This window comes from Gymnogyps californianus, unplaced genomic scaffold, assembly GCF_018139145.2.
Source record: "Gymnogyps californianus isolate 813 unplaced genomic scaffold, ASM1813914v2 HiC_scaffold_43, whole genome shotgun sequence".
Lineage (NCBI taxonomy): Eukaryota > Metazoa > Chordata > Aves > Accipitriformes > Cathartidae > Gymnogyps > Gymnogyps californianus.
The window spans coordinates 9878-81274 of record NW_026114323.1 but is presented as its reverse complement, the minus strand read 5'-3'; the positions used below and the strand labels follow the sequence as shown (position 1 = coordinate 81274).

The 71397-nt window shown below is 44.7% G+C and overlaps 2 protein-coding genes and 1 pseudogene across 2 annotated transcripts; 1 reads left to right on the top strand and 2 right to left on the bottom strand.

Annotated features, from left to right (window-relative positions):
• Positions 1 to 20011: 20011 nt before the first annotated feature.
• Positions 20012 to 27464, bottom strand: LOC127028793 (butyrophilin subfamily 1 member A1-like). The gene is made up of 2 exons (XM_050914487.1): positions 27290 to 27464; positions 20012 to 20541 (listed from the first exon to the last, which is right to left on the bottom strand). Exons 1-2 carry the CDS (start codon positions 27462 to 27464, stop codon positions 20012 to 20014), a joined length of 705 nt encoding a protein of 234 aa, XP_050770444.1.
• Positions 27465 to 31477: 4013 nt separating this feature from the next.
• Positions 31478 to 42709, bottom strand: LOC127028792 (butyrophilin subfamily 3 member A2-like). Its single transcript, XM_050914486.1, has 12 exons — positions 42637 to 42709; positions 39697 to 40047; positions 38188 to 38472; positions 36747 to 36845; positions 36320 to 36346; positions 35168 to 35194; positions 34136 to 34162; positions 33639 to 33665; positions 32989 to 33015; positions 32726 to 32746; positions 32515 to 32541; positions 31478 to 32021 (listed from the first exon to the last, which is right to left on the bottom strand). Exons 1-12 carry the CDS (start codon positions 42707 to 42709, stop codon positions 31492 to 31494), a joined length of 1521 nt encoding a protein of 506 aa, XP_050770443.1. The 3' UTR covers positions 31478 to 31491.
• Positions 42710 to 50648: 7939 nt separating this feature from the next.
• Positions 50649 to 56147, top strand: LOC127028807 (uncharacterized; annotated as a pseudogene).
• Positions 56148 to 71397: the final 15250 nt, after the last annotated feature.

Sequence of the window (71397 nt, the reverse complement as noted above, 5' to 3'; positions counted from 1 at the left end):
TTTGGAGGTCTGCTTATAAGAGATGTTAGGTGAATAACATAAGGTGAAATCAATAACTATAAGGGTGAAATCCACAGATCACATACTGGACGTGAAAAAACTCAGGAACAATTGCTTATATGTAAGCAGTTGGTTAAATTAGTTTGACTTAAGCAATGGGAGTCAAGAGTTAGATTCAACCGCCCAGATGTGGAAGCCTAATGCAATTTGAGCTCCCACAGGGCTATCAGAGCATGGGATTTATGGGATTCGCACACCCTTCTGAAGCAGGAGCTGAAGACAAGGGAAGATGTGACATGGCATCTCACGTGGCAACAGATGTCTGTCTTTAGGCAAGTGAATGACATCCTATTGTCTATTGACTGTAACTGGTGCATAAAACTCATGCTCACACGTAAGCAGTGTCACTCCCCCTCCTCAACTGGACAGGGGGAGAAAATATGACAAAAGGCTCGTGGTTCGACATAAGGACAGGGAGATCACTCAGCAATTACCGTCACAGGCAAAACAGACTCGGCTTGGGGAAATTAGTTTAATTTATTATCAGTCAAATCAGAGTAGGATAATGAGAAATAACACCAAATCTTACAAACAGCTTCCCCCCACCCCTCCCTTCTTCCCAGGCTCAACTTCACTCCCAGCTTCTCCACCTCCTCCCCCCAAGCAGCACAGGGGGATGGGGAATAGGGGTTGTGGTGTCTCTGCTGCTCCTTCCTCCTCACACTCTTCCCCTGCTCCAGCGTGGGGTCCCTCCCACAGGAGACAGTCCTCCACGAACTTCTCCATCATGGGTCCTCCTCCTTCCCATGGGCTGCAGTTCTTCACAAGCTGCTCCGGAATGGGTCCTTTCCACAGGGTGCAGTCCTTCAGGAACAGACTACTCCAGCGTGGGTCCCCCATGGGGCCACAAGCCCTGCCAGAAGACCTGCTACAGCATGGGCTTCTCTCCACAGGGCCACAGGTCCTGCCAGCAGCCTGCTCCAGCGCGGGCTTCCCACGGGGTCACAGCCTCCTTCAGGAGCATCCACTTGCTCCGGCGTGGGGTCCTCCACGGGCTGCAGGTGGATATCTGCTCCACTATGGACCTCCATGGGCTGCAAGGGGACAGCCTGCCTCACCATGGTCTTCACCACAGACGGCAGGGGAATCTCTGCTCCGGCGCCTGGAGCATCTCCTCCCCTCCTTCTTCACTGACCTTGGTGTCTGCAGAGCTGTTGCTCTCACATCTTCTCACTCCTTTCTTACAGCTGCTGTTGCGCAGCACTTTCTCTAACCTTTCTTAAATATGTTATCACAGAGGTGCTGCGATGGGCTCAGCCTTGGCCAGCAGCAGGTCTGTCTTGGAGCCGGCTGGCATTGACTTCATCGGACATAGGGGAAGCTTCTAACAGCTTCTCACAGAAGCCACCCCTGTAGCCTCCCACTACCAAAACCTTGCCACCCTAGAATTAAGTGACTTCATTCACAAGCTGAATATCACCTCTAATCCAGGGTGAGCTGAAGCCGCCATTAGAAATGAAATTAGCTGAATCCCACTGCTTTAGCTGAGTTTAAAACTCTCATGAAGAAAAATTTCTTGAATAACTAAAAAAACCAATCAGGGCACTGATTCAATGCCATGAGATGTTTCAGTTACTCAGAGTGACCAATGCCTTCAAAAATGACCAACCGTGAAATGGGACAGATACATTAAAGCAAAGGGAGGGGAGCAACCTGTGAATGTGTCATCTTCTAACCTGCCTTTGAGGAGAGTAGTGCTTTGCGGTACTAAGCGTATATTGCCTCCCTCTTGTACTCTATGCATTTAGAGTAAATACTGGATCCTTTCAAGCCATGGCATAATCCATAATGGCTCATTTACAGTTGTAATACTCTCCCTGTTAATCCAGATGACCCAAGCTGCTCTGCATTTCATAGATAACTGCCACTGGGCAAGAAAAATGTTATTAAGAGAGGTGTGTGTTCATTAAGAGAGGATGAGAGGACAGGATTATTGGAGATAAGGTAGATTGCAGGTCCAAAGTAATGGTACAAAGACATAGTTTTGGAAACAGGGCCATAAAAGTGCAGTGGTACATGCCAGGACACAAAGGTCTGGATTTAGCCCAGCCATGAGAAGTACTATAGCAGAAGGAAGACAATGGCTGGGGACAGTAAGTCATGACTGGGACCATGTGCATGGAGGAGCTGCAGCGCTGCAGATCTGTGGCATGCATTGCTTGTCTGAAGTCTCCTGAGTCAGGACCCTGGGAATGTTTCCAGGGATATCTCCAGAGTGGCAGACTGGGCAATCATCCCTCTCCATCAGTTTTCCAGGAAGCAGATTAAAAGGATGATTTAACATCTGCTTGCTAGCCCTGTGATCCTCCTCATCCCTTTGGGGGCCACAGTTGCCTGAGATCAGTTCTCTGCTGTGGCAGCAGCTGAAAAATCATCTCTTTGCTGTGGATTGGCACGTTTCCATACTTGTTACAGCCCAAAGGATGGTGGTTGGGTACGAGAGAAGACTTACAAATGTATTGGCTACAGACAGCTAGTTTAAACTTAGATGAGTACTTTTTAGAGAGAAAGGAAGCTTGGTCTTTACCTTGAGTCACAGACACCTGAAAACCTGGTCTGTGAGTAAAAGGTGGTCATTAACTTTTGCTATGAACTTCTAACTCATTTGTGTATCCAGACTCTCAGTCACAATCTGGTTTAACTTCTCTGCAACTTTCTCTGCCAGCAAAGGTGATGTCAGAGAAAAATCTAAGAATTTTGATGACGATTAAAAGTCTTAAAAAAAAAAAAGAACAACGTTTATTTTTCTGGGTTTGTTTTCTCAATTCATGAAGCCCATTATCCCAATTTTTTTTAATAAAAGTGAATTTCAGTGGACAAACCAGGGGTGGACTGCAATAGTCAATTAACTACACCCATAGCAAATTTTCTCTAAAAATCTTCCAGTTAAAAACTGATTCACAAACCTGTTTCTCTGGCCAGAAAGCACTGTTAATTGAATGCTCTTACTCTTTATATAAAGGAGATGGATCTGAGAGGTGGAGATGGAAAAATCTCAAAAGAATTTATTGAGATGATTACTTCTTAGCAACCTAGCTCAAAGGGGAGAGACAGCAGCTCTCCCTGGAAGGCTGTTTAGAGGGAAATTCGGCTTTGGATTATGACCCTTCAGCAATTGTCTGTGAGGACATCTCTATTTGAGTGAGGTGTTTACCCTGTCACTGGAGTCTGTATGGATATTACAAGAATCCACCACAAAAAAAAATGAGACTGCAGATGTCTGATGAACAGGACCTAACTGGAGAAGTGCTACCCTGTGAGCTGCTCTGAAGTTGTGACCATAAAACAATTAGATTTAACGTTGTAGCTGAAAAGCAAGTCAGGTAAGTTCAGCACACAAATATTCCATTTGAAGGAAGGCAACTATGTAAAAGTGAGTCACGTGTCTTGCAAAAAACAAGCAAATAAACCATTAAAGGTACAAGGCAGAAAGGAAGGAGCCCACAAGCTGCCCAGAGACTTGAAGATACATCGCTTTAGAAGCTCTCGTACAGGGTGCGCCTCAACTCAAACAGAAACAAATCTTGTCTGAAAAAAGTCCCTGATTCAGCAGGAAAATTAAAAGCATGTCACACAGAAAAGATCAGCATAAAAGAAATGGAAAATCAGAGTAAGAGGAAAGCCCGTAAGGTTAAATGTATATTAAAATATCGAGATTTTTTAAATAAAGCAGTAATATCAAGATAATCTTGCAAAGGATGTTCAAGACTATAGTGAAAATTCCATCAGCTGGGAATGGACTGGGGCAAATAAGATATCAGTAAGTCACTAGAATTACATGGTTGTCGTGGTTTAACCCCAGCCGGCAGCTAAGCACCACGCAGCCGCTTGCTCACTGCCCCCCCCCCCCGGGATGAGGGAGAGAATCAAGAAAAAAAAACTCGTGAGTTGAGATAAAGACAGTTTAATAGGACAGAAAGGAATGAAAAACAATGATAATGAGAATAATAATAATATGACAATAGCAATACTAAAAGAATTAAACTATACAAAGCAAGTGGCGCACAATGCAATTGCTCACCACTCGTTGACCGATGCCCAGTTAGTTCCCGAGCTGCGATCCCCCCTCCCAGTTAACTCCCCCCAGTTTATATACTGGGCATGATGTCATATGGTATGGAATAGCTCTTTGGGCAGTTTGGGTCAGCTGTCCTGGCGGTGTCCCCTCCCGGCTTCTTGTGCCCCTCCAGCCTTCTTGCTGGCTGGGCATGAGAAGCTGAAAAATCCTTGACTTAGTATAAACACTACTTAGCAACAACTAAAAACATCAGTGTGTTATCAACATTCTTTTCCTACTAAATCCAAAACACAGCCCTATACCAGCTACTAGGAAGAAAATTAACTCTGTCCTAGCCGAAACCAGGACAATGGTGTCACACACAAGTCCTGAAGGAAACTGCAGAACTGCCAGCCAAGTGATTACTTAATGCTGGAGGACTGGTGGGCTGTCTATATAATTTCTGCTTACAAATAAGGCTCTGGATAGGATATTGGAAACTACGGAGCCATCTGACTCTCACCTCAATGAGGTTATAGAGGCTGTTTTAAAAACAAGAACTCTTGGCACAGGGACAAACACAATCTGTTGGAGAAGAGTTACTCAGCTCCTGTAAAGGGAAATCCTGCCTCTCTGTGCTGCCTGGAGTCTCCTGAAACTGTCAATGAGCATGTGGATAAAAGTAGTCCAGTGGCTAGAATGCACCTGGATTTAAAAAAAAAAAACAACACAGCCTTTGACAAGGTTCACACCACAGTCTGGCATGGACTGCCTCAGAGCTGAGGAAAAGGTCCTTTTAGGGCCTGAAAATTTCCCACCCCTTTTGGCAGTGGTCCTACGCTTTTCTGAGCCTTCCTTTTGCTGCCAAGGTACCTTGTTCTTCACCAGTTTTAACTTCAGGTGAGTTCTGACCTTCCTAATTCCATCTGTGCAAGCCCAGACAATGCTTCTTCATTCCTCCTGGTTTGCTGGACCATTCTCCAGCTGCCGTACACTGCTTCCTTGTGTTCAAACTGAGTCAGGAGTTCCCTGTTCAGCCTGCTGGGATGAATCATGCTCTGGAGATGCCCGTCTTTCTGCATTAGCTCCAGAGGGAAACAAGACAACTAGCTCTTCCTCACAACACTTCCCAGTAAGTAAGTAATAAAGGCAGGGGCCTGGGGAAAGTAGGCTCTTAGCTTCAGCACGGAAAGAAGGGGATATAAAATCTGTCCTCCTTTATCTGTGTCCTTTGCCCTTTGTTTCAAAGAACCGAGAAAAGTTCCTTCTCCTATTTGAAAATCATCAAAAAGTTAGGGGTGAGTGGATGATGACACACTTTTAGGTAGACAGTAGCTCAACAGTCAAGACATACACCTTGGACAGTGGAGATGAAGTTCGGTTCTCCCTCCAGCCAACAAATTCAAAGTCGTATTTTTGTGCTTGCCTTTCATAACATGCCTTTCACACAAAGCGTGGTAGTGTTTGCTCACATTGAAGCCACATGTTCACGCAGCAAATAACCCGTGTCTTGAGGTACCTGGGAAGACCGTCGTATGAAAGGATGCAATTGTCATACCTTGTAGCTTGAGATTTCAACTGGGATGAACAGAGCCCTGTGTCATGGTTGTGACAACAAAGGTATTGCTTTTATTGGAGTAATATCTGTTTACCCAAGTCCCTGGTTAATAAACGACTCTATGACTGTACAAGGTATGAAAGCAAAATGGGCAAATAGTAATAATGTCAATCTGTTTCTCAGTACGAAAGTCCAGTTCTCCCGAACCCAAGGAAAGCTTGTGATGGCTGTTTTCCTTCCTGCTGTCCAGGTAAGAAACCACCTTCAAGCTAAGAAATTCAAATGATCGTATTTTCAGCAAGATATGAACAGATCTCTGGTCTGCAAGTACGATAATTTTACATGATTCTGCCTTATCTGAAACAGAACAAAGGAGAATTTCCTTCCTTTGTTCTGCTGAATTTCCTTCCTTTGTTCTGCTGTACCAATGTTTCTTGAAACTGTTTTGAGTTTATAGCACATAGAAAGAGATGCTGTTTTCTCTCAAAAGGCCGCGTCTTTGGTAGAAAAGTGAAAAAATGAGGTTTTCCTCTAGCTGAGAGTGTTTTTTCTATTAATGGTTGTCTTTAAACATCCAAAAGTCATAGCTACGCACATGTGCTCCTTGGGAACACGAGTGGCATTATGCCTATTTAAGATACTGGCCTAAGCTGAATTGTTACTGTTTCATCAATAATATTGACCATTTAAAAAAAAAATGCTCACAGAATGAATTCTTTCTTTTTGGAAAAGGGAAAATGTTCACTATAAAGCAAGAGTAAGATGTGAAAATGCTTCTATACTATGTTAAAGTATCGGTATCAATCTCCAGAAATAGTCAGATCCATCTTATGTGTGCTACAAGCTCTCAATGTAACTTTCCTGTCTGAAGATTCTTAAATTTAAGTGAGGCTTGAGAATCAGCATGGCTGGCAACTGCAGACCATGGAGAGAAATATGAACCCAGTTGTGAGCTGCAGAGATGTTTTGTCTCCTCGAAAGCTGTTATAGCAGCAGAGCTGGCGTAGAGAACGATCTCTGGCAAGGCTTTGCAATGCCCACACAGAGTTTTTGGGTTTGGAGAAGTTGTCTGCTCATCATTATCAGGGAATCAGAGCTGGGTTTGGACCTCCTAGAACTCTGGAGAGAAGCTAAACCACAAGTTGTTTCCTGACACCGGTGCCCACCAGGGACCAGGGATGAAGGATTCATCGTCCCTATTCTTAGACACGCACAATGATGGGGAGGAATTTTGCTTTTCTTTACAGTGAATGGCAAGGAAAAGTACTTAAATGATACCATTCATCACATTCGTCTAAAACAGGCCCAGTGAAATCCACCCTACATCTTCGCAGAACCTGTTTCCTGAAGGGCCGGTAACATGCAAAAGTAGTTTCATTGCTTCTGATCCCAGTCAGTGCCTGAAAACCTTATTGCTGTTCCTGGGCTACTAAAGCTCTCCAGCCTGTGCTGGCTTGTAGCCATGAGATCAACTTGTTTTCTCTGCATGTTTGATGTGGTAAATACAAACCAGCGAGATGTAACAGCTTTGAGTGGGGAACATACAATTTTCTGGTTCAAAAGACTCAGGGCATCTGAAATAATTGTTTGGGTTTGGGTTTTTTTAATTCTCTTTTTTACATCCGTCAATAATTTGGGGAATGTAAGTATTATGAATATGTATTCCATTTTATTCCTACTGTTTCACTGCTATCTTGTAGTTTGAATGCCGTAAATAACCATTTGAATACTTGTAAGATAAAAGCTCTCAGTGACAGTCATTCCTCTGTTTCTTTTTTCACCATGATGTGAGTATTTATGCATATTGGAAATATTAATGACCTTATAACCTCCTTTTCTTTAGCTCATGTATGCTTGGTCTGCTACTCTTAAATGAACTCTCTAAAATGGAAAAACAGACTCCTGCAGAAGCTCAGTAAACCCTGGGAATGGGTGTGATATAAACATGCCTGAAAGAGCCGAGCTTTTTGTTAAACATCCTGTTCCATAAAAGTGTGTCCTGAGTTATTGCCATTGTACTTTGAACAAATCACTTCCCTTCCCCCATCCTTGTTTCCCTGGAAAATTTTTTATAAGTCTCTCTGGTGGACATTAGATAAAAGCAAATGTCTGTAAAGATTTTCAAAAGGACAAGACTTTAGGGGAAAAGATACACAACATCAAGATTCATTTGCAAGTCATTTAACTCACTGAACGGGTTCATATCCCTAGGCATTTAGGTGGTTTAAGTAGCATTTAATGCTCATTGCCTGGAAGTTAGCTCTGCTACACATAGTGACTAGTCCTGTAAGGACATAGCTTGTTTCTGGTCTCTGGTGGTGTAACAATTCAGAGAACCCTTTTCAGATGTTACCTTTGTGTTCTTTCTAATAAGCTAAGCTAATATCTAAACTTTCTGCTTTCACCTTCTGCTTTTCATTTAGGAAAGTCCCCTGAGGTCTTTGCCTGGCTGTTGTGCACTTGTCTGGAGAGTCTGAACTTCTGCCGCTCCTGAGCAATGGCTTTCTTCATCATGTGGCAGGCAGTGACACATATCCTGATTGTTCTGCAAATACTTGAGAAGGCTAGTGGTAAGCAGAATTTATGCCCTAGGGTTATAAAAAACAAGTGATCTGCAAATATATATTTTTTTAAAATATGAAAATAGATGCATATACATATATACGGATAGCAAAAATTGTAGACTTCCAAATTCTGGAAAATACAGCTTACTGTATAGGAAGTTACCTGCCTCATTAAGCTCAGAAGTAAGTTTATTGATGAAGTCAATATGGAAGACACGTACTATATTCTACTACATTCCATATTCTATATTTCTTACCATAGGGTGAGATGTGTCACTTGAGGTACTTGCATTGATTAGATGGACTTGATAAAGGTATGTCGTGGTTTAACCCCAGCCGGCAACTCAGCACCACGCAGCCACTTCCCCCTCCCCCCTCCCAGTGGGATGAGGAGGAGGATCGGGAAAAAAAAAGGTAAAATTCATGGGTTGAGATAAGAATGGTTTAACAATGAAAGTAAAATAAAATATAATACTAATACTAATACTAATAATAATATTATAATAATAATAATTGTAATGAAAAGGAATATAACAAAAAGAGAGAGAAATAAAACCCCAGAAAAGACAAGTGATGCACAATGCAGTTGCTCACCACCCGCTGACCGATGCCCGAGCAGCGATCTGCCCCTCCCGGCCAACTCCCCCCTCTTTATATACTGGACATGACGTTCCATGGTATGGAATACCCCTTTGGCTAGTTTGGGTCAGCTGTCCTGGCTCTGCTCCCTCCCACCTTCTTGTACACCCGCTTGCTGGCAGAGCATGGGAAACTGAAAAGTCCTTGGCTTAAGATAAGCGCTACTTAGCAACAACTAAAACATCAGCGTGTTATCAACATCATTCTCACACTAAATCCAAAACACAGCACTGTGCCAGCTACTAGGAAGAGAGTTAACGCTATCCCAGCCGAAACCAAGACAAGGTACCTACCTAGACACTTCTATTTCTGTTTGAGAAAGCCTAGAAAATTTCATGCGTCGTCAGAAGACAAGCATATACCACCCAGGCCCTGAGGAAGACCTTTGGGAGTCCTCTGAAAGGAAGCATGCCCTAGACTAGCTCAAATTGTACTGGATACAACTAAATTTAGTCAAGTAAGCATCTAAGGTATCTAAGCTCCCTAACTCCCCTCGGTATGCTCCCTTACAGTAAAAAGAGAAGGGATTTAGTTCCTAATGTTGTTATCTAGAGCCACCTCAAATATCTCAGGAGATCATAACTGTCCTCCAGCTGCCTTTTTGTAAGGGCAAGGGTATTCCATATGTCCTGTTGCTCGCCCCCTATGGATATCTCACATTCCCTCGGGCATCTTGAATGGCAGGAGGCTTCTGTGGTACAGCTACTGAATTGTACTCCAGATCTCCAGTGTTTATAGTTTTAACTTAACCAAACCGATTAGTTCAGATGGAGACATTTGCATATAAGCACCTACACGTAGGGATCTTAATCTCTGAGTTAAATCTCTGCCTAAGTAGGATTCATTTGCCTGAGGACACGTCTGGCACCATTTGACTGAGAAGCTCTGGGCTATGTAAGGCATCCATATGGAAATATTCATATAGATTTATACACATACCTCTATGTATTTGTTAAAAATTGTTACTAATTTGTCATGAAATTACCAAGAGAGAGATATCTCTTTTTCCAGACAAAACCAAATCAAACCAAAAAGCCCTGAATCTGACTTTTACAATATCCAGGAGTTGAGCACACATGGCCAAATGGGAGGTGTCCACAGCTCGTAAGCACAGACCGTGCTGGATTTCCCAGGCATCTGCGGTAAGAATGAGAAGAGTGTATGCAGGAAGCTTGACACAATTTCACTCTGCTGCAGGTTAAAATACCTAATTGTAGATGCCTATACATGCCTAGGTATAGAATAGAATAGAATAGAATAGAATAGAATAGAATAGAATAGAATAGAATAGAATAGATGTGGTGGGTTGACCTTGGCTAGACACCAGGTGCTCACCAAGCCACTCTATCACTCCTCTTCCTCAGCAGGACAGGGTGGGGAGAAAAATAGAACAAAAGGCTCACGGGTCAAGAAAAGGACAGGGAGATCACTCAGCAATTACCGTCACAGGCAAAACAGACTCAGCTTGGGGAAATTAGTTTAATTTATTATCAGTCAAATCAGAGTAGGATAATGAGAAATAACGCCAAATCTTAAAAACAACTTCCCCCCACCCCTCCCTTTTTCCCAGGCTCAACTTCACTCCCGGCTTCTCCACCTCCTCCCCCCGAGCAGCACAGGGGGACGGGGAATGGGGGTTGTGTTGTCTTTGCCGCTCCTTCCTCCTCACACTCTTCCCCTGCGCCAGCATGGGGTCCCTCCCACGGGAGACAGTCCTCCACAAACTTCTCCATCATGGGTCCTCCTCCTTCCCATGGGCTGCAGTTCTTCACAAGCTGCTCCGGAATGGGTCCTTTCCATGGAGTGCAGTCCTTCAGGAACAGGCTGATCCAGCGTGGGTCCCCCATGGGGCCACAGGTCCTGCCAGCAAACCTGCTACAGCGTGGGCTTCTCTCCACAGCGCCACAGGTCCTGCCAGCAGCCTGCTCCAGTGTGGGCTTCCCATGGGGTCACAGCCTCCTTCAGGAGCATCTACCTGCTCGGGCGTGGGGTCCTCCACGGGCTGCAGGTGGATATCTGCTCCACCATGGATCTCCATGGGCTGCAGGGGGACAGCTGCCTCACCATGGTCTTCACCACGGGCTGCAGGGGAATCTCCACTCTGCTGCCTGAAGCACCTCCTCCCCCTCCTTCTTCACTGACCTTGGTGTCTGCAGAGTTGTTCCTCTCACATCTTCTCACTCCTCTCTTACAGCTGCTGTTGCACGGTAGTTTTTTCCCTTTCTTAAATCTGTTATCTCAGAGGCGCTACCACCATTGCTGATGGGCTCAGCCTTGACCAGCGGCGGGTCCACCTTGGAGCCAGCTGGCATTGACTTCATCGGACATAGGGGAAGCCTCTAGCAGCTTCTCACAGAAGCCACCCCTGTAGCCCCCCCACTACCAAAACCTTGCCATGCCAGAATAGAATAGAATAGACTAGACTAGACTAGGGTAGGGTAGGGTAGGGTAGGGTAGGGTAGAATAGAATAGAATAGAACAGAACAGAACAGAACAGAATAGAATAGAATAGAATAGAATAGATGTAGAGTAGAGTAGAGTAGAGTAGAGTAGAGTAGTTCCATTTGGAAGGGACCTACAACAATCATCTTGCCCAACCAGCCATTTCTGTGCTGACCAAAAGTTAAAGCATACTATTAAGGGCATTGTCCAAATGCCTCTTCAACACTGACAGGTTCAGGGCATCGACCACCTCTCTAAGAAGCCTGTTCTAGTGTTTGCCACCTCTCGGAAAAGAAATGCTTCCTAATGTCAAGTCTGAACCTCCTCTGACACAGCTTTGAACCATTGTCTTGCATCCTGTCACTGGATACGAGGGAGAAGAGCTCAGCACCTCCCTCTCCACTTCCCCTCCTCAGGAAGCTGTAGAGAGCGATGAGGTCACCCCTCAGCCTCCTTTTCTCCAACCTAGACAAACTCAGTGTCCTCAGCCGCTGCTCATAGGAGCAGTATGTCATTGGAGCTCTCATCAAGAAAGATCCATTTACCTCACGCTAGTGTAGTCGTTTAGGGTCTTATTCAGTTATCCAAAGATAGATATCTGGTGCCTTTTTTAAGATAGCATAAGGTATCCAGACTGGTCTCTATGTAGTTCTTCGAAAGGTCTCCCACTTGTGCTGTATCATCTCCTTCAGCTCCACATGGATCTTGTGGTTCCACTGGGATGCCTTCAGTGATACCAAATGCCTAAGCTCAGGAAATCTGTTCTCATTCCCAGTGCACATGCAGCCCCCTACATACAGAGATCAAGCTCAGGTGTCTGAATTTGGAGTTAAGTCTCACTTAACTGCATGCATCTATCTGGTGAACAGTTCATGTGCCGCTATCCTGGATGTATCACAAAGTACATGCTCTGGCCTCTTGTCTAAGGTGTTCCCTGCAGAAATAGTGGAAGCTCTGTGGAAAAAATGTTTCTCTTTCAAAACCAATTCCCACGCTGAGTCAGCACTAACTCGTAATATCTGCATATCTGTTTTTCTCAGGTCAGTTTACAGTCCATTCCCCTAACAACGTTGTCATCCAAGCTGTTGGAGGAGATGCCATCCTGCCTTGCTACATCTCTGCCCCTAGCATCCCTGTCAGCCTCACTGTCCAATGGATGCTTATTAGAGGTCTGAAGAGAATAGAAATTAGTTCCTTCAATGGAAGAAGTGAGGTGGAAAGGCAAGGGAAGAGCTACAAGGGTCGAACTGCATTTTTCATATCCCAGGTGAGGAGGGGAAACCTCTCCTTGAAGCTTAGGAACATCCAAGTCACTGACAAAGGGAAATACATCTGCAAGGTTGCCTATTCCAGTTGGTACAGGGAGACCTACGTGGAACTGGATGTGACAGGTCAGTGCTTGGATATCATTGCTTGTAAGTAAGATGTCAGTAGTCTCTCCATGCCATGATAAGGTGAATTCCAGAAAGATGTTATCTTCCAAGATGCTTCTTTTCATTCCAACAGGGACGGGAAAATGGGTTGACTGGAACATTAGCTCAGGCAGTAGGCTGAGTGCCCATGTGAAATGCAACCAGATTTTGAAAATCGATCAAACAAGTATGATAAAGAAGATATCCTAGGCAGGAAGTTTGGGCAGCTAAGCTATGAACCAGGTTATCCCCAGCTGCTTGTATCTCCTTCTTAGGAATGCACATGGAAAAGAATACACAGAAAGAATAATTTGTTCCTAAAGAAGGGCAAAGCCAGATAGGGTTTATGGACATGAGCACCCGAGTGAGCTGTCCAGTGAAGGATTCATCTGACCTTTAACTACAATTTCACACTTTATGATCAGTGGAGATGTAACCAATAAAATCAGTGGAGACAAAGAAGGATTTCTTTTATCCTAAACAAGGGTGAGATTTGGCTACAGTTACTACATCTAAATTTAAGCAAACAGTGTCCAGACTCCCATGGTAGCTGACAGAAATCTAGTCGATACAGACAATTGAGTTTCAAGTGCTATTCAGAGCGCACCTAAGAGTCATTTCAGTTGCCTATAGATAAAGGTCTACCTCTAAGGCCACTTCAGGTATTTTATGGGATGCGTACTTGTTCAGGGGCTGGAGACTATGACACTGGACTTGATATGCTCCATAAAAGTGCTTATCTCTGTCTTTCCACTGAATCCTGATCTCCTGAACATATAAATACATTTTCTCTGTGTCTTGACAGCTCCATACAGAAGCCTGCCTTTGACATCTCCTGTTATTGGAGTAATTGGAAGAGAGATTCTCTTGCCCTGCCTGTTCTTCACTAATTTCACTGGAAATTTTGTCGTGCAGTGGAAGTTGCTTCACTCTTCAGAATTAATCCACGAGGTTTTCTGTAATGGGAGAGTCAAGTCAGAAAGAAGAGGTGAGAGGTATAAGGGCCGAACAGAACTGTCTTCTGTTGAACTAAATCATGGGAACTTGTCTCTAGTGCTGAAAAACGTCACGTACACTGACAAAGGAGAATACATCTGCAGCCTGGACTCTGAGAGCTGGCATGATGAAACTGTGGTGGAGCTGGATGTGACAGGTCAGTGAAATGTTTTCCGAGTTCACGTGAACTGTGTCTTGCCTGAGTGTGGGACCCTTGAAGGACCAGACACAAGGCAAACACCACCAGAACAGCTGGGAGCAGAACAGTTAGAAAAAAGAATTAATTTTATACTGATCTGGGACATAAATACCTTCAGCTACTCAGTGCCTACAAGGCATCCACGAAGGCTGATTTGCAGAGTAGGTTTACATGTCATCGCTGCATTCACCTGCTACTCACTACTGAGCGGGTTTTGGTCTGATCAGCCTTGTCTCGCTGCATAGCTCAGTGGATCAGGCTGTGTTTCTGCACTTAGCTCCCCTGCGCAGTTTAGACATGCCTTGTGTCCGGTTTTTGAGCCCGCTCATTGTCCCTATCTTGTCAAACTCAGACATCTCTAAGGGCTGCAGCCCAGAAGCCTCCAGCTCTTGGAGATCACTTAGGGAAGAAAGTCCTCTCCCCAGACTAACTGACTCGGATGCCCTCTCCAGCCTTCTTGAACAGCTCCTCTAAATGTTGCTGTCTTCAAACAGGCCAGTTCCACATCCTTCCTCCAAACAACCCAATCATCACCTTCATTGGAGAAGATGTCATTCTGCCTTGCCGGTTGTCACTCACTGTTTTTCCCAGGAGCATCACAGTTCAGTGGGTTGCTCTACAGCCTTTCAGGACACCGAAGGAGATCTCCCATAATGAAGCAGTCAAAGATAGCTGGCTAGAGGAGCGAAGCTGGGGAGGCACAGAGCTCTTCCTCAGCCAGTGGAGCACAGGCAACTTCTCCCTGAAACTGAAGAACACCCAGCTCCCTGACAAAGGGAAATACGTTTGCAGTGTAACAGCAGGACAATGGCATGATCAGGTGGCCATTGAACTGGAAGTGACAGGTCAGTGTCATCTCTTCTTTTGTCAGGAGTGCAAGGGTTGGTAGAGAGGCCCACGGCTGATGGACTGGCAGTGGGAGGGAATTTCGAGGGGGAAAACGTGTCACTCAAAGAAGCTACTTACGGAGTTAGATACTTTAAGGCAAGTGTGTTGCTGTGACGTGGCTGGGGAGAACAATTATCTCTGCTCATTCAGAGCTACATTGCCCTTGGTTACACACCAGTTAAGAATGATAGCTGCAAACAGCACGAGGATATCAACATGGAGGAGTAGGAAGGCCAGGATACTTAACTATCTATACTATACCAGTCTTGTAGTAAGAGCATGCCCATAGGCAGTTTCCATGGACCAGCTGTCAGGAAGTGCAAATTTAGTTAAACAACTTAATTACCTGAAGGTTTATACGCTTTCCAAAGAGGAATGTAACTACATGGCATTGGCCAAGATACAAAACCATATATGGGATTGGTAAGGGAGAGGGACAACTGAGGTCTCTTTGACTAGAATCCGAGTCCTGACAATAACCAAAGCCCTACAAGGTGACATTGTCACTCCTCTTGGGGCAATGTGTTTGTACTGTCAGAACAGTAGACTTTTCTAGGCATGAAATTAATTCATTCCCCATACAGCTTCATGTATTCATCAGGATCACTGTGGCTTGACAAGTCTTGTTTTATACTTTGTGTGCAGTTGCTATTCCAAGCATTCTCACTTCCACATACGTTGTTGGAGCGGTTGGAAATGATGTGCTCTTGGACTGCAGGCTGCCAGCCACCGGCATTCTGGCAAACATTTCTACTGAATGGTTTCTTTCCAGACCCTCAGAACTGATACAGATCATCTCCTACAATGGAAGCACTGGGAAAAAGATTCAAAACAAAAGGTACTGGGGTCAAAAAGAGTTTCTTCAACGGGTACCAAGCAGAGGGGTCTTTTCTTTACTGCTAAAAGACATCCAAGTCTCTGATGCTGGAATTTATATCTGTCGGGTGTCTTCTGGGAAAAGACGACATGAGGAAGCCTTTGAACTGGATGTGATATGAAATTGTCTTGTTTAGTTCTCATCACTGAGTTCTTCTGTCTCAAATAAACTCTCATGTTCCTCATCTGCAGAAAATAATAGAAGATGTAAAGGCTGTTGCTTGCTTCTGCCTGGCCTCTAGCTAGCCACAGAGGTAACAGTTACATTCCTGTTTGTTTCCCATGGATGCTATTATTACCTTCTCTGAAATATGAAGTTATTTGCTATAGCTCAATACCTTCAGAGGCAGCTCAGCTAAGATCAGCACCTTGCTGTTCTAAGTGTTGATTTCAACTTGGTACATCCCGATTCTCGTTTCCAAGCAGATATCACTTTATCCCTGCCCATGGCAGGTGGGGTTGGAACTAGATGGTCTTTAAGGTCCCTTCCAACTCAAACCATTCTATGTTCTGTGTTCTGTGTTCTATGTTCTAAGACCAGATATCTCCAGCTTCCCTAGATTCAAATGCACAAGAGAAGCACCCCCAAGTTAGGGTATATGACAAAATCAGTTTTGAGGGTCATTGCCACCTTCCTGATGGTTACAGGAAGGGACCATTGAACAGTAAAAAAACCTCTGAAAACAGAGAACAGCCAAGACCACAAGTAAATATCCACCAGGAGAAGAAGAGTGTCGAGGAAGAGGAGAGAAGGTTTTCTTTAGGGATGCCTGCAAGGTCAATCAAACTAGAAATTCTCTGCACAAGCTCATTTGTTTATACCCTGAGCTGAATAAAATGTATCCATATCAACACTAAACAATATCTGAGCACAGTCAACATGAGAGTTCACTGAAAGGTCTGTTTAGATTAACTTTGTGGGTGGTGACTGCATTAAGTCATTCATTATTTTGCTTACATATGGTTGGGACAATGGACAGAGCTGAAGTGGTCTGCAGAGTCATGGGAACCCATGTTAACAGGGCTGTGTAGCTCTTGTGCACAGCTATGATTTGTGGCTTCTCCATTCCCAGCATCTCTGTTGACTCAGTGTCCTCGTTTTGACTGGGATAGAGTTAAATTTCTTCATAGTAGCCTGTATGGGGCTATGGTTTGGATTTGTGATGAAAACAGGGTTGATAACACAGGGATGTTTTAGTTATTGCTAAGCAGTGCTTACACAGCATCAAGGTCTTTTCTGCTTCTCATCCTAGCCCGCCAGCGAGGAGGCTGGAGGTGCACAAGAAATTGGGAGGGGACACAGCCGGGCAGCTGACCCCAACTGACCAAAGGGATATTCCAGACAGTAGGATGTCATGCTCAGCAATAAAAGCTGGGGAACAAGAAGGAAGGGGGGGATGTTCAGAGTGATGGTGTTTGTCTTCCCAAGTTACTGTTACACGTGATGGAGCCCTGCTTCCCTGGAGATGGCTGAACACCCGCCTGCCGATGGGAAGTAGTGAATGAATTCCTCCTTTCGCTTTGCTTGTGCATGTGGCTTTTGCTTTACCTATTAAACTGTCTTTATCTCAACCCATGAGTTTTCTCACTTTTACCCTTCCAATTCTCTCCCCCATCCCACTGTGGAGGAGTGAGCGAGCGGCTGTGCAGTGCTGAGCTGCCTACTGGGGTTAAACCACGACATTCAGCTACCTCATTAATATTTTTCATTGCAACATCTGGATGTAACAGGGAGGGACAGAACGTTTTTTAATATGCTTCTGAAGAGAGAGAGGCCTTTCCAAGGGACAATTGATAGTGTCAGGCTAGTCACTTGTTCTGAATGACCCCTTGGACACATCCATGTGTAGACTTCAGGGACATGTAACGTTAAGGAGCTGAGGAAGATTGGTTTTATCAGGCTATGATGAGGCTGCTATCTCCCTCTGTTATCTCAGGCTGCCGTGTCCCTCTTTGGGATAAGGCATCGTATGTGATCTCAAACACAAGAATTTGATGCCTCGGTTTAGGCAGATAAAGCCAGTCAGGAATCACTCCCTACTCTCAGTTGACTGTGTTGAGCATAAGCAGAATTTAGCTGCCTAACCATAGATACCTACAGGCATTTCAGATGTCCTAGAGAGCTGGAAATGCCTATTCAGGCCTGACATGTGATACAGGACCAATGGAGACCTCTCCACTTCTGGTGTGGCGGCTGGAGGCCAGCCAACAGCACCTACAAAATCACTGAATACTTTTTGGGGGCTTACTAGAAGGGCAGTTTAGAGGACTCAGATTTGCTGCTAGTTCAGTACAGCCCCTGAGCAAGCTGGTCTTTCTTTGTGTGGGGGACTGGAGTGGAGTGCTCCAGAGATCTCTTCTAAGCTAATTTACTTTGTGACTCCATGAATTAGGTAGCTTTGTTTTTACCAGAATCTGGCCCACCGTATTTGCTGTTTCTGAGGTGGATTAAGATACATTGTCATGGGAAGAAGAGCAGTGTAACCTGTCACTACAAAGAACTACATTGCTGGAGAAGTGGCAGGCTGCCATTGTAAATTTTATTTGTAAACAGGATTCTAGAAAGGATCTTGGAAACTACAGCGCTGTCTGACTCCCATCCCTAATAATGTTATAGAGTTTATGGCAAAGAACAAGAAATTGGAGGCATTCTCATAACTAGAGAGTTGAATGAAGACTCAGCCTAGCTGGGCTACCAGGTTGCTTTTCCTCTGTCTGTTATGCCATGGGTTTCAAGTGATTTGTCTGTTGGTTCAAGGGCATTTGCATGTTCTGTGTTCCTTAGATAACAGTCTGCTCATTTGTCATCTGGATTTTATGTCCAACGGGTATTTTGTGTGTCAAAGTTCAGTTCTGTTCAGTAGGAACAAAACTACAAACTTACTTCAGCGAAAAAACAGATTTACAGGAAACAATGCCAGAGGGACCCAAAAGGACATGAGTCTTCCATGAGTCCTGTGTCACCTCTGCCAGTCTCGGATGTAGTGACAGGTCTGAACTGGCACTAGACATCTATGTTTAGGCAACTTAATCGCAGCTTAGAACTCCATTAACTATAATTAAACATAGATACCTCATTCATATGTGGACACCTACATTTAGATCTTTGTCTTAGACTGAATCTCACCTTATGAAAAGACTGTAGACTTGTATCATGAGACATTTGTGTAAAGAGATGGTAGAGATGTAATATTAATGCAAGTCAAATCCTGGTTAAAAATTGACTCAAAATTTACCAGTGATGCTCATTAAAAAACAAGATGGGTATTGAATCAGGCTCCACCGAGGTCTACACCCCCTGTATGAATGTAGCTATAACCCTGAGATCACTGATGCAAAAATGAAAGAATAAATTATCTTCCACCTCCATGATGCACAGGACAAAAGCTGGTAAGCTTAAATTCCACGGAAGAAAGGACTGTTCACAGAAAATAACCATGACAGCCTGGAAACAAGGATCCTTCAGCATCTGCTGTCATTTCTGTCTCAGGAGGTCTCCAGCTGCCACTTCAGACAGACACACGTCTCCCACAAGCCTTGTGCTGTATGACCAGCCCCATGTAGACGTGTTGGATGCCCTAAAGAATCTTAAAGAGCAATGGGTGTCTATGTTTAGGCAACTAAATTGCATTTTACCTGGCAAAAGGTTAGGATTCAGAAGATCTAGTGGAGCAGACAGCTCTGTCGGGGCTACTTATGCACTAGAAGAGCATATTACTCTACCACAAGGGTTCAAAGCATGACAGAGAGACGTAGCACTGCATTAAGTTGATTTACGTTGCCTCTCAGACTCTTCTTCAAGCACAGCTGGCATGTTCTCCACCCAAGAAGTGAAGTGTAGACACATTACTGTGTTTTAAATTGTTTTACAACTTTTTTTTTTCTTTTCCTCCAAAATTCTGAGAATTCCCTCCAGAAGCGTGATGGAGAGAGGTCACCTTTACGGGGTGCTGTGCATTTGTTGGGGTGTGTGTATTTGAATTCATGATGTGAAGTTGGGCTTTGTAACTAAGTACAAAGCACACGGTGCCGCTGTCCAGAACGAAACCTCAGAGAATGATGATCACTGAAATGCATTGTAAGGACTGAAATTATTTTCAGAAAAAGACTCTACGGAAATTGTTCTGGAAAGAAACATATCATTTATCAAATCGTGGCATGGGACAGCTCAATTCTGCATGCGTGCTGCAAGCATTGGACAAAATGCATACAGAAAAGGCTAGGGGAAAGGAAAATATTTTAAGCTAAGGTTTTAAACTATGCATAATACAGAATGTGATCAAGAACGTGTAATAGATAAATTGCAATTAAGCATTACATTTGTCTAAGAAAATAATATGATCTTTCATGTCACAACAAAATTACCATATTTTTAAAAAATTATTCCTCTTTAACTGAACAAATTCTCAAGGTTGATTCTTTGCGTGAGTTTTTAAAGAATGGATAAACTTCTTCTGAGAATGCACAGTCTTTGAACGTGAACATCACAGACACGTCAGTAACACTGAAAAAAGTCAAAATTTTCTCTTCACAATTAAGGTGAACTCTGACTTTCCTGGGATTTTTCTGCACCACTAACTGTGTCCATGCATCAGTTCTTGCCCAGTAACCTTTAAAACTTAAGCCCAGAGCCCAGAATCCTTCTTTAGGTGACAGAGACATTATTCCTTTCCTTGGAGCGGATTTTCTGGCTACTCCCAGGTTCCAGTCCTGGAACCTTTTTTCAACATCCACCTCCCAGTAATGCTTCCCAGAGGAGAAATCTTCTGAGCCCAGCACACAGACAGATGAATCAAAACTCCCTTCATTTTGAGTCACTTTCTGGGCCTGTGATTTATGCGTAAAACTCTTCTTGTCCACAGCAATAGACAAGTTTGGACGGGCTGTGTCCCCATCAACCTTGATGTCATCTACAACAAACAGATATTTGGGGCTTTATAAACACTCCTCTAAAGCAAATATGCAAGAAGAGAAGGAAACTGTACTGTATTGCACTTCGTTCTGAAAATCTCCGTACAACTAGTCTAGAAGGACCTCTAAGCCTGGAGTGAAGAAGGACTGCACTCAGACATATAATTTACACTCTAACTTACAAATATTTCACTGCCAAGTGAAATGTCTCCATATCACTGGAATAAAAGGCATTTGTAGACTCACAATCCAGTCCATGCTCAGCACTGCTTCTGTAGTATTCACAGATTTCAAGCCATTGAGTACAGACATAATTTAATACATTATTTTACCTGCATTGCCACGAGCCTTTCAGAATTCTGAAAGCAAATGGGGGGGGGGGGGGGGGGGGGGAGAGAAAAAAAAGAAAAAAAAAGGTAAGAAAAACCAAACTCCAAACATTAACTGAAAAAATTTTCCAACTCCAAGTTGGGAAATCTCAAACTGAGTCTAAGGTTAAACTATGCAGGTCAACTGATACTCAAATTCCCTCTTGCTCTCTCAAGTCCTGTGATTACCTGCAAGGTCTGAAGAAGGATCTGAAGCTGGGATGAGTTTCCTGCTTGGGAACTACCTTCTCTCTCAGGTCCCAATTTGCTGCCTTGCTGGCATTTTACACGGATGCCCCACCAGCCACACTCCACATTTCAAACCATGTGAGATCCCTGGTCAGCACCTCGGCATTTCCAGGGACACAGAAAGAGACAATCCCCTTTATGACACTCAGGGAAATAAATTTCAGCCACATTTCGTGAATTTCTCCGGGGGGGGGGATACAAAGGAACAGTTCAGGTGAATTTTCCCTCATCTTCTGAAGGCAGGAGGGAGCACACTTTCTGGTGAGTTTCTGGGTTTGTGCAACCGTGACAGCTTTGTGCAATAGTGGCTGGGCAGGAAAGGATAGTGGAGAAGATGTGGCAGCCAGAGAGCTTACTATACAAACCAAGCTGCTGAGAAGTCAAATCAGATGAGTAAATATTAAATATTTGCCAGGGAGGAATCAGCTGAGCTTGTGTTTTTATGTGTGAGAGATGAAAAGATGACCCAGCAGGGCAGGATCATGAAGTCCTGAGATGTGAGCTTAAGGGATTAGCTCAAAGGTAGGCATCTGTATGTGAAAAACATAGAGTTTTGGATGAATGTCTGACCATGTGAACAGACAGGTGTGAGATGTGCACCTGGAACTGCGTGCAGGAAAGGCTTTGAAGCCCCAGCAGTTCAAGGTACAAACTCTAAATTCATTGTCCTGTAAAACAAGGACCATCCCTTCCTCTCTTCAGACTTTCACTTTCACTAGGTTTAAGAGACTTAAGAGATAATAATGACTTCACCCATTTCTTTCCTCTCATCCACTGCAAACAAGATAAACGCCCAGAAAGAAAACATTACTGTGGATTAGACATCAGTACTTGGTAGCACTACAGGATGACTCTGGATACAGATAACTCTGTTAATACCAAAGTTCAGCCATATCCTGAAATGCCGTTGTATCGGGTTTGCATGGGAAGGTTTTGGTAGCGGGGGAGCTACAGGGGTGGCTTCTGTGAGAAGCTGCTAGAAGCTTCCCCTATGTCCAATAAAGTCAATGCCAGATGGCTCCAAGATGGACCCGCCGCTGGCCAAGGCTGAGCCCATCAGCAACGGTGGTAGCACCTCTGTGATAGCGTATTTAAGAAAAGGAAAAGAAGTTACAGGGAGTAGCAATTGCAGCCGGAGAGAGGAGTGAGAATATGTGAGAGAAACAACTCTGCAGACACCAAGGTCAGTGAAGAAGGAGGGGGAGGAGGTGCTCCAGGCGGCAGAGCGGAGATTCCCCTGCCGCCTGTGGTGAAGACCATGGTGAGGCAGGCTGTCCCCCTGCAGCCCATGGAGGTTAACAGTGGAGCAGATACCCACCTGCAGCCCGTGGAGGACCCCACGCCGGAGCAGGAGGATGCCCGAAGGACGCTGTGACCCCGTGGGAAGCCTGCGCTGGAGCAGGCTGCTGGCAGGACCTGTGGCCCCATGGAGAGAGGAGCCCAGGCTGGAGCAGGTTTGCTGGCAGGACTTGTGACCCCGCGGGGGACCCACGCTGGAGCAGTCTGTTCCTGAAGGACTGCACCCCGTGGAAGGGACCCACGCTGGAGTAGTTCGTGAAGAACTGCAGCCCGTGGGAAGGACTCACGTTGGAGAAGTTCATGAAGGACTGTCTCCCGTGGGAGGGACCCCACGCTGGAGCAGGGGAAGAGTGTGAGTCCTCCTCCCCCTGAGGAGGAAGGAGCGGCAGAGACAACGTGTGATGAACTCACCGCAACCCCCATTCCCCGTCCCCCTGTGCTGCTCAGGGGGAGGAGGTGAAGAAGCCGGGAGTGAAGTTGAGCCTGGGAAGAAGGGAGGGGTGAAAGGAAGGTGTTTTTAAGACTTGATTTTATTTCTCCTTATCCTACTCTGATTTGATTGATAATAAATTAAATTAATTTTTTCTCCAAGTGGAGTCTGTTTTGCCCGTGACGGTAATTGCTGAGTGATCTCCCTGTCCTTATCTTGACCCATGAGCCTTTCGTAATATTTTCTCTCCCCTGTCCCATTGAGGAGGAGAGTGAGAGAGTGGCTTTCGTGGGCACCTCGTGTCCAGCTAGGGTCAACCCACCACAGCCGTATTTTAACCCCCTCTTTCTGAAGTCACCATAGGTTTCCATGCAGTCAGATCTACACGACATTCACAGTCATTCCTAAATGGGCTCTTGTTCTTCCTATGCATACAGGGAGGACCTTTTCCAACCAGGAAGGCTGAGAGGCACAAGTGATATGAGGTAATCTTTTGCACATCAGAGGGCAACAGACATGAAAGTATTGCCAGGTCATTAAAGCTGGAGGTAACTAAAGGACATGGGAAGAATACAGCATTTATACACAGGACCATGTGAGCTACTGCTAGTTGTTCCCATGGATTAGGTTTGGCTTCATAATGGAAACAGCTTCCTGAAGATTCAGGTGACATATTTCCAAGGAACGTGGAGAGCAAAATATGTACAACTTTCAATGACAACCAGAAGGACTCACCCTTTGCACGCAGTTTCTCTGCCAAGTCACCGTGGGCACCAAGAGAAGAAGACACCAAGTCAGGGCAAGAACCACAACCTACAAACCAGTCCACTCTGGGACATTCTGCCCAAGGAAGCAACAAAAAAACCGACAAGGTGGATGACTCATGCTCCTTGGAGCTACATCTCACATGCTTCTGACTCTGGCAGGGATCTCTTCAATACCCCATCATCACCCACTTTCCCACCAGGTCCCAGGGCTGGTTGGTGGTCCAGGCTCTCCAGCCCCATCAGTCCCATCACGGCCTTCCCTCAACATACCCTTCCCTCACTCTCCTACCAACACCAAAGCCTCCACCAGCTAGAACACCACAAGCAACACCCTGTGAATCACAGAATGGCTTGAGTTGGAAGGGACCTTAAAGATCATCTAGTTCCAACCTCCCCTGCCATGGGCAGGGACACCTTCCACCAGACCAGGTTGCTCCAAGCCCCATCCAGCCTGGCCTTGAACACTTCCAGGGATGGGGCATCCACAACTTCTCTGGGCAGCCTCTTCCAGGGTCTCACCACCCCCATAGTAAAGAATTTCTTCCTAATATCTAATCTAAATTTACCCTCTTTCAGTTTAAAACCATTACTCCTCGTCCTATCACTGCACTCCCTGATAAAAGAGTCCCTCCCCATCTTTCCTGTAGGCCCCCTTTAAGTACTGGAAGGCCGCTATAAGGTCTCCCCAGAGCCTTCTCTTCTCCAGGCTGAACAACCTCAACCCTCTCAGCTGGTCCTCATAGGGGAGGTGCTCCAGCCCCCTGATCATCTTCGTGGCCCTCCTCTGGACCCACTTGAGCAGGTCTGTGTCTTTCTTACACTGGGGGCCCCAGAGCTGAATGCAGTACTCCAGGTGGGGTCTCATGAGAATGGAGTAGAGGGGGAGAATCACATCCCTCGACCTGCTGGCCACGCTTCTTTTGATGCAGCCTGGGATGTGATTTGCTTTCTGTTCCTTAGATGGTCTCAAACCTGATCTTCTCCTACGGTGGGCGGTTCTTCATTCTCCCAGTCCCTGCTTTTGCCTTCTGCAACTTGGGCAGTGTGGCTGGAGCACTTGCCAGTGAAGACTGAGGCAAAAAAGTTGTTGAGTACCTCAGCCTTCTCCATATCCCAGGTAACCAGGTCTCCCATTTCCTTCCGGAGAAGGCCCACATTTTCCCTAGTCTTCCTTTTATCACCAATGTATCTATAGAAGCTTTTCTTGTTGCCTTGACATCCCTGGCCAGATTTAATTCTATCAGGGCTTTGGCTTTCCTAACCTGATCCCTGGCTGCTCAGACAATTTCTCTGTATTCCTCCCAGGCTACCTGTCCTTGCTTCCACCCTCTGTAGGCTTCCTTTTTGTGTTTGAGTTTGTCCGGGAGCTCCTTGTTCATCCGTGTCAGCCACTCTCATGAGAGCTGCCAGCTCCTGGTGGGTCTCCACGCTCTCCTGGCGTTTCCCCGGCTCAGGAAAGCCCCCTTGCATGTCACGATCCCCCACTCCGCTGTGGAACGTGCCTGCACCGGAGCTGATCGCCTCAGCAGGAGAAGACCCCTAAACCTCACACAGCCTCCAGGGAGACAGTGACAGCCACCAATCTCCTTCTTCTGGTTCTCTGCAAGAAGAGAGGGGGAACACCTTGCTTAGCACCCTGACTCAAAGGAACAGAGGAGCACCCCAGTCACAAGAACATCCCACCAGCCCTGCCGAATGCACGCTGGACGAGGAAAACAGCCAGGGACCCCAGGAACAGGACAACCCTGGCAAAGTCAACTCTCCGTTACTGAGCTCACACCACGGGCAGGCAAGGACACTGAACCCCAAACATCCACACTTACTAATCTGCCTCCAAGAGTGTGCTGAACGGCAAAGACACCATAAATAATATCTTCACAGCAGCTATTGGGAGACCCACACACACAAAAAGGAAGCGTGAAAAGCCAGCCCACAACTGGCTGTGGGGTTGATTCTTAACTGCCAAGAAGAACTGGGTAATGGGATCTCTGGCATGGGAAAGTAGCTTACCTGGTAAAATAATGAGAACAAGGAAGCAGATAATCCAGGACAAGTTACTGTTTTCCAAAAAATGGAGAAAAAGCAATTAAAAAAATGACATCAATTTTCTTGCAGTGTAGCACACACACACACAGAGTGGTCATGGGGGTCACATAATCTGCACTATTTGGATATGGTTAGCAGAAGAACACTTTCAGCAAAATCATTCATCTGTAAATGTGATGAGGAACACAAAAAGACTTGAAGGAAGCTGAAATGAGACACTGATAGTTGCATTTTAAATTCACTGCCTTGTGTCCAAGAATTTTCCACATACACACACTGAAAACCAGATTTGAGATAAACTGGGAAGTATGATTTTTTTTTCCCCTTGGGAAGTTTTTTATTATTTTTAGTCTTTGCAGTTGGTCTCTATTTTTATTCAAGAGGCCACTATCTCTGAAGTGAGCAATACTGCTCTAAGTGATACCATAAAAATACTTTAGCTTAAGACAAGTTGACCTTCAAAGCTTTCACGGAGAAGAAAGTTCAGAGGAAAGCTCAGCCTTAGCCTTGCTGCTCAACACCACCTTTCAGGCAGAATAACCCTCCAGCAGCCTAATTCCAAAGTCTTTCTTTGCTGGTACAAATCTCAGCAGCTGACAGTCTGAAGAGCTGCCAGAAAAACTTCTCTGCCAGCATCAAAAAATAGAGGTTCATGCTGGGAAACAGGCTAGCGTGCACTTAGCTCAGGAGCCCGCTGTCTTCCTGGCTTTCCTCCGGGCAGCAGATGCTCTTCCCATTTCAGCCACAGTTCTGATAGTGGGATGCTGTGACTGCAGATTCATCGACTTCCTCAAAGTATTGAGCAACAGTCTGCCCTTAGGCAAAATCTCATTCCCTAATTATGGCACCCGTTAAGTCTTTACGGTATGAAATTGTATCAACTTTCTTTAGATATATTTAGTCTACATGCTTAAGTAAGCATGACTAAAGCAGCCCCGCTCATTGCAAGGAGGAGGACAGCCCCACCTGGAGATAAGGACCTTTGTTTCTCAGAATCTTAAAGCTGTCCACGAAGGATAAAGAATACCCCTGAACTACCGAGATATCGCCAGCATCATAGCCCCTCTAACACCTCTGTGAAACCCTCCCATTATCTGGTGTCATAGATAAGCAACTGTAGCAAGATCAACTCCAAGGACATCTAGATCAATAAAGAAGCAGGTGGATGATGACACTATGGAATTATCATTGCTTTGCAAACACTAGTGTGTGCGCGTTAAGTAGCGATTAGTCAAATCATGTTGTAACTGAACGCTTGAAAGGTGTAAGAACCATGTGTAAAACCACATTCGGGTGTCCCAATTTGGCTGGGACACCTCGTGCACATGAATAAAAGAATTACTCTTGCAATTCTATATTTTGCGTCCTAGCCTCTCTCCTTGGTCGGCACGGGCCAGCTGTGAATTTTCGTGACGCTGCCAAATGGATTCAACTATTGAGTGTTGTGGGAAACCGAGTGAAATAATGCACAGCATTAGGCCCAGCCTTCTCATTAGTGAGGATGATGCAGTACCTGAGTGAAAAGAGAGTAGCTTTGCTTGCTCAGAGAATGCTAAAGTACATGATATAAGTCTTAACTGCTGCATACCTGACTGTTGAGCAATCTGTGGACTGCGTTCCCTATCAGTGATCACAAAAGAAGGTGGCGGTTGTCCACAGCGTATCTCAATGGAGCTTTCTATTGCAAAAATATTGTCCATCTCCTGTAGAATGCTTGTCTGAGCCAGCGAAGATAGATCTTCTCCTTGGGAATTAACCCACATCACTTTGGGCTTTACATAAGAACCTCTTATTCTGCCCTTGTATGTAAAAGTGCCTGACTGTGGCACAGTAATTTTATTCATGGAACCTGTAACAGAGGCAATTTAACACCACCACATCTGGCACAACACAGAAATACCAAGTATGCTGTGAAAGAGATCTCACAGAACACCTGCACTTTTGTTGTTATTTCATCTCCAATCAAAATCAAAATCATCTGGCTTTTGAGCATTTCATTTTTAATAATTCCACACTTGAAAGAGTCCTATGAGCTTTCTGTGTGGAAGAGTGAAACTGCTGAAATAGATGAAAACAGACAGGGTTGTGTACAAGAAGCTCTTCCCAAACCGTAAGTGATACAGCCTGTTGCTTCAGGTGAGAAGGTAAAAAACAGAAGTGATGCTACAGAGATAACAATACTCAGGCTCAGACTGTTAAAAATATGGGAAAGTGTCGTGGTTTAACCCCAGTCAGCAACCAAGCACCACGCAGCCGTTTCCCCCTCCCCCTCCCAGTGGTGTGAGGAGGAGGAAAGGAAAAAAAAAGTAAAACTCGTGGGTTGAGATAAGAACAGTTTAATAACTAAAGTAAAATATAATACTAACAATAGTAATAATGAAATATAATAATAATAGTAATGAAAAGAAATACAACAAAAAAAGGAAGGGGGGGGGGAACAGTGATGCACAATGCAATTGCTCACCACCCACTGACCGATGCCCAGTTAGTTCCCGAACCGCCATCCGTGCCTCCCGGCCAACTCCCCCCTGTTTATATACTGGGCATGACGTTCCATGGTATGGAATACCCCTTTGGCCAGTTCGGGTCAGCTGCCCCGGCTCTGCTCCCTCCCAGCTTCTTGCACACCTGCTTGCTGGCAGAGCACGGGAAACTGGAAAGTCCTTGGCTGAAGATAAGTGCTACTTAGCAACAACTAAAACATCAGCGTGTTATCAACATCATTCTCACACTAAATCCAAAACACAGCACTGTACCAGCTACTAAAAAGAAAGTTAACTCTGTCCCAGCTGAAACCAGGACACCCTGCAGCCCGTGGAGAGGACCACGGTGGAGCAGGTACCCACACTGTAGTCCCTGGAAGTCCCTATACTGCAGCAGGTGGGTATTCCCTGAAGGGAACTGCAGCCTGTGGAGAGCCCATGTGGGAGCAGGTTTATCCTGAAGAACTGCAGCCCACAGAGAGCCCACGCTGGAGCAGGGGAAAAGTGTGCGGAGGAAGGTCTGGCAGAGAGGAAGCGTTACGGACTGACCACGACCCCCCCCCATTCTCTATCCCCCTGCACCACTCAGAGGTGGGGGGAGGTAGAGGAGTCAGGAATGAAGGAGTGGAATTGAGCCTGGGAAAAAGGAGCGTGGCGGGAAGGTGTTTTAGATTTTGTCTCTGTTTCTCACCATCCAGTTTTATTCTAACTAGCAGTAAATTAAATTAATTTTCCCCAAGTTGAGTCTGTTTTTCTCATGGTAGTATCAGACTTGACCATCTGGAGAAAGACTCTGAAGGGATGAAAAAAACCAAGAGGCAGGTTCTTCCATGGATTTTTGAGACTCCTTTGACTAGCAATTGTGTAAAGGCCCATGCATGGCGGGAGGCATCCTGTTACTGTTTTCCATGAGTCTGCTCCATGCCATCCACCCAGATCAAAGAGCTTGTGGGGTATAAGAGTTTTGCTACACACTAGAGGCTGCCCTTTTCTCATAATCAGCTGTCTGGTCTTCCCGATCCTGCAAAAGTTTGCCTACATCCTGCCGTCACACTGGTAATGGCGTGGTATGCCATGGATTAAAACCACTCTGTATTCTCTAAGCTCCTTTCACTGTTTAAATCTGTTCATCACCCTTCTATTCTTGGACGAACCTTTTGCCTGATGTACCCTGTTCAGGAAGGGAACACATCCGTTGGATACCTGAATCCCATTGGGCAGGGTCCTTGCTGCCCCACTGGAAAATCAGGATGCGTCGGGCAAAGGTGATAACTTTAAGGTGACCAGCTCAGCTGGAGATTTCTACTGGACAGACACACTGAATAAAGCCTAAGTTGAGGGCACCTAAACTGAAGCAACTCTGTATCACTCTACATTCTGAACAGTATCCCTTCATGTATATAACAACCCCTTTTGGTCTTCTGAAAAGTTCATAACCGTTCTGCTCTGTCGCTCCTTCCTCCTCACACTTCTCTCCTGCTCCAGCATGGGCCCTCTCCATGGGCTACAGTCCTTCAGGATCAATCTGCTCTAGCATGGGTCCTCCAGGGGCTATAGTTCCTGTCAGGAGAACCTACTCCAGGGTGGCCTTTCCACAAGCTGCAGTCCTTCAGGATAAACCTGCTCCCGTGTGGTCTCTCCATGGGCTGCAGTCCTTCAGGATAAACCTCCTCCACTGTGGGCTCTCCATGGACCGCAGCTCCTTCAGGGAATATCCACCTGCTCCAGGGTTGGGTTCTCCATGGGCTGCAGTGTGAATACCTGCTCCAGCATGATGCTTCCACAGACTGCAGGGAAACACCTGCTCCGTCATGGATTCTTCCAAAATTTCCATGGGCTGCAGGGCAGGCTCTGCTCTGGAGCCCAGAACCCTCTTCTCACAGAGGCCACCCCTGCAGCCTCCCCACCTCCAGCTACCTAAACCTTGCCATGTAAACCCAATACAATTTCTAACTGGAATTTGACCATTTTGACACAAGCAGCTCTGAATATTTTTCACAACAAATAGTTCAGAGACTGAAAAAAGTTTTACTCCCCGCTCAGCCTGCCAAAATTTAACCAAGACAGGTGTGAAAACATGAAATAAAATGAAAAGAAAGTGCAGATGGTATTAAGATCAGTTTGCGTACAATTTATTATAAAGGTTTTGTGTAACATTTTCATGTATGATGAGACCTTCAGGCATTTAGTCACATGCTTTTTCTCCACTCTCCATGGCAGATTTTTTCCACAGACACTGAACTTAGCTCCTTTCGATTCATCAAGTCTCTCAACTAGCTGGAGTTGATGTGGAAAACATATGAAACTCAAAGTAAAGCACTGTAGGTTTCTTTTAGAACCAGCTCTGAGTGTTACTTCTGCCAGGACTTACTGGCAGCAAAAAGGGTCATGTTCAAATTCAAGGTGGATAGCAATCCAACAAAACCCTTTGGTTTAACCTCCACTCGGAAAGTTATATTACACTTTCAGGCGCTTGGAGAACAGAACACGCTCTTGACAAATGGTGTTTAAATGTAAAGAGAAACACAGAAATCTAATAGCTTAGAGGGGGGAGCCATGACTCCTTTTTTAACTATACCAGTAACAATTGATAATCTTTCCCTGAGGTGGCAGCTACTGGACCAGCGCGTTGCTACCTCCATCCAGTTGTCACAAATGCTCAAGGTTGCACTGATGAGGAGTAAAAACCACATTGAAATGGGAAAAAAAAATACATCCTTGTCGCCCAACCATGTTCTAATTAAAGAGACAACAGAGAATGTATCAGGGCCTCTACAAGGGCAGAAGACTAAATTCCCTAATAATCATAATGATTTGAATGGATTAACTAAATAGTCAAATGCTTCTGATGTTCCTTTTTTACTTCAGGCACTGATTTTCTTCATACCTGTTCTTCTTAGATCATTCAGAAAGAACAATTAAGGAAATTTTCTCTTTGTCCTGGACTTACTTGCAACAGTGCATTTTTTTGTGATGGTTATACATGTCTAGGAATTCACACACAGCTTTGAGAATATTCTCCACCAAAAAGCAATCATTAGAGGCTTTCTCTGTTCTCTTAGTTGAGAACAAATAATATTAAAAAGATCTTTTGCTTCAAAGTGCATTTTTTTTCTATTTTGAGGAACTATAATTTTCTCTCATTACTTCTCCCTTTTTTCCAGGTTTTCCTGTTTTGTTCCCCAGTCCTACTCTCTTTATTTTATAATTACTGATGTCCTAAGCCATTCTAGTCTCCCCTCCTCTCAACTCTGACCTCTTGGCAGAGAACTTTGATTCTACAACCCATTTGATTCAAAATTTCCTTTTACAGTGTCTCCAAAGGGACAGGGATTAAGACCGGGAGGACAAGAGGTGTGTGTGTCCCTTCCGTTTTGGATAGAAATGGGTAAAACATTTCTGCAGATTCCTTTCCAAGCCTTAGAGGCATTCTCACCATGACGCCCATCTGCTCTGCTTCATAGAAGTTCACTTGCCCTTCCTCCAAGTCCAGAAGCACACCGATCACTGAATTACTCATCTGCTGCTTCCTAATCCTGCGGTCTCCTTCGCTAGAGAAAATCTCTCCCTGGGACCTGTGCAGAGCCCAGTAGTCCTCCCCAGGACGAGTCCCTTCCTCCTCCTGTCTCCCTTTCTCCCTCACCACCCCCAGCACCCAGTCCTGCTGCTGGCCCACCTCCACCTCCCAGTAGCGTTTCCCAGCTGCAAACCCTTCCTTCCCCACCAGGACAGGGACTGGGGAGGGAGCGTTTGGGCCAGTCGCGTTGCTCTCCGCATGTGGAGCCCCCGGCACCTGGAGCTCCAGGACGCGGCAGTCAGGATTCACAGTGATGGGAACTGGAGGGGAAAACGAGAATCACCCGATGAGCAGGGTGGCTCAGGGACCTCTCTCCGCACGGGGCTATGGCTTGAAGCGTTTGAGGGTCTGAGCGGTCTTGGCATGATTCAACAAAGAATTTAAACATTCCCCAGAACAGGGCTTGCAATCACTGATGAACCTGAGGCACCTTGGAGCTCTCACAGCCATGTCCTCTTTCGGGGCGCCAGTCCACACGCTTTACCATAAATCTCTCTTTCTCATTTCCATCCGGCCATCCCTCCTCTCCAGAATTGTGTCCACAACCCACCCCAGACTTCGACACCTTTCAGCAACTCCGTTTCTCCGTCTTCCCGACAGCCACATCCCAGCCTCGCTTCCTATTAACCAAGCCAGGCATATTCCTGTGACTCCAGCTGAGTCAGTATATCTGTAACATCATGGCATTGTCGTTTCAGGGTAACTGGGACAGATGGCCACTGCATTTTCACACCCTTCCTCCTGCCTGCTTACCTGCGTGGCTTCTGGCTTCCCAGAAATCTACAGAAAGAAAATGGACATTACTGTGTTATGTTTTCATAGAGCAGTTAGATACTTCTCAGACTGAGACTACTAATGTGCAATTCCTGTCATCACTGTGATTCTGCATCAGTTTTGGCCTTTCTCCTCTTTACCCACCAATACGAGCATGCTGCATAATCACTAGTATTTTTAAACTGCTTACCCAGCTCTGCTTTCAGTCGACCTGAAAGGGAAAGATATTCCAGTCACTAACACTTGTTTGCTTTTCCTTTTTTGTTCCAGCTTTTCAAAACCGGACAACCCCCAAGCATGGAATAGGAGATTATTCCTCTCCATAGGTTGATATTTCATTATATTACTTGGCTTCAAATCCAGGGATAACATAGACATACGAACCTGAAGACTTGTCTTACTGTTTCTAAACTTGACAAGAATGTCAGATTTACATAAAGTGTGTTTCCTTACCAAAGCGTTTTTTCAGTTTGGACTTTGCTGAAAAGGAATAGCATAAATGAGTGACGTAAAAACTCAAGGCAAAAATGAAAAAACAGTTGTGAGAAAGACATTAGAATTACACCACCATTGTTCCTTATGGGAACAGTGTGTACACTTCTGTGGGAGATTTCTGTCATTAAATTTGCAGGGTAAAAGCAGTTACAGTTTTTTCTTAGTAACGTGAGAAGAGGGGAAGGAGAGGATGAGAAAGCTGAGCTGAGAGTTTTGGTTCTGTGAAATTTGCAGTTGTGTCCAGCTGAAACGTGGTGCTTAGGGACATGGTTTAGTAGTGGACTTGGCAGTGCTAGGTTAAGGGTTAGGCTCGATGATCTTAAGGGTCTTTTCCAACCTAAATGATTCTATGAAACCACAAGAGAGAGAAGAAACCTAATGCAGAGCCCTGAGAGATGTAAGTGGACCGTCATCAGGGTCTGAGGCACAATGCATCCTGCACATGTAGGTAGAAAAGCAAACATCATTGGTCTCTGCCATGTAATCACCTCTAATAACATTTCTGAGGAGTCATTTTAAATAAAAGTAAGCTAATTAAACAGAGTAGCTTATTTTCACTGAGGCTGGACATGCATTCTCAATGAATATTTTAAGAAAATGAGATTTACCTGCTCGATTTTTGGTTTTCTCTCCTTCTGAAAATTCAGCACATAGAATAAAAGAAATAATATTAACAGAGTACTTATCGGATATAAACTGGAAGTTAAAAGTTATATAGTGGACTTCTGCGCTGCATTCCATAAAGCCTTAAATTTGTGTCACTTTTGTAGGAAACACATCATTCCAACACACTTTCTGTTAGTTTGTTTTACAGCTAAGCACACACACAAAAATTCTACAATACTTAAAGCCTTTCTCTTCGGGGGGGGGGGGGGGGGCGGGAAATAAAAGTAAATATCTCGGACTATGCCTGGAGTTTTTCACATGAAAATGATTCGATTCAGCTGAGCCTTGCATTTCATTTTAAATGCTTAACCACATTAAACAGTGCCATCAAACCCAGTAATCAGACCAGAACAAACAAACCAACCAACCCAGAAAAAAACGTGGACGTTAACTTTAGCACAAAGACAATTAAACACAATGAACAGCAAAAGCATCTTACCTATCATTGACTTCAGTTGGTTTTTTTCTAGAAAAGACAGTACACAGACATCAGTGTAAGCTCTTTGACAGAGTGGCTTAATGCACTCAACAATACCAATATCCGAACCCCATAACCATATAGCAAGTCCATCCTTGGATTACACTGTCAGCTGCTTTGAGTTAAATACATGTAAATCCAATTCAACAATTTAACCCACGAATGTATCACACTATTTCAACTTTATTGTATTTAGATAACTTATGAAGTTATTATTTAAAAACTCGTTAAGCAGGGTGGGAACAAGACTTATACGTATTGCTGGGAGAGGTCTTCTTTCAAAGCCCGTTTAGACCATGCCTTAACTGACCACATTTAAGAGGGATATTCAGATGCATAGGCACCTAGTGCATTTGAGATGCCCTGGGGTACCCCAAGTGCCACGTAGATGTCTCTCTAAAAGATCTCTGGTCTCCTGTAGAAGCTCTGTTCGTTTAAATTGTATCTGCCAGATACAAAGATCAATGAGGTATCTGCTTCCTTCCAGGGTGGCAGCTAGGAGATAAGTGGGATGACCAAGGACATCACAAATGCTCCAAGGCACCTGTATGTACATAAGCGGATTGAGCCGTAGGCATCCAAGCTCCCAGTGGAGATCCACGAATAAAGTTCACAGGGTTTACAGGGCCGCTCAGCTAACTGAAGGTAGGTCTGAATAACCTTGAAAAAGGCAGAAGAGTGGTCACCAGGAAGAGAAGGAGTGCTAGAAGCTTGCTAAGAGCTTTCCTTCCAACAGCAGGGATTTGGTTTGAGTTTTCAAAAAGGTCACTGCCGGCCCATGTTACTTCCTTGTAAACATCTGCAGTCTTCACTAGGGAATAGACCTCATGTGGGATATGGTGTGTGGTTGTCACTGTTTCCTTAATATTGAAAAGGACTGCCACTCCTGTAATTACTATATTGATAATCAACATTCGAATATTGTTTCCCTGAATTTATGTCTTTGAGATCTCTGAACATCTTAGCATCATTTCAAATGCAAAGGACTTTTACCTTCCTCCATTTCCATCTTCGCTTTCACTGAAAAATAAAGAAAATTAATCATAATGTTAATTATTTTTGTAAACTTCCCTTGTCATACAACAGTGTACTTCATGTACAAACAGAAATAAGTGGGGTTAAAACTTTAATTTAATTTAATAAACTTCCCAAGGCTTCTTCTTAGTCCAAAGAATTCTTGTTTTTTATACCAAGACATGTCTCATTTCTAATGGAGTTCACAAAAAATCAGGTAGCATTCTGAAACACCCAGTCCTTCCTAGGTAAGCCTTGTCCCAACCATAGCCTAACTGACGTTCGGAGACCAGGTATAAATCCCTTCTGGCCCCATGGACGTGTGTATCCTCAACTGCCAAACCTGGTCAGGGAACAGAACCAGATGTGCCTCAGGGAATAAAATTATTCACGCAATTCATTTGTCCCTGCTATGGTTATGGCATGGGTCAATTAGTACTCTCCCAAACAATAAGCAGCTATCATCTAGGTGACAACACGAGCTGAGGGCCATTGCCAATAGATGGCTTGAGTGCGAATACTCTGTCCTGGTGAGCAGGAAAGTTCAGCACAATCTACATGCCCCCCCACCCCGTGGCAGTGGTGTTGGACTAGATGGTCTTTAAAGGTCCCTTCCAACCCAAACCATTCTATGATTCTATGCCAAATGGTCCATTTTATTTTCAAGTACAGACATAGGCGGTGAGTACCAAACAGATGTATTCAAAGAGTAAGTTGCTTTCAGAGTCTTGAGATGGCCTTGGGTTGGATCCTTGAATTGCTCTTGACTGTTTGGTTAATTCATTTAGTTCTTCCTCTTCTAAAGGATCTGAGGAATGCTTCTGATCAATGAATTAACTCTTGAACAATTGCAAACAAAGCTTAAATATGTATGACATGGTAGAGTATGTCAGTCAGCACATAGTAATGACTAGAGCTTAATGAAAGAAGGAAACAGACTCTGTTTATAAAGCACAAATGAAAAAAACTCATACAGGAACTTATTACATTGTGCAGTGAAAAAATAAAATTAAAAACTACAAAACATTTGGATGCAACTAGAGCTGCTAATTATTTCTGTAATTTAATATAAATAAACCTTCCAACTTACAAATTGTCATAATTTTCATATTCCTCTTCCTCATTACTTACCTGAGCTAACTGTTTTCTTGTGGTTACCTGGTTAAGAAAAGAGCAAAAAAACCTTTTTTGCATGTTTTTGTAGAGTAATACTGACAGAAATCAGCTCTCTGATTTGTCATTTAGGCTCTAGTGCCATTGACAACACTCTGGAGTTCTCTCCCCAATGATTATAGAAAGAGAACTACACATGTAGTTTAGCTCACAGAGCTCCCCTTGTCAGAACTAAAGCTGTCTGAGGTACAGACATGCAATTTGCATTCCTCCTTGTTCAGACCATGTACTTTCCCACCCCTTTTTTGTTCCATTTCCTGAATTTGGTCATTAAACAATCACTGGTGATTTTGCTTGTGAGCTTTTGTTACAGTCATGGATTTCAATATGAACCGTTGTGATATTTCTGTATGTTGACTGAGATAACACACAAAGGAATACTTACTTCTCAGCTTAGAAAATACAGTGGAAATTAGGACCATGCTAAGACATAAAATTACCAGTAAGGTAATCAGCCATTTTGAAATGGAGGGAAAGAAAATATCTGTAAAAATGACCAAAAAGAGTTATATTCTATTAATGATTAAAACATAAAGACAATTATAACTTAGGATGCAGTCAGTACATCTGAGGAGATGGTGAATTTGTATTTTACTTGAAGTTTGCTAGTAATGTTACTGAAGAAGAGATCTAGCCCTCCCCAGCAGGACTAATCCAGGGAGACTCTTCCTCTGAGTATCAGATTCAGAATTATGAGAGAGATGTCTGAGATAGTTAGACAGGCTTCCATGAGAACCCTGTTCATGAACCTCCAGTTCAAGAGTCACGAGAAAGGCAGCAATACCGGCTCTCATTTTTTTTCACAGATGTGTTGCATTTCATACTAAACTGAGCAGATGATGGAATGAAGGAAGAAACCATCACCACTGGACAAGAGAGGCATGTTCACTCTTGTTTAATGGGATTCAATGAATATCTGATTCATCCTGCCAAATATAGTACGTAAGCCAAGAAGGAGAATAAGATTTAAGACATTCCCCATGTTGGCCGTTTCCTATTTTCTCTTTCCAGGTACCTCCACACTCAGTGTTCTGGGATTTCTTGATGCGATCTCAAAAGAGACTTCCCTCACACACTTCTTCCAGACCTTTACACTGCACTCTAGTTCCCTTTCCAGACCTAGACATTGGCTTTGTGGCGCTGAAGTTCTTTTTGGGGTCCAGCCCTACGAGGCTGGCTTCAGACCTCCCTGATGCTTGTCTATATACCCAGCAAACAGAAATGTGTAAAGTTCTACAGAGTACAGGGAGGCACGACATTATCCGCACCACCATTACACAATAATGCACATATTAAAAAGAGGGAAGATAAAAACATAGGCTAAAAACATCTGTGAGATGTTGAAATTATCACTTTAACTCTTGTGACTGGAACTATTGTTTTCAGCTATGTTCTGTGAAACCCACCAGCGCACATCTTATTAAATGGCCTAGTAACCTGTTTCTGGATAATGAAAGCTTTTAGAGTGCTTGACCATCGCTAAGGAAATATATCATTTTTGTATGTGCCTACAGTTGTATTCTTAATCCATTTTAATTCAGCTCCAACAAATTGGCTGCCTTAAATTTGAAGAAGGGAACACAGAAAGTCTTGATACTACCTGACTCCTTTTTAAGAGGAAAAATTGATTTACTGGGTACTGTCAAAGGCTGTGCAGTCAACTGGAAATAAAGGTGGAAGAAGACTGCAGCTCTCATGAACTTTTTCCCAACACTGATTCTGGGAATACATCTTCAGGCCAGCTCATGACATAAAAATTGGACTTATGCTATTTAGACAGTCTGTCTTTTTAATCTTACAAGCCGGTGACTACAGAGCTCACCCACCTGAGATCAGGACTCGGGACTCGCTCGTTGTATTTAGCAGATTGTTGACTATCCTGCAGGAGACTTCCATGTCAGAGCCCGGATTTAGGTTCATGGAAGTTGCAACACTGTATAGGCCTGCAGGCATCATCGTCATCTTTGTGGTCGATAGTTCCTTCCGGACCTGTCCTTGGCCATCCAGCCAAATCACCTCAGGTTTAGGGAACCATCCAGCTGCATGGCAGGTGAGGCCAATGCCCTGCTTCATGTGACTCTTCAGGAAAATGGAAGGCACACCACCTTTAGCTAAGAAAAAGCATACATATTCTCCATTTCAACCAGTACTGAGAACAGGAAATTGTCTGCTTTACCTTGAATTCAACACTTCCTTTTTGCATATATATTTGTACGGAAGTACATAGAAAGACTTTTCTGAATTTAAACGGTGACAGAGACTGGGACCTGGAAGTTTCTTAATGGTCAGCAATTCAGAGTCTATCAGATTGAGAATAAGGAACAATTTAATGGAGATTACAGCAAACAGAACTAGCTGGGGATGGCTATTCTGGAATGAAGTTGCCCGTGGAACTTCCCAGAATTTTGTAAAACAAGAAAAAAAAATCCATATACTTACGACAATTAATGGATTACAGGAAGCCTATGAACAACTAGTGCAATCTGCCCTTCAAAACAGAATGTATTACTGTCTCAGGATAATCATTTCAAGTAAAACTGTTACTGACATGGTACAGACCTGGCCTACAGTTTGAAAAAAATCTATTGTTTATACTTAGGATCTCAGAAGACTAAATTATAGTGTTACTTAGATGTTAAACCTTTCCTTCATCTGGAGTTTTAAAGCTAAGAAGACATCTTCAGAAGAATCTGGCTGCAATATGAGATGCCACAATAGCGATCTAGTGGAAATTGGTTCCTGTGTAGCAGGGAAAGCACGGAGGAACATATGTCCACTTCCAAGCCAACCACGTGAACCGAAGCTACCCATGAAGATGGTATCTATTAACGCACTGAAATAGAAATAGGAACAAAGAAGGCCTACCCACTGCTTTGTTCTCCTGCTGTGGGCAAGCAGCAAGGTAAGCAGTGAGATATCAGGATGGGACCAATTGATTATGCTAACCATAGAGAAACTCTGGACAACCAGCTCAGTAATGGTTGATTGCCCAGTAGAGATCTAAATTTAACTTTACATTGATCAGCTGAAAAATTGGAGGGTTCCCTGAACTTTCTGACTGGGCTTTCATTGAGTATGAAGGGAGATTGTATTCTCAGGTCACATACAGCTGCACGTGGTCAGGTACCTCAATACGGGTATCTCAAACTAGAACTAAAACTTGCCTCAAATATCATATATAGCCATTAATTTAGAGCAAACTGACTCAAATCAAACACATCCCTCCATGAAGACAGTTTGTGTGTCAAATTATATTAAAATTATAGTATAACTCCCTCAGCGATGGATATACATGTTTCTGTTCAGATCCATCTTTGAATAAAATTGCCACTGACCTGCCACTTGCAGTTCAATCAACACATCATGGTACGTGTCATTGAAAGAGATGACACAAGTGTATGATCCTTTGTCAGAGCTCCTGACGTTCTTCAAGTGCAGAGACATGTTGCCAGCTCTAAATTCACTGTGGAAGAATTCTGTTCTGCCTTGATATCTCTCATCGTGTTTCTCCTTTTTATTCTTTCCATCATATCTGCTCACATTTATTTTTTGAGACTGTTCATGAAATATCCACTGGACAGAGAATACCTCAGGAATGTTATCTGCTACCACGTGGCAGGGCAGAACGACGCTTTCTCCAATGACTCCAATGATGGAACTACTAGGAGAAGAGCTAATAAGTCGACCTGTGTAAAGATAAAATGGCAGTTGTTTCTGTTTGTCCATATCACATTTTTCAGGGCATTACATCAGGCAACCAATAGAACCAATATCACTCTCAATAGGAGAGGAATCCAGAAGAAAACTAAAGAAATAACATGGCAGATTACTTAGATGAGTAATGTTCACATTATGTGAGGTTCATGGAGTTTATCCTTCAGTACTCTGAACACTAACTTAAGCAATTTCATGGCCATGAAGTGATGGCTATGGAGAAATCATGGAAAATGGGTGAACACTAAGAAGTCTGTAAAAGGTCAAATACACGATCTATCTAACAAAAAAGCAAAGGTGGGATTCAATTGCCCAAACATTGGTACCTAGTATCATTTGAAATGTCACAGGGTATGCAAGACATCCCTATGGTGCTTGTAGATGTGGCATACGACCTGCAGCAGATCTGCACTTGTGTGAAGGAGCAGCTGGAGAACAGACCAGAATACAGCAGTACCTAGAAGGACACTACACATTTACATGTTGGCGCCTGAATCACATATACGATGATTTGGTCATCTACATCTGAGCTAGACATCCTAGGTTCCCTTTGCAATAAATGGGGAGAAACAGGCAGCTTCAGAGATCAGCCTTTGTTAAAGGGCCAATGACTCTTCCAGATCTTTTCTTTGAAGGGTGAAGTCTAGGGTCACTATACTGAAGTCAGATGTGCAGCTTTCAGATTTCTAAAGATACATGAGATGAATCCCACCCACAATATATATCTTTGAAAGGGAGTGAAAGGGAAAACCAGGACATTTTATAGCGGTCATTCTCATTTCAGTTCCAAGGAGGATATCAGAATGGAAAAAAGGCTCTTGGAAATAACAAAATAAATAGCAACCAACATGGATTTGCAAAGAAGTCAAAGTCACATTGACTTTATTCTACGGCAAGTTAAAAATCTACCATGAAACATCAAGGAAATATTTAATATTAAATATAATGTCACTTCATATGGTGTACAAGATTGCATCTGACCAAACCCCAAGGGCCCCAGTCTATGCTGATCTTCTGTCACATCTGCCAGCTCATCTAACAGGAAACCTCAGGTACACTAAAGCATTTACCATGGCACTAGGCGTCTGTGGTTAGGCACCTGACTAACTCACAGGGAGTGGGATTCAGGTCCAGAACTAGGAATCCAAAAACAGATGTCCAGGCTTCCTAATCATCAAGAGGACTAAAAGCAAAACTGCCACCTTTGAATAAACTGAGAGAGAGACTTGCCACTGACCTGCCACTTCCAGTTCAATCATTGACTTGACTACATTCCTACTATAATCAATGGAGATCTAGCCAATAGTCTGTTCAGTTCATTCTAGAGTAGGCAGTAAGTCTCTTCATTGGGTAGGATAGAGTTCTGTCCTGGTTTCAGCTAGGACAGAGTTAATTTTCTTCCTAGTAGCTGGTATAGTGCTGTGTTTTGGATTTAGTAGGAAAAGAATGTTGATAACACACTGAGGGTTTTAGTTGTTGCTAAGTAGTGTTTATACTACGTCAAGGATTTTTCAGCTTCTCCTGCCCAGCCAGCAAGAAGGCTGGAGGGGCACAAGCAGCTGGGAGGGGACACTGCCAGGACAGCTGACCCAAACTGCCCAAAGGGATATTCCATACCATATGACATCATGCCCAGTATCTAAACTGGGGGAGTTGGCTGGGAGGGGCGGATCGCGGCTTGGGAACTAACTGGGCATCGGTCAACGAGTGGTGAGCAATTGCATTGTGCGCCACTTGCTTTGTATAGTTTAATTCTTTTAGTATTACTATTGTCATATTATTATTCTCATTATCATTGTTTTTCATTCCTTTCTGTCCTATTAAACTGTCTTTATCTCAGCTCACGAGGTTTTTTTCCCGATTCTCTCCCCCATCCCAGGGGTGGGGGGGAGTGAGTGAGCGGCTGCGTGGTGCTTAGCTGCCGGCTGGGGTTAAACCACGACAAGTTCCTTGAACATCCATCTTTGATGCCCTGAGGTACTCTTAGGCACAGGATTGGCAAATGTGACACAGGCTACATAGAATGGTTTGGGTTGGAAGGGACCTTAAAGATCATCTAGTTAACAGATCTACCTACATGGTAGGTCTGTTCTATTCTGGAACATCAAGAAGCAAGAAGAAGACCCTACAGCATCTAAAATACCAGTAGATGCCAATGCATGAGCAACTGAATCTTATCCTAGATGCTGAGCTTGCATGCAGACACCTGCTTCTAGGACGCTAAACGTAGGCAGCTAAGGGCACAATTCAGTTGGCTACACCTAGGTGTCTAGTGCCGAGTTACCCTGGAGCTTCCCAGCTGGCCTCCATCCACCAGTCTAGAGGGTTATAAGTCTCCTGCAGCCCTATCATATCTTCCAGCCTATGCAGATATCTCAGGTAGCTTAACACATATCAGACTGCACCAGGGTCTTATCTGGTGTTTTAATTTGATGTTTTATGTCATCTAAGTTAAAAAGAAGAAAGATGTGTACCCATTATTTTTGACTTTTACATTTCTGTGAACCTAGGCAGAAATAAGCTGTTTTATTAAAATACATTCAAAATGGAACTATCTTTACCTGTAACCAGGCATGATCTGTGTTGAAAAGTCAGTATGTGAATAGCTGCCAGCCACCAAAAGGGGGAACCCATCAATATCCAGGCTTCCTAATCATCCACAGGACCAAAAGCAAAGCTTCCAGATGAAACTCCGGTGTGACTCCTTCAGTCTCTTCACATGTTCAATGCAAAAGAACAAGCGTAATTGCAGAGATAAAATAATAGGGAAAAATATGAGTGACCTTACAGATAATGGCTTTGGTGCTGTCAAAGACAAAGAGGATTGCAGGACATCTTTTCTTTCCTCATCTCCCTGTCAAATTTAACCACATAAACGGTGCAAAAGAAATACACTCTTTGCCTCATCTATGTTTACCTTTGTCTTCCAGAAACTCTTTATTACTTTCACTGGCATTTTTTTCCTTTCAGTGAGGAGTCTAAAGCATTTCATCTTGTCTTTTGATATTAGCAGACTACTCTTCCCCCCCCACCCTCTTTTCGTATAGTAAAAAAACTGCAAACAACCTCAGGGATAAATTCCCAGGAGCAATGTCACTATACTGATCTCTCTGCTGACTTACACCAGCATTTTAAAGAGAAACTTGTGACTTAACAAATGTTACTCTCTCCAACTTCCTCCCAAGATCTTTGCTTTCAACTCACTGCTGAACTAATCCATGCTCACAGCATACTTACAGTAAAAATAGGTAACTCAAACTGACTAGTGAGCTGAAAGGGCACAACGCAACTTAATTACAGATAGAACAGCTCCTGATTTCCTCTGATTTTCTCTGTTTTTTCTCACATCTCCAATCACTGACAAAATCAAGTGCTGTCAGAGAGAGGTATTCCCATCTGAAAATGGCAATAATGCATCTACAGCAGGCAGGTTCATTCCTGTCAGTGCAACCAATTAAATCCATACCTGTTAATTCAAGTAAAATTCAATGGGTTTTCTTAATGGATTTAGCAAAAGTATAATTTCTTACCTGAATAGTAAGAACCTTAAGACTTCTCTATGGGATATGGTTGTTGTGAACCTTTGTCCTCATATCTTTATTACCACTGAAGCTTGTGATTGCATTTTCCACATCCAATAAGGCTAAAGAGGACTGGGCATTATGACTGGGGAAAAGGTAGCTGCCAAGATTCATATTGCAAGACCAAAATAGCTTCTTGCTTCCCAATTCATCTCTCTACACTGCTGGCTGGAAAAAGGTAGGGATGTTCCTCCTCATTCTCCTGTGCAAAATCATTCTCCGTTCAACCAGCATTTAGCCAGAAAGCACTGCAGTTAAGACTTACAAGTATGTCATGAACTACTTGGCAGGGTACTTCTTTTCTGTCACACGCTCAGGTGTTTCCCTCTGTTTGCAAATATATTTGGATCTCAGCAGTTTGGGGATTTTTTTTCCATATTGATCTTTTTATGTCCTGTTGAAGATCAAAAACCAATTTCAGTCAACTTTCTTCTCATTTTTATCCTTCAGCTTTTCTGACTCCTGACCATCCTGTGAACAAGCATTTAGTGCTCTCAGGAGACTGCTGTCTCTCTTTCCATATCCAGATTGTACCAAAGATTCTTGAAAAAAGGATGTCCCAGAGCTTTTATGTGTGGCAGTATAATAGTATGTTTTGTTCTGGAGTTTTTTTGGGTTTGGGGGTTTGGGTTGGGTTTTTTTGGGGGGGGGATGTATCTTTCATCCTGGTTTTCTTTCTTTTTGTCATGGAAATTCAAAACCTACTGATTAGATGTTTTGCCAGATGTTTTTATTTCTTGAAACAAAGGCATGACTGTGGAAACAAAGACTACAAAGGCAAACTGTACCCATGTCTTTCATACGAGTGGCGTTCCTCAGGGGTCGGTATTGGGACCGGCGCTGTTTAACACCTTTGTTGGCAACATGGACAGTGGGATTGAGTGCACCCTCAGCAAGTTTGCCAACGACACCAAGCTGTGTGGTGCGGTCAACACGCTGGAGAGAAGGGATGCCATCCAGAGGGACCTTGACAGGCTTGAGAGGTGGGCCCTGCGAACCTCATGAAGTTCAACAAGGTCAAGCGCAAGGTCCTGCACATGGGTTGGGGCAATCCCAAGCACAAATACAGGCTGAGCGATGAGTGGATTGAGAGCAGCCCTGCGGAGAAGGACTTGGGCGTGTTGGTTGACAAGAAGCTCGACATGACCCGGCAATGTGCGTTTGCAGCCCAGAAAGCCAATCACATCCTGGGTTGCATCAAAAGAAGCATGACCAGTAGCTTGAGGGAGGTGATTCTCCCCCTCTAGTCCATTCTCATGAGACCCCACCTGGAGTACCGCGTTCAGCTCTGGGGCCCCCAGTGTAAGAAAGACACGGACCTGCTCAAGTGGGTCCAGAGGAGGACCACGAAGATGATCAGGGGGCTGGAGCACCTCCCCTATGAGGACAGGCTGAGAGAGTTGAGGTTGTTCAGCCTGGAGAAGAGAAGGCTCCGGGGAGACCTTATAGCAGCCTTCCAGTACTTAAAGGGGGCCTACAGGAAAGATGGGGAGGGACTCTTTATCAGGGAGCGTAGAGATACAACAAGTGGTAATAGTTTTAAACTGAAAGAGGGTGGATTTAGATTAGCTGTAAGGAAGAAATTCTTCACTGTGAGGGTAGTGAGGCACTGGAACAGGTTGACCAGAGAAGCTGTGGACGTCCCGTCCCTGGAAGTGTCCAAGGCCAGGTTGGATGGGGCTTGGAGCAGCCTGGTCTGGTGGAAGGTGTCCCTGCCCATGGCAGGGGGGTTAGAACTAGATGATCTTTAAGGTCCCTTCCAACCCAAACCATTCTATGATTCTATGATTTTATACTCCTAGCTTTTGAGGCTAATTTGATCAATTTTATAGGAATTTGATTGAGCAGTGGAGTTTCTCAGGGCTATGAAGTTTCTGTAAGGTCTATGAAAACAGTTGCTTATTTGTCTGGGGAAAGTCAAGTGTTTGTGCTATTCCAAGGGAATTAATCTGTGAAGTAGGGCTACAGTCATGATCTATTTCCCTGCAGTAACTGCATAGCTGGAGTTCTTGAGCTAGCTGAAATGCTGTCTGGGAAAATAAAATAAAATAACCTCCTAGGAACCTCCACTGGCACACTTGATACAAAGAGAAAGAGTATCACTCAAGGCTGACTTTTGCTCAACACTCAGTTGGACCTACTCTCAAACACCCTCCAAGATAACTAAAGAAAAACATTTTTTTTTTTCTCTTTACACCACGACATCTGGTACTGGTGCATTTGTGTTAAATCCTACACTCGCATAGCAAAGGAGGCTTTGGAAGGAGTTTTGCAAAATGGTCTTTCCAGAGACAAAACTGAAAAAAGCGCAGAGGAGATTGCTTGAAAATGAACCTGCTGAATAAAGGAGCCTATGATGACATCAAGAATGCAAAATATGATATTTTTTCATCTGAATCTTGACATTTCCTAGATGGAGTCATCACTGACGAGGTGAATTCCGCAGGTCCATCTTGCAGCCTCATCAGTGATGACCCCATCTAGAAAATGGGCACATAGAAAGCATGAATTAACTTCCTTAGGGATGCAGCTGGAGGAAGCGTTGTCTGAGATCACCATAGTATCTCAGCTGGACTCCCCATATCATCCGGGTTTGGATGGTGCCACCAATGCCCAGGAATGCAATATTCTGCCTGGGAGATTTTTAATGACCCAGACCAAAGTCCGTACACCTTTTAGGCACAACTCCCTGGTTCTGCTGAATTTGATTCAGCTTTGAAGAAATTAAGGCAGGAATATTTTAGGTCTGACAAATTCTCCTGATATACATGACTGGCATTATGAGAAACGTGATATATGAAAGGAAACCTGTTGGACAGAAAGGTTTTAGTCACTTTGTTTGTTGATCAGGGAGAAAAAAAAGATATGCTTCATAAAGACACAGGGTGGGACTGTCTGGGCTTCCTGCTAGAATTTGTTTAGCTGAAAACAAGTTGAAACTGCAACAATGTAAACGCTTCAATATGATGTCATTCTAGATTTTTGAGAAAATTAACTGGTTTATTTTGAACTCTAATACTTCTGCTGCACTGTCTGGTGTCATTACAAATCGTTAGAAAACAAGTCTAAAAATTCTCAAACAAAAGGAGACGTCACCAAAGCAAACTCACTTTTGGACTTAGCAGGGAGAAGTATTGACAGCAAGTCTTTTCTGCCTAACACGTAACTTCCTGAGAAGATTTTAATGTTACTCAGCAGCAGCTATCTGACATAGACAACAAAGTGTTATTTTGGTATCATCTAGTATGAGCCTAATCTAGCAGTGCTTCTGAAAATACGAGCTGGCTGGTTTTGTAAGAGAACTGCAACTGCACACTGGAGGCATAATTAGCAAATAACCAATCCCTTCAGTTAACAAGGCAGTAAGACAGTACTTTCTTTTCCACAGCAGAGGAGTTACTCTTTAGGAAAAAAAGTTACGATTTACAGCTTTTTTTACAGTACATCCAGTGAAAGCAATACCTCTTTCTAAGTTCCCAGCTCTCTATTGCATAAAGATGGGGTACATGTAACTTTAAAAACATTTCTGGAGTATTTTTGAGGATGTAGCGTGTGAGGGAACAAATGCAAATAGTCAGAAAACTGCAGGGTTTGGTCAAAAGTTTGATAATGGGAGCCCACCTCAATGTGTCAAGATTTAGCTTTTCATTAACTTCTCAGGATGGTCCTCAATGCCATGTCTGTGGAGAGAGGGGCCTGCATTTTCAGAGGTAAACTTCATGTGAAAGAAACACTTATTTTCCTTAGATTGTGAAAGACAGTGGAGTTTGAGTTATGATTCATCTGACGATATGATAAACCACCATACCTGATTAAAGGAATCACCTGGATTCCCCGGGTGCAATTAAGCTACTGTGACCTTGGCTGAAGATGAGGTTTCGGGTCTCAGCTGGTTATTTATTCTCCCTGTACAGTCAAAGGAGGGACAGGCAGCTCTACAACATGATCGATCCTGCCTGGGGGCCATAAAAAACCCCAGAGTTTTAAACAGAGGTGTGGCTCCATGCCTGCAACACTTTTCTATGCAGAATCCATCCCACGTTTAAGCGAAGGGGAATTGAGCCCCATTTAGATGTTTATTAGTCTTTTTCTCTGTGAAGGGTCTGAGTCTTGTAAATCAAGTTATTTTCCTGCTCACTACAGATCTTAACTCTCTCTCTAACACATAAAGCAAGCTGGTGTAATTGAATCATAAGGTCTTGCACTTTAAAGTTCTAAGTTGCCCAGTTTCTAAATTTCTGTGGTTTCCTACCTGGTCTCTGTCTTGTATATTCATACTTCTAACTTCAAATCATCCTGGTGGGTAATGGGTTCATGCAACACCCCATTTTGGTTTCTCTGCCTCCCATTCATGCTGTTTTCTCAGTTTTATTTAATTGTCAGAAAGCCATACGAGAAAATGAGTTGCACTGCACAGGTACAAAAGGATTGGAAACATAATCCTCTTGCTGTACTTTGGATCTAGGTGTGTAGGCAAATCAAGCCTTTGGATATCTCCTACTATAGGTTGTTGGTATCTGCAAGTATCGGCTGGAATATTGGACCCAAGGGCAAAAAATTGCTCACAGTGGAAGTTCAGTTTTCAATACTTGGAAGCTTTAGTGAGGAAATTAGTGAAGTCTATCCCCTCTATAGATATGGAAAAGGAAAGTACTTATGTTCAGGTAATACAAGCCAAAGGTTCCTCATTTCCATAATCGATGCTGAATTTAAAATGGATACTTTGGATCTTGTTATTCAGGTAAGGAATTAAAGTCTGGCTGAAACAGAATTGCGCATGATTAGGTTTTTGGAGGGACTGGCATGAATATTGAGCTGGTGGTTTGCTATTTACAGCCTCCAGGGAATGATTCCAGTTTGGGATTAAAAAGGCTTCTTTCTTGCCTGGATCAGTGGGAATACATTACTGTCATTTGTGGGTGCCATTTTAATGAACTTCTTATTAAAGATCATTTAAGTTTCTTTTTATTTACTGCCTTACTGTAATGAATAAAACAGTCTGCTTGCTTAAGAGTGGATAATGCCCAAATCTGATCTATGATTTTGATTTTGAATCAGATGCTACCTGCTAGCAACCTTTATTAAAGAAATCAGTCACTGAAATGCTAATTGTTATTTGCTAGGTTGCTCGAAAGATAGTTTGCTGAAACTGTTGTGATGGATGGGGTTGGTTTGAGGACTGCAACGTGTTGATTCTGAAACGTATTTCCACTTATGAAAGCAAATTTATTTGCTCTTTTTGTGTCAGAAATATAGGCTTGTTATGTGTTTGTCTGGTAGGTATATACCAATATGACTTATTATATATACCATGATATAGATAATCTTAATTAATGAAGTACAACTCAAGTATAGATTTATTCTGCAGATAATCAGTATAGAGGATACAGATTTTTGCATTCATGTATGTGCAAGCAATAAATCTTTGCTAAATTTTCCAGCTGGTGAATGGTGCAAATCTGTGGCATTTATTTTGTCTTTCCTTTTTTAAAAATAATTTTTGGCTTGTGTCTGAGAGCTTTTATGTTTACTTGGAGGAGAGTAAAACAGAAATAAATGGACAGCAAGGCAGAGCAGCCTCTGTAGCTTCGCTGCAGTTTTCAATCCTTTTCATTCTTCCTTCATTCACTCTAGATCTTGGAAAAGCTAAGTTTGCATATGCGTGAATAGTTAATCATTCAACAGAAATAGCAATGAATGAGTGCAGATTATGACAACAGGCTTGGCATTCTGCAGTCGCAATCCCTAGCTTCCTTTTCGACTCTTTACTGCTTCATGCTTCTCCTTTGTTAGGAAAGCAAAGATGCACATGGGTCAGCCTTCGCAAGGAAGTGAGCACCGAGCGTGTCCTGCAGACCTGCATATGAACAGAAATGGTGTGGGCTCTAAGGAAACCAGTCCCTTCCCACGTTGAGTTTAGTGATAGGAGTAGTCTAGGTTGGTCTAATTTTTTTCAGAGTTCTCATGAAAAGCTCTGGGTGGAGGAAAGTACTTACATTTTATATGAAAAAAAATTATTGAAACATTGGGTGAGATTCTGTGCATCTAAATTTACACCTCTAGAATCCACATGCCAGTGTATCCTCTCCGACTTTCTTTACAGCAATCAATAGGTTGCTTCATCTTACCTACGTATTTCTCTCCAAGTATCCAAACATACTTACTTAACTCATATACAGCAGTTGAATCTCACCCGTTGCTGCTTTTACTGACTGTATGGGCCCGGAATAATCATTTGACAGCCAATGTGTCAGGAATTTCCCAAGTTGAATCCATGGTTTCAAACGGCACGTGCATCTGCTAGTGTTAGAAACGTGTAAGCATTTTATTCGAAACAGGAACGATGTAGAAATTTATTGTTTGTCTTCCGGCATTTTTGAAGATCCTTTCTAGAAATCCTAGCTTCTTCCTCCAACCAACAACAACAGAAGTTTTGACCAAGCAAGTATGAGTAAGAGAAACAACATATGGAGCTTCAGTGCACAGTAGATGCTTTCTAGCAGGACTTAGAAATTAATGAGCTTTTTAAAGACTTCTGTCCGCCTCAGGGTCTCACCTGCCTGAAGTTAGACACATCCTATTGGGTTTAGATTTAGCCTCATGTCACCTAGAAAAATGCTGCTATCCCGGCTAGAAGTTTCCTGAATACTGAGTGTCTCATGGACCCTTGGGGACCAGGCCTGTGAAGTACCCTTAAGATCCAACATATTTCGCTGGTGGCCAAGTGCGAGTCTTAGAATCACAACTTAATTGATTGACTTTCATTAAAAACAGCTTATTATGTCATTTTCCTAATTTTGCTCAAAGGTACCTAAACACCTCTGAGGATTCGTCCTTGTGTCACTCCATATACGGTGATATATAGAGAAATGTATGGCTCTAGTTTGATTCGCTCTTCCCATTTTCTGTTCTGTGCTTGAAAAGATTATAGGAGTCTGGTAAGATTTGCCCCGGAAGTTTTGCTTATTGTTGTCTTACAAAACTGCAAGGCGATGAGTGCCAGATTGCAGCAGGCAACAACTCTTCCCATCATTATTTTCCTACAGATAATTCGTTCGGGCACAGGTAAATCTAGGTTCTGTTCTAATCCCATTTTGATTCAAAAAGATATCTAATTTCCAGAGCTAGTGGATAGATCTAGAAGTTAAAAAAAAAAAAAAAAGTAGATTTGTGGGGGTTTTTTGGCAATACATATTTTATTTGCAAGATATTTGTAGCATTAGCTTATTTTTTTATATATATAGCAAACACCCACCATTCCTTCCACTCATTTTCTGAAGCCAGAACCAAACAGTAGCGTTACACGAAAACTTGATACACTTCAACCATGCAGATGGCACAAGGCCTAGGCAATACTAAAGACTCACTTAAACCTTCAACATGGGATTATAAATAGATTCACAGGCCCCCCATAACTGTTTTTCAGGGAGCTTCCCTTCTCTGTTTTGGAGCCATTTTTCAGCTTGGCTGACCCTGTCACTTTGTCATGCTGAGAAAGCCTACGTTCCTTTTTGTATCTCCCACTTTAGAGTAGTGAACTGAAGGGGAAAATAACCTCTGTAAAGGGCCATTAGTATTTTTGCTGTTAAACCTCAACACTAAGCTTGTCCTTTTTCACTAACGACCATTTTGCAACAAGTAGCCTACGTTTGAAATGAAATGTGCTTATGGTGGTGTGTTTCATCACTGAATGTAGCCGTCCTAGTGAAAAGATGATGGACAGCTGAAATTAGGTAGGTGAAATCCTCCTTTTGTGAGTTCCAGCTTTACGAAATGAGCCAGCCTTTCTGCATGATAGACATGCCATTTCTACCTCTGAACCAGTCTACAGACTGAGCTCGGTATTTTCAGCAGCATCTCCCTGAAGTTACGCTATGTTCTTAGGATAAGTGGTAGTGGTGAAGGATGGCAGAGGATGGCAGGGGCCTTCAGTTACAGAACTGTGCTTGTATATGCTGATATGGACCTACAGAGATGTGATCTGATTACCGTCACAGGTTATCTTCCTCTCCAGTCCTCTTGTCCCATCAGTCTCTGCCTGGTAAACTAGCCTTTACAGTGGGAGATTATGGAACTTGCTCTTGAGATAACATCCCGGTCCAGAGCATTTTCCAATTTATCGATTTTTACCAGAGCAGAATAGCTCCTTTTTCTTGCATTATCATCTGTATGTATTCCAGTTTCCTATAGGAAGCGCTAATGAGAACATTTGTGACAGTACTGCATCCAGCTCTGGAGTCCTCAGTACAGGGAAGACATGGACCTGTTGGAGCGGGTCCAGAGGAGGGCCACAAAAATGATCCGAGGGCTGGAACACCTCTCCTGTGAGGAAAGGCTGAGAGAGTTGGGGTTGTTCAGCCTGGAGAAGAGAAGGCTCCAGGAAGAGCTTCTTGTGGCCTTTCAATACTTCAAGGAGGCTTACAAGAAAGATGGGGACAGACTTTTTAGTAGGGCCTGTAGTGATAGGACAAGGGGTAACGGTTTTAAACTAAAAGAGGGTAGATTCAGACTAGATATAAGGAAGAAATGTTTTACAATGAGGGTGGTGAAACACTGGAAGAGGTTGCCCAGAGAGATGGTAGATGCCCCATCCCTGGCAACATTCAAGGTGAGGTTGGACGGGGCTCTGAGCAACCTGATCTAGTTGAAGATGTCCCTGCTTATGGCAGGGGGGTTGGACTAGATGGCCTTTCAACCCAAACTATTCTATGATTCTATGACAGGTAAGATTTACATCTGTATCTTCTTGCAGGCCAGTATAAAATTATTCCTCCTGACAAGCTTGTCATTGGAGTCATTGGAAAAGGAGTCATCCTGCCCTGAAAGTTAAGATAATCCCTGAGAGACTTTCCATTCAGTGGACATTTCCTGGAAACTCCAAAAAAAATTGATGTAACCACTTATGATGGAAAAAACACACACAAAATCCAGTTCATGAGGACGAGACATACCAGGGCAGGACAAATTTTTTTCAGTCTGAATTTAATAAGGGAAATGTGTCTCTCCACCTGAAAAATCTCATGCTCTCGGACAAAGGGAAATACACCTGCAGTGTCTTTTTTGAGAATTGGTATGATGAAGTGGTTAAATACTTCTCTACTTCTAAGAGGCTTGTGATACTTTTCTGCTTCTCTGTAATCTCTCTGCCTGGAGTCGTGCTGACTGTACTGAGATTTCTTGAAGCTCTGACCTACTGCTCCTGTTCTTTTTCACTTTCTGGTCAAATTATTCAAACAGCCGTAACTAGCATCGCAAAGCCAAAAATGTACGGCTCAGACTCTGTATCCTGAGAAATATTGGCTTGGATGTTTAGCTGCACGCGAAATAAGTACTAAGGAAAATGCCATGTCATGCTTCCCCCTCTCTTCCTGCTTCATCCCTCAATTGAGATACCCACCTGGAGAGGACATATACAGTGAAGACTTTTCTGGAGGTCAACTTCTTTTGGATGAGTAGGCCTCCTAAACGCCAGGCAGGAGACTTTAGGGCATCTCAAATAACATCACACAGCTTGTGCCTATGAACAGACAGCAGACAAATAACATTAGACAACTTATGCCACAATAAAGAGAATACTATCAGTGCCATCAATATTGATGCACCTAAAGAACTCAAAAATAGATGCCTGCATTTGGTCACCTAAGCCTGCATACCAACCTATTTTGACTATGTTCATTTGAATTGAAATTCAGCTGTTTATACTAGGATATCTAGATTCTGTTGAGATGCCATGAGGTTTCCTGCCCAGGGCACACCATTTCAGACAGCACTGGAGGCATAAAACTAAGGGAAGAAGGGTAAGAAAAAGAAAAAAAGAGTGCCATAACTCTAGAGCATAGAAACAGTGCAGGATAGTTGTGTTAATTTACACCTGACTTTTATCCTGCCGTGGTTTAACCCCAGCCGGCAGCTAAGCACCACGCAGCCGCTCGCTCACTCCCCCCCCACCCCTGGGATGGGGGAGAGAATCAGGAAAAAAACCTCGTGAGCTGAGATAAAGACAGTTTAATAGGACAGAAAGGAATGAAAAACAATGATAATAAGAATAATAATATGACAGTAGTAATACTAAAAGAATTAAACTATACAGAGCAAGTGGTGCACAATGCAATTGCTCACCACTCGTTGACCGATGCCCAGTTAGTTCCCAAGCCGCGATCCGCCCCTCCCAGCCAACTCCCCCAGTTTAGATACTGGGCATGATGTCATATGGTATGGAATAGCTCTTTGGGCAGTTTGGGTCAGCTGTCCTGGCGGTGTCCCCTCCCAGCTGCTTGTGCCCCTCCAGCCTTCTTGCTGGCTGGGCATGAGAAGCTGAAAAATCCTTGACTTAGTATAAACACTACTTAGCAACAACTAAAACCCTCAGTGTGTTATCAACATTCTTTTCCTACTAAATCCAAAACACAGCACTATACCAGCTACTAGGAAGAAAATTAACTCTGTCCTAGCTGAAACCAGGACAATCCACAGCATATGCTTTTAAGAATTTAAGTTGGCAAGTTTTCACATGGCATATTTTAAAGGAAAAAATCATTTCAGTATTTGCACAGTGATAGAATTTTTCCTTCAGATCTCACCTCTTAATCGTTATCTCCTCGAGTTTTCATTTGACTTATCCTTTTACAGCAATGTCTGAAAACAGACATCACCTTGGTAAGAAAACATCTTGTATAAATCTTACATTTTTATAAACCCCATAAAAAATAAAGCAAGTGTTCAGATGAGCCTGACTATGCCATCCGTGAGGGTGAAGCCAATGTAAATATCTCCTCACAGCGAGGTTCAATTTTCTCCTTCAAGAGATTTGTCACACTGCTTGCTATAAGACCTCTCTGGACTATGAATAATCCTCCTTACTGGAAGTTTTTCTTACCTAAAAACTACACCAAAGCTACAGACACCTATGTTGCATCATATGTTTTTTCCTTACAAATCACGTCCACCTGAACCATTACGATGACAGCCAAGAAATTAACTTCCTCCACGCAGCCCAACTGGCTGACTTAATGTCCTCTAAAACACTTACTAAATGTAAATAAATGCAGACCTTCTCTGGAGGCCTAGTTTGTGTCCCTCACCTTGCAACGAAGTCTCAAAAGTTTAAATCACACAAATTAAAAAAAGTCCTCGTACTGACTCATGGCATTGCTTGATCTTTTATTATTAGGGGTTCTCCGACTTTGGAAAAAACCCTCACAAAATAAGTGTTAATAACTAGAACACCTTTCCCTTTCAGAGCGACTCAAAGCTGAGATGGATAAGTGGCTTAAAAGTTTTATTTTATTGCTGTATGTACTGGTGCATTAAGTAAAGTCAAACTTGGGGCAGAATCACAGTAATGACAATAATTGCACATCAATAGACAGAAATACTGTAGGTTGACAAGTATCTAACCACCCAATAGATTCATAAAACGCCGCTCTATTTCCTTTCTGTAGATTTCTGGGAAGCCAGAAGCCACGCAGGTAAGCAGGCAGGAGGAAGGGTGTGAAAATGCAGCGGCCATCTGTCCCAGTTACCCTGAAACGACAATGCCGTGATGTTACAGATATACTGACTCAGCTGGAGTCACGGGAATATGCCTGGCTTGGTTAACAGGAAGCGAGGCTGGGATGTGGCTGTTGGGAAGACGGAGAAACGGAGTTGCTGAAAGGTGTCAAAGTCTGGGGCGGGGTGTGGACACAATTCTGGAGAGGAGGGATGGCCGGATGGAAATGAGAAAGAGAGATTTATGGTAAAGCGTGTGGACTGGCGCCCCGAAAGAGGACATGGCTGTGAGAGCTCCAAGGTGCCTCAGGTTCATCAGTGATTGCAAGCCCTGTTCTGGCGAATGTTTAAATTCTTCGTTGAATCACGCCAAGACCGCTCAGACCCTCAAACGCTTCAAGCCATAGCCCCGTGCGGAGAGAGGTCCCTGAGCCACCCTGCTCATCGGGTGATTCTCGTTTTCCCCTCCAGTTCCCATCACTGTGAATCCTGACTGCCGCGTCCTGGAGCTCCAGGTGCCGGGGGCTCCACATGCGGAGAGCAACGCGACTGGCCCAAACGCTCCCTCCACAGTCCCTGTCCTGGTGGGGAAGGAAGGGTTTGCAGCTGGGAAACGCTACTGGGAGGTGGAGGTGGGCCAGCAGCAGGACTGGGTGCTGGGGGTGGTGAGGGAGAAAGGGAGACAGGAGGAGGAAGGGACTCGTCCTGGGGAGGACTACTGGGCTCTGCACAGGTCCCAGGGAGAGATTTTCTCTAGCGAAGGAGACCGCAGGATTAGGAAGCAGCAGATGAGTAATTCAGTGATCGGTGAGCTTCTGGACTTGGAGGAAGGGCAAGTGAACTTCTATGAAGCAGAGCAGATGGGCGTCATGGTGAGAATGCCTCTAAGGCTTGGAAAGGAATCTGCAGAAATGTTTTACCCATTTCTATCCAAAACGGAAGGGACACTCACACCTCTTGTCCACCCGGTCTTAATCCTTGTCCCATTAAAGCTTCTTTAAATATGCCTGTGAGATCTAATGGATTAGGGAAAGACAGTTCAGTGGAAAGAAGAAGGGAAAAGTTAAATCTCAGACATCAGTAATGTAAAATTAAATAAGAAGAAACCTGAGGCTGAAACGGGGGGGGGGGGGGAAATCGAGAAAGGAAAAAAGAATCAGCTGGTTGGAAGAAGATTGGCATCAGATTCAGAAAACCCTAAGCAGGAGTCGGAGTTCCCATTACAGGTCATGAAAGTCTTACCAGTACAGCAATGGTTTCAGTTGCTTGAAGATAGAATTGTAATTTAGGTGATGTTATATAGCCTGTCTTTCCTTCTTCTCTATGCAACACGACTTGTACTCCATGTTCTGTATTTATATTAGGTTGAATGCCATCCCTAAAGTCAGGCCAGCCAAATTCTACCATTCTTGTTTTAAGAAATGAAATAAATGTATTTTGAAGGAAAAGAGTGTCGTTTTGAAAACTTTTCTTTTAAACTTTAAGCTCATTGGAAAATTTATGGTAGGAAAAGGAGTTAAAAGAGAGGTTGTGTTCTCCAAGAATGTGCTAAAATTTGGCAGGGTACTGAGCATACCTCGTTTCTCTGCATCGCTCTGGTGGGCTGACCCTGCCTACCAGCCATGCGCCAGCACAGATGCTCCCTCCCTCCTCCTCCATCAGGACAGGGGGAGAAAACAGGAGGAACTGGAGGAAGAAAACTCATGGGTCAAAATAAAGACCGAGAAATCACTTACCAGTTGCTGTCATGGGCAAAAGAGATTAGACTTGGGGAATTTAATTTAATTTACTGCCAACTGGCAGAAATATTTAATTACTGGTTTGGGTATTGGGAAACGAAAAAAAGACAAACATTTCAATCATCACCTTTCACCCTTTCCCAGGCTCAGCTTCACACCCAGGCTCAGCTCCACTCCAGACACCTCTCCCCCCACCTTTCTATCACCAAAGGTTACACTCAGTCTCTCCAGTGAGGCAACAAGCAGTGCAAGGGCTTGGGGTCATGACACAGGGGCTTCTCTTTGCCACTCCTTCCTTCTCACTCTTTTCCTGTGCTCCAGTGTGGGTCCCCCGTGGGCTGCACTCCCTTCAGAGGCGTACCTGCTCCAGTGTGGGCTTATCCACTGGCTGCAATCCCTTCAGGGGGGTGCCTGCTCATGGAGCACCTCCTCCTCCTCTGACCTTCCGTTGTTTCTCAGTCTTTTGTTCCCTCCTTTTTCTAGCATTTTCTGCCCTTTCACAAATACATTTTCACCGAGATGCCACAAACTCCTCTGACTGGCTCAGCTTCGGTGTGCGGTGGGTCCATTGTGGAGCTGGCTGGAGCTGTGTCCGGCACAGGGCAGCCCTGGACCTCTTCCCATAGAGGCCACCCTTGCAGCCCTCACCACCCACTACCAAAACCTACACCCAATACAACCACATCCGTGAAATAAATGGAAACAGCTTTCTGCATTTGGCCAAGTCCATATGAAGTTCCTATAGCACCTTTAAGGTCAAGCTGGTCCATCAGGAGCTATGAGAAGCAGCTGCCTTTGGAAGGAAGGGACAGGGAATGTATCACAGTCCTCTTGCAAAAGTACTGAATGTGAAAAGTATCTGGTTTGCTTCCCATGGATGCCCAAGCTGCACTTGAGAATACAGATAATTTCCCAAAATAGAAGTGAGTAGAGAAGAGTGACAAGGACCAGTGACTAACTTTGGGCCAGCACTCTTAGAAATACCCTCATAGCCTTTGGGGAGTCAGTGAACTTGGCCAACGGTGAGAGTATTTGCGGATTGGGAATCAATTCTCAGCTGGAAGCCAACTGAAAAACGTCAGAGAAAGTGGCCTGCTGTTGTGTCTGTGTCTGTGCGTTATGTCAGCAGCCCAGTGTAGGTTCACAGTGCTCCTTCTTACTAATCATAGCACATATGGGATTTATTTGCAGGCAGGCTTGAGCTGTGCCACTTCCTATCCTCTGCTGTTATTCTTGGTTAGCTTTCTGAAAACCACAAATTTCAGTTTAGCTCTCTGGAACTGGAGCAACCTTTAGCTCAGGCTCACAAAAACCAACGAGCGGAGGTGCGACATGACCAATCTGAGGGGCAGCTTGGGGTCTCCTTCTTGAGCTGCGATGGATGTTACTCCTGGAAGTGATGGAGTAGATGCTGATGCTGTCAGGCATGGAATGGGCACTAGCATGCCCAGAAACGGTGATGCCCGTGTTCGGAAACCTCCATTTACAATGCCTTGACTGTAGACTGCATGGACTGACCCGACTTGAAGGTGCCTGAGACAGCTGTTTGAGAAGCCTTAGCAGAGGCTCCCCCACTTCTCTCAGGAGCCCTGCTCAAGCTCAGGCTCTTGTTCTCAGTCCCTACCTGAGCTACGTTACAGCGCTGCCCATGCCTGGTCATCTACCCCACTGATCCAGATGCTGACCGTGATCCTAGTGCTTGACATTCTGCCTGCTTCATCCCTACGGATCTGCCTAGCGGTAACTGTTGGCTGACTCTTGTTATCATCACTGGACCTCCTCCACTGTGGCTGAGATCTTTGTTGGTGAGCACACAGCCCCAGGCCTGCTTTGCCATCACCTTCAGCTCTTGGCCGACTTACCCTTATGGATCAGCCCTGCCTTTGCTGCTCCCTGACGTGAGCAACATAAAGGTTCAGTCCCATGAAGCGACATAAAGTTAAAACTGGGGAAGCAGAAAACTTGCTGAGATGGGGGACTGAAGTTTTAGGAGGGATTTTAAAAGAGTATTTGAGAGACATTGCCATGAAAAGAGAGCAATAGTATATTGTGCAAAAAAGGTATGGATTGCAGTGACATGCAGAATCTAATAGAGAGAAGACAGTGCTTTGAGGAACAGCTGGAAACACGTTCATTCCATGTGATCAGCAGTGTCCTGAATCCAGTCTTGCTCCAAAGCCAGGTTTAACTCAGTGAGTTATGCGCTATTGCGTAAGGCAGAAGCAGTAGCTAGGATTAGACTACTGACTGGAAAAGGGGAAACATAACCCCCGTTTTTAAAAAAGGAAAAAAGGAAGACCCGGGCAACTACAGGCCAGTCACCTCTGTGCCCAGCAAGATGATGGAGCGGATCCTCCTGGAAACTCTACTAGGGCACATGGAAAATAAGGAGGTGACTGGTGACAGCCAACATGGCTCCACTAAGGACAAATCATGCCTGATAAATTTGGTGGCCTTCTACAACGGGGTTACAGTGTTGGTGGATAAGGGAAGAGCAACGGACGTCATCTACCTGTACTTTGTGCAAAGCATTTGACACTGTCCTGAATGATAACCTTGTCTCTAAATTGGAGAGACACGGATTTGACGGATGGACCACTCGGTGGATAAGGAATCGGCCGGATGGTTGCACTCAAAGGGTTGCGGTCAACGGCTCGATATCCGAGTGGAGAGCAGTGACGAGTGGCATTCCTCAGTGGTCAGTATTGGGACCGGCGCTGTTTAACATCTTTGTCAGCGACATGGCCAGTGGGATTGAGCGCACCCTCAGCAAGTTTGCCGATGACACCAAGCTGTGTGGTGCGGTCAACACGCTGGAGGGAAGGGATGCCATCCAGAGGGACCTTGACAGGCTTGAGAGGTGGGCCCTGCGAACCTCATGAAGTTCAACAAGGTCAAGCGCAAGGTCCGGCACATGGGTTGGGGTAATCCCAAGCACTAATACAGGCTGGGCGATGAGTGGATTGAGAGCAGCCCTGCGGAGAAGGACTTGGGGGTATTACTGGATGAAAAACTGAATATGAGCCAGCAATGTGTGTTCACAGCCCAGAAAGCAAATCACATCCTGGGCTGCATCAAAAGAAGCGTGGCCAGCAGGTCGAGGGACATGATTCTCCCCCTCTACTCCACTCTCGTGAGACCCCACCTGGAGTACTGCATTCAGCTCTGGGGCCCTCAGTGTAAGAAAGACATGGACCTGCTCAAGTGGGTCCAGAGGAGGGCCACGAAGATGATCAGGGGGCTGGAGCACCTCCCCTACGAGGACCAGCTGAGAGAGTTGAGGTTGTTCAGCCTGGAGAAGAGAAGGCTCCAGGGAGACCTTATAGCAGCCTTCCAGTACTTAAAGGGGGCCTACAGGAAAGATGGGGAGGGACCCTTTATCAGGGAGTGTAGAGATACGACAAGGGGTAATGGTTTTAAACTGAAAGAGGGTGGATTTAGATTAGCTGTAAGGAAGAAATTCTTTACTGTGAGGGTGGTGAGGCAATGGAAGAGGCTGCCTAGAGAAGTTGTGGATGCCCCGTCCCTGGAAGTGGTCAAGGCCAGGTTGGATGGGGCTTGGAGCAACCTGGTCTGGTGGAAGGTGTCCCTGCCCATGGTAGGGGGGTTGGAACTAGATGATCTTTAAGGTCCCTTCCAACCCAAACCATTCTATGATTCTACAATTTAAATAATTTATCTTAACCTGTTTCTTTACCTTGTGGAAGTTTTCTTTCTTTAGTAAACATAGTGTTCAGTAAGTGAATTGATGCATAGTTGAGAGGTGGGAAAATCAGCTCACTGAGCACCAGAAAGTTTAGTATAACTTTTCCAGATTTCACATGTTCAAATTAAGCCGCTGTTTTACTAGTGACCCCTTTACACTGGAACCTGCCTTTCCTTGCTAATGGTTGAGTCCTGGCAGAAAGGTACATCCCACTTCCCCAAAGGCTGGGCACTGACGCTCTATAACATGTTGAACTAATCTTTGGATGGCAACGCTTACTTCTTTTAATTATTTTTTTTTTAATGAACAATGGCTTGATGGTTGTGAAGGAGAGGAGATGAAAAATGGAGGTTGCTGCTACTCCTTCTATTTCCCTGTGATATCATTTTGCAAGAAGAAACAGTTCAGTACAATGAGCTATACCACTCCTCTTTCCTTCCCAGAAACCTGCATAGCTGTCACAAACCAATTTCAGTCAGGAAAACATGGCTTCACTGCAAAAAAAACCTCTCTTTCCCTTCACTACCTATCTTCACTTTAGTGACCGTCTTTTCATCTTTGCACCTACCTGGCCTGCTTTCTCTTTTACTGTAGCAGAGAAGTTAAATGTCACACTTGCAGCAAGATGCAGAGGAAGCAACAGCTTTTTATAAGGTAGGAGAACTTGCCTTCTTATATTTTATCCCGCTTATTCGTAAGCGTATACAACTCTGTGAAGCTGTGAAGTTTTCCTGTAGTTTTGGTTAGTGTACCCGCCCAAAGTTGCTTGCGAACCACGCGCTCGCTGTGGCTATGGGCTAGTGGGGGAAGTGGTCGGGTTGAGAAAGCAGCCAAATGAAGCTTGCTTACTTGAAACCATAGACAAATGGTGGGCCCATGTTATCCACCCGGTCTAGAGACAGCACAATACAAAAAGCACTGAGAAAAAGGTTATAGGGAGCAGGAGAAAAACCAAAGAGCTTCAGAATCTGCCTGGCATCCCCGTTTCAGTTAACTGTCCCAGTTATCAGTGAAAACATTTACAGTTCCTTCCACTTCGCTCTGAGATACTGTGATGTTAGTGTCAAATAAACCTCTGTGACAAGCGTGCAGGGAACTATGCTTGCTATACTCAAGTTCCCAGAGAGTAAAACAACAGAAAAAAATCATTCTTCACAAGGCCATTTTCAGTTCTGTTTGGCCACTCGGTAAATGCTGGCAGCAACAATGATGTGATGCTGAGGATGGCCACATCACACGGTCCCTTCATGCCAGCTTTCATTCCAACCCTCCCCGCAGCTTCAATGGACCAACCCAACCCCCAGCAGGAGGTAGCGAGCACCAGCAACCATTAACAGTCATGCATTCATGCTGTAAGCTAGTTTAAGAAGCTGATCGGGTGGAGATGAAACTGTTCAGGGTCCAGCTACCTGAAATGGCTGCCTGCAATGTCCTTGACCACCTATGGTGGGGCAAAGGAGAAGGGTGGAAACAGGAGGCTGCCCCATTGGACCTGCTGTGTTGCTCCGAAACGGCACTCCAGGTCCCTCTCGTGGATGCAGCCGTAAAGGCTTGAAAGGATTGTGGCCAACACCAAGCACTTAGCGTTTCACTTGTCTCTGTATTAATCATGAGGAAGCACTGGAACGGACAATTATTTTGGTAGTGTCAGTCAGCCTGCTGGGAAGGGAGAATCTCTCTTCCAGCCCAATTTTTCCATTCGCTCTTGCCAAAAGCATTTTTATTCTGCCTGGTTTATTCTGACAGTTTGCGCTGACTGCAAATCACAAATCCATGGGCCTTTCCTCACACGGATTTTTTTTTTCCCCCCACTGACTTGTTCCACAGCAAATAAAAGGCAGCGTGAGGGCCTCGTTGTGCTGGTGACAAAGCAAGTCTATCAAGAGGAGAAATGAGAGAAAAAGGGAAGGGTGGGCAGACTACAGAAGCCTGCAGAAACCTCAAACCAAATACTGCCTTAACAGTGCCCTTTTTGTAAAAATCAGAAGTGCTGTTGAAAGCAGCGCAGGTGAACCTGTAGGAAGCAGTGTCAAAGTTATCTCTGCCAGCAGCAGCTAGCCAAACGCTACCTTAACATTGGCCAGTTTATGAACCTGTAGTGTTTGGTGTGAAAGTTACGTCTGCCAGCAGCTGCGTATCATCCTTCGGCAGGTAATACTCTTAAGTAGCGAAGGACACTCTGCATCTTTATTAGTACCAAGATTAATTTTACAAATGCTACTAGGAATAATACCATTTGAGATGTCAGGAACAGTCTTGTTACAAATATTTAGGGGCAGCAACTAAGAAGAATTGTATTATCAGGAAATCGATTCCTCAGAGTATACTTTATGTCAAGGCCTAAGTTGCACAGAAGACACGAGAAGCCTCCGGTGCTGCACAGGTGATTAGCTGGGCACAGCTTCCCTTTAATGTGACATGGGATGACAAGGAACACAATGTTTAAAGGAGAGAGGAGAGATGTAGTACTTGGCTTCATTGAGGATTTTGTTCTACCACCTTTCTCTGTCTCCTACATTGCAGCACATCAGAAATTATGACTCTCTGGCTCCGAAAAGGAACAAGTATATTTTGTTCCCTCATCCTTTTCCAACTTTGTATATTCCTTTTTCTATCAGGTAAGAAAACCTCTTTCAAGTAGTCCCCTGACATTTTCCAGGCTAAAGAGACACAATACCTTTATGTCACCCAAAGAAATAGCAGATGGTCCAACAGAGCCATCCGATCAGTGCTTGGCCACTTGCACAACAGACCTAGTGGGAATCCACAAACCGCTGTGGGAATAGGTGAGCAATGTGACGTGCAGGCAGCCAGGTCACGGCTGCTTGGAGCTCAGTGCAGGCTACCTTGCCTTTCTTCTCTGTGAGCATGCCTGCTGAGGAAGGGGAGGAACACATTTTAGCAGACAGGCATTCTTGGGGAGGCAGGATAAATGTTGTTCACACCATATGGAAGAGAAGGAAGACTTGGGATTTGCCGCTTCCCTTGTTGCTCAAACCAGCAAGGGTCTGCCGGCTTCCTTCCTCGTGTACTTCCCTAGGTGAAGTGGTGGGATGTGGCGGGATGGGGAAGGCAAATATCGGAGTTGCAAGCAGGTCCTTTTACTAGCTGTCATCTTTCCTACTCCCCAACTTTCCATGGGAACATGAGTGTCAGCAGGAAGGAAGGTCGCTGTGAAAGGAGCAATCCTGGCTCTGATCCAGCCGTGCAGCTTGACTTTCAGGTGCTCAGGGAGCTCTTTTTTCCTACCTGCAAGTAAAGAAGGAAAATGGTCTAACAAACAATGCTTTTGTTAAAGGGGTGACAGGGCAGTTGAGCAACATGGACAAACATGGTAAGAGACACCACCTACTTTGAAGAGTAATTGGCACGGTTTTCCAGGCCTCCTACCTCTGATGAGGTGCCTTCTATCACCTTATGACCTGGTTACTTCTCCCTCGCATCGTGGTGAAACTCCCCATTCAGAAGAGTTGTGGGCATGGCACAGACCCAAGGGAAGGGCCTGGTAGAATGAGAGATGGTTTTCCATCGGAAGTCAGGGCTGGTGGTTTCCGTCAATTTTCTTAGGATGTCCTTTGCACATGCTTGGGCCCCCATCCTGGTGTCTTATCAGCTCCGTATGGGTTCAGGATGGGCTGTAGGCTTAGGATCCCCTTGGTCAGTACCAGGACTCTCGACTGTTTCCTCTCCTCCCTGATCAAGTCTGAGGGGAAGGCAGTGGCAGAGCATAAGTGATGTCAGGCCATAATGACCAAGTGGCACATCTGTGAATACTGTTTCCCCTCACTCATCTTCCTCTTCTTTTATAGCTTCAGAAGTTAGCTGCAACTTTTCCGAAGGTAAATCTACGCTTAATGTTTATCTATCATAGCTGGCTCACTGTGCTAGCAGACCAGGTCCTGCCTGGGGAGGGAGATAAGGGGTGACCTCTTGCTTGATCCACCCATTGTGGAGGTCCCTCCAGTACCTCCAGTACCTTGGGCAGACTATTGTCTTTTAGCATGGCATTGCTGGATGCTGCATGGAGTCTAGACAGAGTGAGAGGAGGCTCCCAGGGCACCTAAGAAAGCTCAGGCTTGGGATTCTCTGGTGGAGGATTGGCTTAGCCTTTGGGTGAGCGTTGTGCTGTGACTTGCCCTTGTTGTGCTTTCCTTTGTCCCACTCTATCCTGCCTCCCTTGAAGTGAGCGACTCTGCTGGGGAAGCTAGGGGATGCAGGGTGGGGGGTAAACTCCTCAATGCAGGGTCAAGCAGCCAACTTTGTCCCAGTTTCCAGGGAACCCTGCAGTTGCTCAGCTGGGTGAAACGTTCTTCCTGGCCCTGTGAGCCTAGAGCCTACCTCTGCAACTACCTCCCCTTTCCAGCACATTGCCATACTGCTCCACTGCACTCAAGCATATATATATATCTTTAAATATACACGTTAAACACTACCCTAGATCACTGGGCAGAGAAACTTACCAACCCAAGTCTACTTTTGGCACTCTCAAAGTACCTCTGGTTCCCCACTGAAGAGGCTGATCACAAATCCTTCATCTCCTTCTCTTCTAAGTCCTTTTTCTTCTTTAGAAAACTGCACATGAAATATGCTTTCCACTGCTATGTTTTCCACATTCACCTTAGAAGCTAAAACAAAGCTCGTAAGATTGTCACTCTGACAGTGAGTGTCACTCAAGTCTGGACTGGGAGATTAACCAAGATCAAGAAACATACCTACGCAGAACATTTCAAATGCCATGTGTGCCATCCCCTCCCCAGAGGACCCACCAGGAGCTATCAGCCTGGACCAAGGAGATGTACCCACAGCTTCTGCAGCTACCATTTCCTTGGTTTCACCACTTCCGCGTGTTTGTACTCCATGTTTCTCTTCATTAAATCGACAATAAAATTGGAAACAGTGGGTTTTCTTGTCCCGAGTGCTCGGATGTTGTGCCGACTTTCACCATCTGGGACTTGCAGGTAACATTTAAAATGCTGATGAAGGGGGATCCAAATCCTTTCCTGCTCAGATTGCCTTAGAACTCCATATATCAAAGTTTCTCTGAAAGGTGACTGCAGGTGTTTGGGGCTCCCCATGTCCTTTGCATGCATTTAGCTGATGCTTTTTGACATACGAGCCAGTCTTACTAGAGATCCCTGATCCCCAAAAATGTGGTGCTTGCTTTTTCCCTTGAGGTTCTTCCCTTGAGGGTGCCTGTTCTTCCCTCGAGGTGCCTGTTCATCTTCCGCACAAAAAAGAAGTTGCTATTTCTCTGCAGCACACATCCAAGCGCACTTCCCCGTATCAGGAGCCAACCCCAGTTCTGCCAAGCACAATGCAGACACAAGTGCCAACGCTGACAATAAATTGGATTTTCACTTGTCCCACGGCTCTGAACTGCCCTTCCCACCCTGCTGCGCAACATGGGAGGTACTGGAGACACATGGGAAGGACTCCCAGACCCCTTGGGTTGTTCCAGCTGTACCACTTTGGGGGACATGCAACAAGTAGGACAAACCAGGGTACCACTTTGTGGGAGGTTTGAGAGGGCTGGTGGACCTTATCTGGCTGCTCGGGCCATGAATGAACATCCTGCTCTGTTCTCACAGGTTTTTCAGCAAGTATCCTCAGGCAGGAAGTTATATGGCTCTGCAGTTTAACCACAGCCATATGAGCTTGTATTATTGGAAGAGTTGTGGTTTACATGGCTTATTTTCTCATGAATGTAGCTTCTCCAAACTGTGAAATAAAGATCAGGCTCTCTCAAGTTGAAGGACTGAACATCAAGGGAGTGCCAAACAGCTCTGATCACAGCCCAGCTGTAATAATTTTTGTGTTTCAAGTGAAAAGCCATTCTGTTGCAACTGGCAATGACCAGAGCCTTTCCTCCATCCCAGTACACAGCTGATACGGGGAATGTCATGGGAGAGGAAAACAACCAAAAAAACCAAATCTTAGTAAGTGTGGTTCAACCTAAAAGTGAAAAATTTTAGATGTTTTGATCCTAACCCTGTTATTATCTTTTTGCAGTGATACTGAGCTCATGATAAGGACAAGAGGGGCTTGACTCAGCTGCTCACATGCAAACCTCTAGTGACAGCAGAGATGCCCCAGGCTGTCACTCCATGCACCCCCAGAAGGGTACAGGTCTCCTCCACATGCGATCTGCCCCACCCACGTGTTTGTGGTCAGTGGAGTTTAAGATGCTTTTCAGGTTGATTAGCCAGGCCATTTCTACTTTCAGGTGCTAAGTTGCCCCGCAGGCATTTTGGAGCAGAAACTATAGGCCAGTGAGGTCACCCAAGGCACATTTATGGGTGAGTCACTGTATTGGGTTTGCGTGGCAAGGTTTTGGTAGCGGGGGGGCTATAGGGGTGGCTTCTGTGAGAAGCTGCTAGAAGCTTCCCCTACGTCCGATAAAGTGAATGCCAGCGGGTTCCAAGACGGACCCGCCGCTGGCCAAGGCCAAGCCCATCAGCAACAGTGGTAGCGCCTCTGTGATAACATATTTAAGAAAGGGAAAAGAAGTTACAGGGGAGTTGCAGTTGCAGCCAGAGAGAGAGCGGAGTGAGAAGATGTGAGAGAAACAACTCCGCAGACACCAAGGTCAGTGAAGAAGGAGGGGGAGGAGGTGCTCCAGGCGCCGGAGCAGAGAGATTCCCCTGCAGCCCGTGGTGAAGACCATGGTGAGGCAGGCTGTCCCCCTGCAGCCCATGGAGGTCCACGCCTGAGCAGATATCCACCTGCAGCCCGTGGAGGACCCCACGCCGGAGCAGGCGGATGCCCGAAGGATGCTGTGACCCCGTGGGAAGCCCGCGCTGGAGCAGGCTCCTGGCAGGACCTGCGGACCCGTGGCCCCATGGAGAGAGGAGCCCAGGCTGGAGCAGGTTTGCTGGCAGGACTTGTGACCCCACGGGGGACCCACGCTGGAGCAGTCTGTTCCTGAAGGACTGCACCGCATGAAAGGAACCCACGCTGGAGCAGTTCGGGAAGAACTGCAGCCCGTGGGAAGGACTCACATTGGAGAAGTTCGTGGAGGACTGTCTCCTGTGGGAGAGACCCCACGCTGGAGCAGGGGAAGAGTGTGAGGAGTCCTCCCCCTGAGGAGGAAGGAGCAGCAGAAACAACGTGTGATGAACTGACCCAAACCCCCATTCCCCGTCCCGCTGCGCCGCTCGGGGTGGGAGGAGGTAGAGAAAATCAGGAGTAAAGTTAAGCCTGGGAAGAAGGGAGGGGTGGGGGCGAAGGTGTTTTAAAATTTGGTTTTATTTCTCATTAGCCTGCTCTGATTTGACTAGTAATAAATTAAACTAATTTTTCCCCAAGTCGAGTCTGTTTTGCCCGTGATGGTAATTAGTGAGTGATCTCCCTGTCCTTATCTCAACCCACAAGCCTTTTGTTTTATTTTTTTCTCCCCTGTCCAGCTGAGGAGGGGGAGTGATAGAGCGGCTTTGGTGGGCACCTGGCATCCAGCCAGGGTCAACCCACTACAATCACCCAAGGCATATTTAGAGAATCAAATCAAGCCTTTGGAAACTTCCCTTAGGATGAGCATGTTCCAATGAAATTACATTTCTCTTCCAAAATGTGCTCTGGCCCCTCTAAGACCGTGCTCTAGGCCATGCCGGGAAGATCTCCAGGAAGATGAGAGATTCAGCAGCAAATTGAGGCGTAGGGTTTGTATGCTCACAGGAATTTCTTGCTATGATGACTTTGCTAAATGTGTGAGCCAAAGCTCCTCAGGTCAAAGCAGACCCATGTCCAGTTGGCTCATCACTTCCACCCTCATCTTTCTGAGATGAGAACAGACCTAGCTCCTAGGGATGATGGGGATTTGCTGATGTCTTCCAGCATCTCTGATTGACAGATGCAGGCCCAAAACTTTATTTTTGGCATAGGTAGCTGTACTGGGTTTACAAGATCTTGGGCAACCAGCTCCAATTGGCCCTACTTGAGCAGTGGGGTTGGAGCAGATGACCTCCAGAGGTACCTCCAACCTCAAGTAGTCTGTGAAACAGTCTCCCACTGCAGCAATTGCCTTGGGGGAGAGGAGGGCGGGGAGGATGAGCACCTTGCAGATGTTTTCCCTCTTCTTCGTTGTGTTTGTGCAGGCTGTGTGCGTGGGTGAGGCTAACCACGGAAGCAAGGACGTGCTCTGCTCGGCAGCTCGCAAGCAGTGCCTCCTGAAAGGGAACGAGCTTGTTTGTCTCTGGTTTTGCTTTGAGCAAAACACTCCTCATAGAGCCCTGTGAAGTTAGGGTTTGGGTTTTTTAATCATGTGATGTACAATCAATGAACCCACAGAAGGGAAAGATACGGTCAAGAGGCCAAGGTGTGACTTTTCTTCTGCTTCTGTCCCTAGCAGTGACTGCACGGTTTCACCGGCTAACCGGTTCCCAGGGTCCTGTTCCCGCTTGATTGGCCTCATAAAATTTTTCCTTCAATGCAGCCAGAACCTCTCCTGCTTCAGTTCTGAAATCTCGAGATTTAGTCCTAAAAAAGAGTTTCCAAAAATTATTTTGAGGTCAATATTAAAGAAAATGACTGAGTCGCTCATATGTTAAGGATGGGTTTACATTATCATTACAAAATCCCATCATGAAAATGATTACTGAGGACATCTTAGTTTGTAAATAGACCTCAGTCATTGTGAAATTTTAGAAGTTCACCTATCTTTCAGTTAGTGCAATGAAATTTTAAAGAATTCCATAGATAGTGACCACTTGCAGTTCATTCCTCTTTAGGTTTTTGCATTGTTTTCCACCTCATTAACTGTCAGCATTTCTTTCATTTACACCGCTTTTTCATGTCGGTGCAGTCATAAGGAAAAGACTGTATTTCTAAAAAGTTATGAGGTGAAACGCATGAAGATTCACCTAGAGAAAGAAATAGAAAACTCGATTAAAAGAAAGAAGGATGAGATAGTGCAGGAGAAACTGCAGGGAGAACTAGCTTCTCAACTCCAAAACCTTTTCCAAAATGTTATGGAAGATGAAGACATAACTAAAGAAATGCACAGCATTGTGTGTACTTCTCCGCACACAGGCACTCCCGCAGCTCTGCCATGGCCGTGCCAAGTACTTGCACCGTTGCTGTGGGTGGTTCCTTCTTTGCCCACCACCCTCACATCTCGATCCTGCATCAGTTATCGGCTTGTGTTCTGCCTTTCCCACCCCCCTAGAAATCTCCCTGTCCAATCGTGTGTGCCTGAAACTCCAGCTGGTCTCCCCGTTTTGTTCTCAGCTGGTGTCAGGACAGAGGGACAGGCAGGCTCAGGTCCCTGTGGCAAGGGTCCCCGAGGCATGCAGCTCCATTCGGTACGAACTTCGCTCAGCCTTGCTCTCCTTGTCAGTCCTCATGCTTGGTTTGCTAGGAATTGGAGGAGAACAGCGGAAGGGCTTGCTGGAAGTTATTGAACCAGTGGGCATGAGTATGTGAAAGGGAAATCCTCCAAGACATCAGCCTTCAGGTAATACCTAAACACTCTTCCTTGCCATCTCCTTTCTCAGAGCAGAGCTTCCTGGCCATAGTGAGCAACAAAGGTTGCTCTCCTCCTCTTCTCTGCTCCAGTCACTTGCGCTCCGTATACGATGTCCTCAGCTAAGAAAGCAGCAGATCCTCTAGTGTTACAGGTGACCCACGTACAACTCTGCTCCTCCTTTCTGAAAGCCTCACATCTCACAGCTCCCCTAATAACCCAGAAGAAGAAGGGCAACTGGACCCTTGGGGAACTTCCAGTTCTCCAAGACCAACTTCATCGCAATCCCAAGTGCTTTGCAGAGCAGAGGGCTCCCCTGTTTGATACAGCAGGCACTCATTACTGCCTGCAGTGGACATCCACTCTCTCTGCATTATTAATACAAAGCTGAAAAAACCTACGCTGTTTGGCTTGGCCGAGATCTTTTCACCCCCTCTTCCTTGCTTTAGAGCTGTTCCTGCTTCAAGCACAATGTTTAGCTCCTGCAGAAAAATGCATGTCTCCTGTAAGCCTTGTGTCATGCCTATCAGACCTGGGCAGATCTCTTGGATGCCCACAGACAACCCAAGTGCCACTAGAAACCTCATTGTACAGGACTGGATCTTTTAAGGTAGGATTCACACGGCTGCCTACGTTGAAGCCAGGTTTTTCAACTCCAATTTAGTCAGAGATACGGTACATGATAAAGTTGCCTGCATGTTGCCATATCATGACATCTGAATTTAGACACCTATGCAGGTCAAGCAGATACGACACACATCCTAATCGTGACCTGGGCCTCTCCAGACTGGCATTTGGAGGTTGAGCAAGGCATGAAGTGGCAGAATATTTCTGCAGGGTCTTCATCCAACCCCGGCAGTCTCTCTGTGGCATAGCTCATCTTGCTGAAGGTCACACCCCAGCAGTTACTGCAAGCGTGAGAAAGAATGAAGCCACAGCAAGTGCCTCTAACCAACAGCCAGCAGACTGCTTTCACAGAAACCGAAAGTGCCCTTGCTGGGTTATTTCTGGTGCAAAACTGGTTTCTGAGTCTCTGGGTTCAAATGATGGGAGCAGAGCAGGGGAGAAAAGAAACCTTTGTTGCTCACCATGTCCAGGAGGCTCTGCTCTGATCAAGGAGATGACAAGGAACAGTGTTTAGGTATTATCCAAAGCCTGCTATTTTGAAGTATTTTTCTGGTGTGAAAAAATGAACGGGAGCAATTTTCCCTCCTTCTCTGCTCTCACCTTTTGCACCCAGTAGATAGTGCTCTCAGCCATCCACCATTAGTCATCCTAACAGAGCAACTGGTAGCTCTGCAGGCACCTCGCAGGCTGCAGCGGAAGAGAGGAATGAGAACAGTTGATAG

What these genes read in the sequence shown, in the direction of transcription:
- LOC127028793 (XM_050914487.1), bottom strand. Translation starts at nt 27,464, where the DNA reads ATGTGGGTTAATTCCCAAGGAGAAGATCTATCTTCGCTGGCTCAGACA. An exon ending in ACAGATTGCTCAACAGTCAG is followed by an intron (nt 20,542 to 27,289) that starts GTATGCAGCAGT and finishes TGTTTGTTGTAG; the next exon opens with ATGACATCAAGGTTGATGGG.
- LOC127028792 (XM_050914486.1), bottom strand. Translation starts at nt 42,709, where the DNA reads ATGGGTTCCCCCTTTTGGTGGCTGGCAGCTATTCACATACTGACTTTT. An exon ending in CAGATCATGCCTGGTTACAG is followed by an intron (nt 40,048 to 42,636) that starts GTAAAGATAGTT and finishes ATCTTTACACAG; the next exon opens with GTCGACTTATTAGCTCTTCT. An exon ending in CCAACTGAAGTCAATGATAG is followed by an intron (nt 33,666 to 34,135) that starts GTAAGATGCTTT and finishes CTGAATTTTCAG; the next exon opens with AAGGAGAGAAAACCAAAAAT.